This window comes from Cydia amplana, chromosome 20 (assembly GCF_948474715.1).
Source record: "Cydia amplana chromosome 20, ilCydAmpl1.1, whole genome shotgun sequence".
Lineage (NCBI taxonomy): Eukaryota > Metazoa > Arthropoda > Insecta > Lepidoptera > Tortricidae > Cydia > Cydia amplana.
Window position 1 is genome coordinate 6488400 of NC_086088.1, and position 72089 is coordinate 6560488.

General features: G+C 36.8%; 2 long non-coding RNA genes across 2 annotated transcripts; one reads left to right on the top strand and one right to left on the bottom strand.

The window, feature by feature from the left end:
• Nucleotides 1–9885: 9885 nt before the first annotated feature.
• On the bottom strand, nucleotides 9886–57818 carry LOC134657595 (uncharacterized). Its single transcript, XR_010097625.1, has 2 exons — nucleotides 57406–57818; nucleotides 9886–10027 (listed from the first exon to the last, which is right to left on the bottom strand). It is a non-coding gene; the product is annotated as an uncharacterized LOC134657595 (long non-coding RNA).
• LOC134657594 (uncharacterized) lies at nucleotides 39829–57646 on the top strand. The gene is made up of 2 exons (XR_010097624.1): nucleotides 39829–39904; nucleotides 57339–57646. It is a non-coding gene; the product is annotated as an uncharacterized LOC134657594 (long non-coding RNA).
• Nucleotides 57819–72089: the final 14271 nt, after the last annotated feature.

Consider the following 72089-nt stretch of genomic DNA (forward strand, 5'->3'; position numbering starts at 1 on the left):
ATAAGTGAACCATAGACATATTTTTTTTAATTTCATTCATTCATTCATTCTTTTCCCGTCCGTACCCTCCATTTTTGCTACTTCTTGAATTAAAAATATTTGTTAAGAGCCAACAGGAGCTAAGATTTAAATATTTTAGGTAAATATACCCGTCTCGCTAACGGAAGCGGCTTCTAAAACTAGTGCGATAAGGACAAGGCGAAAAATCCTGCGTAAAAATCTCAAAAATCGAGGTTTTGTACTCGACTGTTTCCTTCTCCAAAACTTAACCAATCGTAACCAAATTTGGAAATCTAAATGATTATGATATTATCTGTGTCGGACCGTTTTGCTTTTTTGACTAATTGATATCAGTTTTGAATAACACGCCTCTCATTGCGGCATAGTCAATTAGACCATTTTGGACATTTTTGAAGGGCTCTAGCGCCTTAAAAAACAAAAATATCAAAAAAAGCAAAACGGTCCGACACAGATATTGATAATATTAATCTGTGTTGAAAAAATCATTGCTCTAGCTTCAAAACCCACGGAGGAAACAGTCGAGTACGTTTGTATGGAGAAATGACCACTCCTGTTGGCTCTTAAATTTACAATTTTATTTCAAAGTAAGTGCTTGGTCGTAGAAAAAGTATTTTATGCAACGTTGTTTAACTGAGTCAAAAAATACTCGTGGCGTCTTTATTAACAATTTTCGGCTTCGCCTCAAATTGTTACTTACGCCACTCGCCTTTTTTGACCCCTCTTAAACAACGGTTGCATAAAATACTATAATTTTATTGTGATAATTACCTAATTAACATTGCTTTTTAACCGACTTCAAGATTTCAAATGGAGGAGGTTCTCAAATCGTATGTTTTTTTGTATGTTTGTTGTATGTATGTATGTTTGTATGTTTTTTTTGTCCTGGTAAGTTTTGACGTATGGGCGGCTAGAGGCTAAGACTAAGATTAGGATGATTATTTAATAGTAAGAAATAATAATGACCATATTACCTACCAAACCTACCAACTACCTAATTGAATAGTATCTGCCTTGTCCCTTAAAAATTATATTCTATCTGGCCATACAAAAAATATACCAATAGGTTCTTATTATACAGGGTGCTTCCTGTAACAGGAGCAATAAATTAAATTAAAGGCTATACTCCTCAAACTGACGAACGTTCAGCAACTTTTGAAAATAACTCATATAGCGTGTGATAGAGAAAGCACGCCCACCCGTGCGTTAGACAGAGATGACACGTCAGCTGGGCGTCTTTCCTGGGCGCATGCGCGGCCATGTTTTGTATCGCGTGATCGCTGAGGGCGCTGCGCGCGAGTTAGTTCGGTAGCCGACATCTTGGTGTACAAACGTATGCGCGTATCCCGACCCTACGACCGATCATAGTTTTGTTCAATTGTAATTTTGTAATAGTTTTAAAGTGTAGTGGACTGTTGTGTATCGTAATCCGTGTACTTTAAGTTCAATAAACTGCTTTTAACTTCAGTGCCGACTATTACTATACCCACGCCCGCTATACTCAGGTTTTGATTTTTATTACACTTTTAAGTTTATTCTAAGACGCAATGTATTGCTAATTTTGTTATGTTTAAAGCGTGACAAGCAACGTCAAACACACTGATTTCAGCGTACATTGAAGGTAATATTTATTTTGTATGAAAAAGAGGAAGTATAAAGGATTCATAATTTTTAAAAGTTGCTGAACAAATGTTGGTCAGTTTGAGGAGTACAGCCTTTAGTTTAATTTATTGCTCCTGTTACAGGAAGCACCCTGTATAAGTAAGTAGGTATCTACCTATAAATAATTTAAGTAAAAAACATAGTTCTCTTCTGTTTTTTAGGGTTCCGTAGCCAAATGGCAAAAAACGGAACCCTTATAGATTCGTCATGTCTGTCTGTCTGTCTGTCCGTCTGTCCGTCTGTCTGTCCGTCCGTATGTCACAGCCACTTTTCTCCGAAACTATAAGAACTATACTGTTGAAACTTGGTAAGTAGATGTATTCTGTGAACCGCATTAAGATTTTCAGACAAAAATAGAAAAAAAACAATACATTTTTGGGGTTCCCCATACTTCGAACTGAAACTCAAAAAATTTTTTTTCATCAAACCCATACGTGTGGGGTATCTATGGATAGGTCTTCAAAAATGATATTGAGGTTTCTAATATAATTTTTTTCTAAACTGAATAGTTTGCGCAAGAGACACTTCCAAAGTGGTAAAATGTGTGTCCCCCCCCCTGTAACTTCTAAAATAAGAGAATGATAAAACTAAAAAAAATATATGATGTACATTACCATGTAAACTTCCACCGAAAATTGGTTTGAACGAGATCTAGTAAGTAGTTTTTTTTTAATACGTCATAAATCGCCTAAATACGGAACCCTTCATGGGCGAGTCCGACTCGCACTTGGCCGCTTTTTTTATTAATGTTCAAGCTAAATATGAAAAATGCCCCTAAAATTTAGAACAGTCAGGTGGCAACGGTGTACGGAAATATGATGCATATTTTACGGCAAGGGTTGGACAGGAAACATAAAATGTAACAAATATGCGTTGGAAAGCCATCTTTTAAGGTTTATGTGATTCTACGGAAACAATGTTAGTAAATATGTAGTTTATAGGGCAAATTTTGCCACTGGTACTAAAGATTCCGTCACACAGGCGCGTTTTCCGGGCGGGGCGTGAGCGTTTTATATGTAAAATCGGCGCGCCCCGCTCACGCCCCGAACCTGCGAACCTTAATAGTTAATGGCAAACGACTGCTATTTTAGCTTCTCAAGGTCAAAATATGACACGATGTGATTAGTTACAATACAATACATATTATTATAATCTTTATTGCAGCCCCAATACAGAATCAAATACAATATTTAATTAATTATTTCCCAGAGCAATTAAAATACCTAGAGATAACAACAGGTGGTCTTGTCGCCTACCGCTTAGTTACCTATATCCTCAAAGATTTTAACTTGCTACATGTCATTTTTGCTTTATTTACTTTCATTTTATTATTCAGACACTTCTCAATATTTGACTTAACTTTCATTTAGACCTTTTTCTGTGTTGGTTGAGAAATGCGATCGGTAGAGAAAAACAACCGGACCATAGATAATTATAAAAGCATTTTTGCCTAAGCTGAAACAGAGACGCTTCGCGCACGCTTTTTCAACAAGCACTCAAACATTGAATTACTGCCGTATTCGAACTTAGAATATTCACAAGAGACGACACGTACTAGATCCATTCTAGATACATTATAGTTTAGATTTCAACTAGTTCTCTTTTGCAGCGCAATTCGGGCAACCAATGTCACTTTTACGATAGATCGTGTTAGATATCTATTGGATGTGAATTAGATCTCTAAGTAATATCTTGTGGAAATCGCTCAAGAGTATCTCCAGAATCACGGAAATGTCAAATTTGACAGGTTAGATCTTAAACATATCGTTATCGTATCTTGGCGATGACTATTACAAAATCCGAATCGGGCCCTTATACATCAACATTTTGAACGCTTGATGCATTATCAAACCGAGATTCGGTCAATCTTCTTCCAAAACTACCATGGCGATGTGAGATAATACGGGGTAGGATGAAGTAGACTACAGAATTGCGGAAAGTTTCAAAAAAGTTGGAAAAGTTCTCGGAAATTTATGGAAAATATTATAAGAAATTAAAATATTTTCATTTTGGAAACGGTTTTTCGATCCTCAAATAAAAACATAAAGTTTTCGAAATTTTTCAATGTGAAAAGTTTGTAATTTTGGAAACTTTCCAACGACACATCAGTAAGTAGGTCGATTGTGTATGAAACACTATTAGTGTAAGGCCGCTCGCAGCGGAGCGTTCGGCGGGGCGTGCAGCGTGGCGTCGAGCTCCCAAGGGAAATGAGCAGCGTGCACTAAGGCCGCTACTATACGTTTGCATTTGTTTAACATGCACGCTGCACGCCCCGCCCGCTGCACGCCCAACTCGAGCGTCCACTCAGGCCTTACACTTACTTGGTCCGTGTCTGCGACCCGAACATAAATCTTTAAATCCCTAATAAACGACAACGTGGCGGCCTAGCCAAGGTGACAATTGCTATCGCTTCGCCATCGAATCGCTTTGTAGCTCTATCACTCTTCCATATTAGTGTGACAGTGACAGTTGCGTTTCGTTCACTACGGAACTTTAGGGCCTATTTAGATGGAGCGAGAACTCGCATGCGAGTTTGATTACATTGCGTAGTTTGATCGGTCGGCTGAATTGTTGTAACCTCAATGGGCCGCAATGTAGCTGAAATCGTATACGAGTTCGCGCGCCGTCTAATTGAGCCATTAGTGATGGCATGTTGTCTACGGGGCTTCTTCTGTCTGTCTGCTTCATAATGGATTCAATAAAATATGGCTGTCACGATAAAGAAATATTAACAGACATGACAAAGTTCAAGGATAGTTAATGCGCGTGTCAACACGAAGGGGAACGACGAATGTTTATTTATTTTTTCTATAGGACAATATTTCTTGTTTGCATAGTAAGATTCTATCAGTATTACAAATAATGGTTGTGTTTATTTAAATGATTAAGTTAATACAAATACACTTCCATTTTCCCTTAACCTTTTGGACGCCAATGACCGATATATCCGCACCGTAGGTTCAACGCCAAAGACCGATTAATCGGTCACAGACCACAGAGCAACTCGACCTACGTGCATATACATAAAGTTCAACTTCAGTTTTGACACTTCAATGATGTGGCGTCAGAGTGACAGCTTTTGTGTTTGACACGGCGTAAAAAATAACTGCATTCCCGTTGCCAGGGAGGTTTTGGGATTATACTGAGCAAATTTTACTATGCGACCAACCCCAAAATCAACGTAATACAGGAAAGTGAAGATATGGGCACAGCCAGCACAGCTTGGGTGATTTTAAGCCCATCTAGCTATATAGGATTTTCAATTAAGACTTACAGGCGTACTGTCTGGTTACTTTACTGTTCCATTTGCCCCTGATTCCCTACGACAAATGACATTGCTATCCTTTGTCGCGGCCTTAACCGCCATCGCCGGGTTTATTTACCCAGTTTACGCACTAGTGTATATTTAACTTTGTTTTCTTATCGATATTGTTATTTTAGAAGGTGTTGTGTTAATTTTTCCCTACTTTAATATGTGATTGTTTTTAAATGAACCCCCTGCACATACCCCCCGAAAAGGAGTTAGGACGCCTACATTTTGATAGGACTCGGCAGATCCTCATTTCTAGTGCCAAAATAAAGGTCATAAACAAAGTTTCATGGATGTACATATTTTGGCGCCAAAATATGCTACTTTTCTGTACCTGTGCCTTTAATAAGGCATTGTTAATTGGCACGTTTTCGGATGAGGGCGGGTGGCATAATTTTGTTTTGATAAACAGGAAATCCCATTAAAAATATATGTTTTCAATGAATTGCTCTAAATATTTTTGTTATATTTAGTTGTAAATATATTATTTATCTTCTTCTCCAAGTTTCTTGTAGTTATCTAAGAAAACAAGGCAGTAATCTGCCTTAGCTTGTTATAAAGCTCTGATATCTTAACAGCCATGTTCGCCTACCATCCCCAACTGTACTAAATAATTGCCAATTCCATTCACGCTCGACTTTTTAGGCATTCCCCTCACCTTTACCTGAGATTCTTCCCAAAGCGGCAAATTTAATTTAACGAACTGACAAAGTTAATTACAATTTATAAGCTTTACTTACCTACACTATTTTTTAGGCTTAGATTTCGTTGATCGCCAGTTTGAATAAAGCTTTGTTCTTATTGCATGTATGTTGTACAAGAGTTTTATTGTTTAGGTGAGGGTGGGGAGGGTCGATCCCTAGGGGACACTTGGTAAACTTCATTTTTAATCAAACCAAACGAGATACATTTTTTTGCACTGGTAACACTCATTCATTCGTTCCTAACTTCACGTTCTGTCATGGCACTGTATCAGAAAAGTCAGTGGTTCAAAAATGGCGGACGGTGAAAGATTTTCTACGTACTATATTCAATTTTCGGTAAGCTTTAACTGGATTTATTTTATAATATGAGATGGAAATGATGTTAGTAAGTGTGCTTATTTTATTTGTTGTTTATTGAAGTGATGATTAACTTGGATTACATTGATATACGCGAACACACGTTTCGAGTACGGCACGTTTTATAATCTTACTATGTATGGGGAGACTTTGTCTTTTTCTTCAGGGGAGATATGATTCCGGGATCATGTCACCCCCAAAGCGATTAAGTATACATTGTAATAAATTTACTTACAAAATGATTCATAGAGCTATCATAAATATTTTCTTTTCTTTAGTAAATCATGCCGCAAAAGTACGACCAGAGAAACACTGATTTAAACTTTCAAGGTTTTTGACTCATTATTGTTTATTAAAACGGGATTTAATGGCGTATAATTCAGTTTTTAATTATATAACCGACTCCGAACTCCGAAAACGGAATTATCCCCGTGGCCTTTGAAAAGACTAACTAAAGTAGACATCAACATTTTACGAACTACCCGCACATGGTCTTGTTTATCAAGTTAAACGTTTTACACACAGGGGATGTTACTCGGTCGACAAACAACACTTATAACGATATTTGGTTTTCAACCGGCGATATTTGTTTTTATGGATGAAATGCTATTTCAATGGCTTTCCGACCTTATGTACTATAGAACCGACGGTCCATAGAAAGGATTTTAGGATTATGCAGCTCAACCACCGTCCTCGAAACGTGAGCAGTAAATTTCTAAACTTATTTATTATAGTAAATAATAACGACCAGAGATGGGTAAAAAATTTAAAATTGCTGTAGGTATCTGACGCTAAAAATACCTTCATAATAACTTTAAAAAATTTAGCTTGTTACAAGAAATTTTATGTTAATAACTTAGATTTTTGTTTTTTTTTTTAACTTTTTTTTTGGTTCAAAAATTGATTCCCTATTTTATGTTGTTTTAGGGATAATACGATTACATTGTTTTTTAAAAGTACAAGATTATGGATTAATATGTGTTTGATATGTTCATATATTAATTTTCTGTAGATAAAGTGAAAAAATTAATGTAGATACTACCCTCGAAATATGACATTGCCGCTTAAAATCTTTTTACCAAGTGTCCCCAAATCTGGAAGACTTGATCCCTTCGGCTTAGACATCTGATTACCGGAAATACAACTTCAAAGCATGGAAGATGCAATATATATATGTTTGCTGTGTATTTTACAAATTATAGATGCATTGCTAATAGCGATCCGAGTTATATAATCAATGAGAATCTGGTATGGGGAGACATGGTAAAAATCTGTTTACCATGTGTCCCAAGAACCAGGGTCACTTGATCCCCCTAGGATCAAGGCTCCCGACCAGGGGTAAACAAGTCTCCCTTACATAGGGGACACATGGTAAAAGTCAACAGTATGGGTTTTCATTAAATAATGGTCTAATTTATTGCACAAATCTGTTCTAATTCAAACTATTAATGAAGAGATAAATTCTGAATCGTATGGTCTATAAAGTTTTTCAATACTACAAATAGTTAAGAAAATGTATGCAAAAAACAAAAGGGGTGATCAACCCTCCCCAGTTTCCCCTATAATGTACATGAACTAATCAACTTAATTCATATCATAAAACTACCTTGTTGATATTATAACTTATTGTTATTGGGTCTTTTATTTTTCGATCGATAGTAGACGGGTTTAATACCAAACAGGAATGCAACCTTTTAATCTTTGTGATACTTTCAGTAAAGTTGTAAAAATAGGTAACTAAAATTGTCAGTAATATTTATAAAAAAAAACGATAGAGATTTGTTATAAGTAGGGATGTACCGACTAGTCGGGAAAGCCGACTATTCGGCCTCATTTGTAGTCGGCGATTAGTCGGCAAAAATGGCCGATTAGTCGGCACTTCATAAGTGACAGAAAAACAGGGCAAAAAGAAATAAACAGCACATATTTTCATGAGCTTTTTACCTATTTTACCCAAATTTTTATTTAGGGTGCTAACGAAAACTTTTGTTCGAAATTATTGACCTTGTGGTCGCTTTTTTATGTCCGATTGTGTGGTCGCCGTATGAAATATAACCTTAGGATTTTTTTATTAAATTTTTTAGCGTTACTATATGATAAATAGCGCGACGAAAGGGTAAAAGGATTGTGTTTTAGTGCATTTGAACCGAACTTAGACAAAAACTATGGATCTGGCCGACTAGCCGACTAGTCGGCCGACTAATCGGCCATCCGAGCGCCGATTAGTCGGCTAGTCGGCTAGTCGGCCAAATCAATAGTCGGTACATCACTAGTTATTAGTAAGGTACTCATACATACTTACACTGTTGTGCACATACGTTGCTCTAAATACTACAGTATTAATAAACGCATTTACTAGAACTAATAAAAATGCATAACTTGCAAAACTACATCAACAATAGCGGCATGACCTAAAACCTATAAAAAATACGCATCGCTTGTCCGCGTTTTAATATTCCAAATGCATATTTTTGTAGTCAATCAAAACTTTAATCCTGGTCGTAAATGTGTCGGCCATTTTATTGATTATTTTTGTGTTCAAATCAGTTTAAACTTTATCTTGTTTGTAACAGGGTTGTAAATCATTTGGTTGTAAAAAGTAAGGTTTGAAGTATGTTTTTCTATCGAAGCATCGTTCGTCATTCCAGGTCGGCTGTCAAAGAGCAGTCTTTGGAGTTTCTTTCAAAATACTTCAATAATGGCTCAGGCTGGCATAGTTCGGAATGAAGAATGTCATATGGTGGATTGGACGACGTACTTTTCAAAGAAACACGATATTCTTTCATCCTAAAATGTAAAATATCGTATATTTATATTAGCTCTGTTTATAGCGATAATTTTTGTTCTAATTTCAACAATCAATCATCAATCAATCAATCAATTTCATCAATTACATGTTTTCGACTACGTCGACTACGATGGCCAGAAAACATGTAATTGATGAAATTGATTGATTAATTGATTGTTGAAATTAGAACATAAATTATCGCTATAAACAGAGCTAATTTAAATATACGATATTTTACATTTTAGGATGAAAGAATATCGTGTTTCTTTGAAAAGTATATTGTACAATAAGGCGGTTTAGTCAAAATTGTTAACAAGGGGCAGTACGAGTATAAATCCAACGTAAGATGGGCAGATGGTTTTCCGATTCGAGTTTACAATTGTCTTAATTCCGCCCGTTTTAGATACAATGTTTTTTATTTACTTACTTTTACAGAGGTTCTATCACTTTAGTTACAATAAAATGCGCAAAATACACCCAATTTTATCCTGTAACGTTCAACAAGTTTGGCAACACCAGTAAAAAAATATTCATCGTCCGCCTACACAGCCGTGAATTTATAAAATTACAGCCATATTCGAAAAATTGTTATATTACTCCTACACCTTTGACATCCTGTTGGTAACTGACACGTAGCTCATCAATCACCTGTAGAAACCTGGTCGTGTTCTGATTGGTCGCGAGCTCCGGCGAGTCTAGATATGTTAGGGCACCAGTGTAAGACTATAAACTGAAATGGATGTCATATATTAAAGAAAAAGTGACCAAGCCTTCCAATGGGTGAGAGATCGGAATCGAACAGTTCGCCGGTTCGATTGGAGAGCTTGATCACAAATTTGAAAAAAGCGGCCAAGTGCGAGTCGGGCTCGCTCATGAAGGGTTCCGTATTTAGGGGATTTATGACGTATTAAAAAAAAAAAAACTACTCACTAGATCTCGTTCAAACCAATTTTCGGTGGAAGTTTGCATAGTGATGTACATCATATATTTTTTTAGTTTTATCATTCTCTTATTTTAGAAGTTACAGGGGGGGGGACACATTTTACCACTTTGGAAGTGTCTCTCGCGCAAACTATTCAGTTCAGAAAAAAATGATATTAGAAACCTTAATATCATTTTTGAAGACCTATCCATAGACACCTCACACGTATGGGTTTGATGAAAAAATTTTTTTTTTGAGTTTTAGTTCTAAGTATGGGGAACCCCCAAATATTATTGTTTTTTTTTCTATTTTTGTGTGAAAATAGAAAAAAATATTCTGCGGTTCACAGAATACATCTACTTACCAAGTTTCAACAGTATAGTTCTTATAGTTTCGGAAAAAAGTGGCTGTGACATACGGACGGACAGACGGACAGACAGACAGACAGACATGACGAATACATAAGGGTTCCGTTTTTTGCCATTTGGCTACGGAACCCTAAAAATAACAATGTATTTTTGGGCCCTCTGCACACTGCACCGACATCAACAATATTATCTATGCATAATTACCTAATTCATGTAATAAAGTTTGATCAATCTTTTGCGACTCATCCGTTCTCGCTACAGCTATTATTAACTCAACAGCTTCGCAATAAATAGAAGAACATTTATTTATTGAATAAGGTTTTCTATTCGAACGAACTTAACGTACGTCCAATTACATTGAAGCTACAAAAACTCAACCCTCCCGCCAAACACAGATAATCCAATCTCACTGACCGTCAAAAAAGCGGCAAGCTGGTATTAAGAGCCCATTAACGTGCACACTAGCGCCACTGCTAAATAATCGTGATTATTTAAATTTAACGAAAGATATTGAAAAAAGGAAAACGCTACGTACTGTATAAATAATAAATAAATAAATATTATACGACATACATATATTCTTACACAGTGGGGATGCGGAAAAACTTACATGCACTGGTTCTGCGTTTTCCTCCTTATAGAGTCTCCAGTATCCACTGATTCGGCGGCACTTTATTTTGTTGTATGTATACTTAATTATAGGGATCCCTTTGGTTTCATTTTCTTCAACACACAATATTGAATCGAGTTTTATTTTTACATGTATTGATGTGGCATGTGTCATTTTTTTTTCTTTTTATTATCGCCTTGCCGTCTATATTGAAAACCCGACAAGGAGGTCAGAATTCATAGGTTAAGTATTTAATACGTGGCGCAAACATTCCCCCGGCCTTGAAAGGAATAGCTTTCAAAAAGTTATTTAAAATAAATCATTTACTACATAATAGCATCCTTATTGCTCAGAGAAAACTAAATTGACATAAACATATGAAGCCTCCATAACTTGAGAGAGATAACTAAATACTAATAGAAATATGAAATTATATTATTGAGAAGGCAAAGGACATAATTTGACCAAAGGTCTTTTAAGTGTGCCTGATTTTGTTTTAACCAAAGCAACTCTGGCAATACCGTCCTTGCCTGGAAAGAGTTGAGTTATAAGACCTAACGGCCAATGTAGAGGCATAACATTATCTTGAAGGATGACTACAACAGTTCCTTCCTTAATAGGCTGAGAAGGAGTATTCCATTTTTGTCTGGTTTGCAACGTGTGCAAATACTCATCGCGCCACCTCTTCCAAAATGATTGCGTTAAGCGATCTAATAATTGATATCTTTGCAAAAGATGATCAGATGTTACCTCCGCAACAGACGCAGCTGGAAGATATTTCAATGGAGTAACATTAAGAAAATGAGCTGGCGTCAATGCGGAAGGTTCAGCTGGATCAGAGCTTAACACGGATAGCGGTCTAGAATTTAATAAAGCCTCAATTTCACATAGAATTGTCATTAATTCCTGAAATGACAAGATTTGTTTACCTATCGTACGAAACAAATGTGATTTGACGCATTTAACGTTACTTTCCCAACATCCTCCAAAATGTGGAGCACTGGGGGGAATAAATCGCCAAATTATTTTATTGGCTGATAGTTCAGTTTCCCAAGCGTCTCGATACTCATTCGCAAGGAAATTATGAAGTTCTTGCAAATATGTATTGGCTCCCTGGAAGTTGGTTCCGTTATCGCTGTACATATATTTTACAGGACCACGTCTGGATAAAAACCGCTTAAATGCTGACATAAAGCTTGCTGTACTTAAGTCAGTTGCAAGTTCTAAATGAATTGCTCGCGTTGTGAGACATGTGAATAAGCACAAATAAACCTTTTGACTCTTCACGCCTCTTCGTCGAACAGGTGTACAATACAACGGACCAGCGTAATCACAGCCAGTATGTATAAAGGCTTTCTCAACTTGATTTACCCTGCACGCTGGTAAATCTGCCATCATTGGGGAGTTAGCCTTTGGCTTGGTCCGGAAGCAGTAATTGCATAAATGAATGCGATGACGAATAATACATCGAGCTGCTATGATCCAGAATCGATGTCGTATAATAGATATAAGAGTTTCAGGTCCTGCATGTAAATGGTGTCGATGATAATAATCGACCAGTAGGTTAATGATGTGATCACGACGTGGCAATAACAAAGGATGTTTATAATCGTAATCTTCATCAGAATTACTGAGACGTCCTCCGACGCGAAGGATTCCATCTTGAATAAATGGCTTCAGGCTTGCTAAAGCCTTTGTAAACCCTTTTTTCAGGGTCATATCTAAAATATGTTGACTGAAATAAACTCTTTGTAGAGCTCGTACGATTTCTAATTCGGCTGCTGTTAAGTCATCAGCATTAATAGGGCCTTTAGGTAATCGTTTTATAAATTTTAAGATATAGGCAACTGTGCGTACATATTTAACCCATGACGAGAACCGTTTAGACAAATCATAAATTAAGTTGTCGTTCGAATTGTCACAAGTCACTAAAGAAACCGTTTTTTCTTCAGGAACGTTGACTTCGTCTGGTATAAACGCCTGAATCGGCCATTCGTTTTTCGGGAGTTTCATCCATGGAGGGCCTGATAGCCATAGAGGATGGATCACCAGTTGAGCTGGAGTTAAGCCTCTAGACAGGCAGTCGCTTGGATTTTCTGTTCCCTTAATATGATAAAAATGATCGCTTGATAAGTTATCTTGGATCTTGGTAATTCGATTGGCCACAAAAGTTTGCCATCGATGAGGCGACGAATGAATCCAACAAAGTGTCACTGTTGAATCGGAGAAGGCCAACACAGAGTCGATTGGGTATCTGGTTGAGTAGGTATCAACCACCCTTTTTATAAGTTGTGACAATAGCAATGCTGCGCATAATTCCAGTCTTGCTAGGCTGACAACCTTCACGGGCGCTATCTTAGATTTAGCGCAAATTAAATTAATGACACCTCGGTCATCATTAGGAAAAGTGACGTAGGCATAAACCACTCCACCATAAGCTCTTTCACTAGCATCTGAAAAGCCGACTATAGTTAATGAACAGTTTTCAATGACACCAATATGTCTGGGAATGCTAATGTTAGATAGTAGCGGTAGTTCACCTTGGAACTGTTGCCATTGGCGTACAATATGATCAGGCGGCAATTCGTCCCAATCAATTTTCAAAAGCCATAACTCCTTTATTAGAAGCTTAGCGAACACAATTACAGGGGCAACTAGGCCCAGAACATCGAATAGTCGAGCTACCGATGAAAGAATGTTTCTTTTACTACACGGTCGATCGTCGGGACTAACCTGGAACTTGAATACATCTTCACCAGGATACCAACGCAGACCTAAAATCTTCAACGTTGTATCATCGTCGAAGGTGACACTTTGGGATAAATGTAGTCCTTTCGGTATTTCTTTCAGAACAGCTGCAGAATTTGACGACCACTTTGCCAGTTGGAATCCACCTTTCAAGAACAAATCCAGCAGTTGTTTAGTCGCTTGCATAGCTTGGTCTTCATCAATAACGGAACTGGCTACATCATCCATATAAATATCACGAGATGCAATTTCCTTTGCGAGTGGGTATTTATCACCTTCATCAGCTACTAACTGTTTAACAGTTCGCAGTGCCAGAAAAGGACTGCTACGTAGACCGAAGGCTACCCTATTATACTGAAATACCTTTATAGTTTCTTCAGGATTAAACCTATAAAGTATACGCTGATAAGGACGATCCTCCCCCCGTACGTCAATACACAGATACATTTGACGTACATCAGATGTGATAGCAATACCAAACAATCGTAAGTTTAGGAGAATGCAGAACAAGTCAGCTTGAAGACTTGGTCCTGCGTGAAGTATGTCATTTAACGATAAACCGCTTGTGGTCTGTGCACTAGCGTCCAGCACAATTCTAACCTTTGTGGTTATTCTGTCAATTTTGACAATTGCGTGGTGGGGTATGTGATAAGCATCATTTGACTTATCATTTGGAACCTCAGATAAATATTTTTTATCAATATGTTCACGGATAACTTCATCATAAGCTGGTTTTAATTCAGGTTGCTTGACGAATTTTCTTTCAAGCGCTAAAAATCTGCGTTCAGCAGTCTTGTAAGAATCGCCTAAATTGCTTGGGTCCAATTTAAACGGAAGTGCTACTTCATAACGTCCGTCTTCCAAACGATTGATTGTATTCTTGAAAATATCTTCAGCTTTTTTCTCGTCTGGACTATGAATCACTCCTCCATCCAAATCTTCAATTTCCCAGAATTTTTGCATTAAATTTCCGACATCAACCGAAGTAAAATACCCAGCTGCTGAGTAGGAAGCGTTAACTGCGGGAGCATCGCCTAGTATGATGTACCCCAGTGTAGTTTCTAAAGCGTCAGGCAAACCAGGCTCGTTTTCAATTTTATCTGACATTAACAATTTGGTGAATAACTTAACACCAAGAAGTACGTCAATTTCACCTGGAATCGCCCAAGAGTCATCTGCTAGATGTAAATTATCAAACAGATCAGTTGCAGATTGATCAATATGACAGGTCGGTAAATCAGGCGTGATCTCATCTAAAACAAGCGCTTCGATAGTATATTGATGTTTAGGATCATATCTTGACCTAAATGTTAAGTTGACATTTCCTCGGATGGGTTGTGTTATCGTTGTTCCACCTAATCCATTTATTGACGTCACTGGGCTGCTGTGTACAGGAAGACCTAAATTCTTGCAGCACTTCAATGTAACGTAATGTTTCTGTGATCCTGGATCCAGCAGACATCTCAAAACCTTGTCCTTGCCGTTACGCCCACTAGCGAGTACCTGAGCAGTGGCGAGAATTTCCGTCAAGGGTGATGTAGTCTGTCCCGATGCCGAATGAGTACATACAGAGGCACCGTTGTCCTTTACGGATGAACTTGTGCTAGCTTCACTATCATCCTTAGATGAAGACTTGGACTCGTTGTTATTCATTGCAGGTTTTGAGTTTTCGAAGTGTAACGTTGTATGATGTTTGCCTTTACATTTACGACAAGTTTTCTTCGAGGAACATTTCGATGCAGTATGATGCGTGTTCAGACAATTAGTGCACGCGTGAGTTTCCTTAACGAAATTAAATTTTTCGTTAGGCGTGAGTTTCATGAAATTATTGCAATTATAAAGTTGCGAGTGATCATTACTCTTGCACATAGCACATGAACTTCCGTTGTCATGCCCTTGCGTGCTAACATACGCTTGGGGCGTGCGAGGGAGGGGAGCTCGCACGCTGCTAGTGTTGGCAGCGGAGCCGCTTTCAGCCTTAGTTGGCGTTCGTTGCGATGTCCGATATAAAATCTTCACTTGTTCCCTAACGAAACAAATGAATTCGTCATATGTAGGCATTGTAGAAGAATTCCGAATAGACATCTCGAAATTCTTTGTGGTATCTGAATCTAATAACTTAAGACCCAGGTGAATGAAAATAAAGTCACTTAAGTTTTCGAGCTTGAGTTGTCTTATTGCTGAAATAGTAGCAGCAAACGAATCAATTATTTTTTCTAAATTAGATGCCGAAGGACCGTTGATGTTGACAGGTTTCATCGAAAACAGCTGGTTTAAATATGACGTAGCTAATGCGCGTTTATCATCATATTTCGCGATCAATGCTTCCCAAACTGTGTTGTAATTTTCTGCGGCAGGTATAACTCCCGCACAGATCGACTTTGCCTTTCCTGTCAAATGACTAAACAAATAATGAACACGCTCAGAATCCGTAAGTTTTTTATTCTCATGTATGACACGCTTAAATGTTTCATAAAAGAATGGGAAGTTTTGAATATCTCCATCGAAAGAAGGAAGTTCAATCCGAGGGATTTTAATGGAGTCGTCCTTACATGAATGGCTCGAATCCCTGGATGTCGAAGGGCTCGGAGCAGGTGCATCAATTTTTGAAATTTGACATTTTATTACGCAGTAGAGATCTTCAAACGCATTCATTGCGTTGTAGTTGACGATGTACTCCGGGTCCAACTCCAAGTTCAGAAGATTGACTTCATCCATCAACTCTATAAATTCTTTTCTCAGTTGATCGACCAATCGAGCTTGCGCGATGAACTGCGAGAAAGCCTTCTTGTCACTGCTTAACTTTGGAATCATGTCATAAATATTTTGTAAACGCATGAAACATTGAGCACGTTTTGCTTCCGCGAGCTTAAGTCGCGTTGCCATGGTTACCTAGTTATTACTATGACAGCACGAAAAAATATGAACAATTTGTGCTAAGATGCACAAATAATTATAAATTATATTCAACTTGTATAATACCTTAATGCAAGTCGAAGGAAAATGAAGTAAATACGAACGTTACGCTTGTATAATACCTTAATACAAGTGTAACCTTCGCAATAGGTTAATTACAGTTTATGAAAAAACTGAGGCTTTTAGGAATAATTTACCCGTAGCTTTCAGTTTAGTAGAGTGTATTTAGTAACTTAAAATACACTGAAATTATATACTTAACGAATATGGTGTGCAAAAATGTTCCGTGAAAATTATGTCACAATATGACAGTTACAAAATACGAAATTTATTTGTAACGCATTTATAAGGTAGCGTGATGAATAATCCCACACGCTACGCGTAAATGAAATATGAAATAAAAATAACAGACAATAAGAATAAATTAATTTACTGACCGTACTTTGAAATAGAATTATGACGGGAACATTTTTTTGAAAATTAAGAAAACGAAAGGAAATCCGAAATTATATTTTGTACCTACGCGATTCAGTGAGCAACAAGGTTATTATGTAATATTTTTTAAGGTAAATTTGGAATCCGGTTCAAAGGCCAAAAAATGGGGATGCGGAAAAACTTACATGCACTGGTTCTGCGTTTTCCTCCTTATAGAGTCTCCAGTATCCACTGATTCGGCGGCACTTTATTTTGTTGTATGTATACTTAATTATAGGGATCCCTTTGGTTTCATTTTCTTCAACACACAATATTGAATCGAGTTTTATTTTTACATGTATTGATGTGGCATGTGTCATTTTTTTTTCTTTTTATTATCGCCTTGCCGTCTATATTGAAAACCCGACAAGGAGGTCAGAATTCATAGGTTAAGTATTTAATACGTGGCGCAAACACACAGATTGACTAAGTCCCACAGTAAGCTCAAGAAGGCTTGTGTTGTGGGTACTCAGACAACGATATATATAATATACAAATACATAAATAAAGTGTCATTCAATAGAACTTGCTAACTATGTAAACAAAAGTTACTAGTAATTTGACATTCAGTGTCAATTTTAGTATGGCGGTTTGTTTACATAGTTAGCAAGTTCTATTGAATGTCACTTTACATAGAAAACACCCAAGACTCAGGAACAAATATCTGTGTTAGTCACACAAATAAATGCCCTTACTGGGATTCGAACCCAGGACCGCGGCTTAACAGGCAGGGTCACTACCCACTAGGCCATACCAGTCGTCAGTCGTCGTATCTTATATTAATGTACCTTTTGAATACATCAAACTAATTTTTACGTTGCAAGATTCGTCAATCTATGAACTCAAAACAAAAACGGCCGTTTTATCTTTGGACGCATAAATTGACGAATCCAGCAACATCAAAACTAAGTTGGTGTATTCAAAAGGTACTTTAATACATGATACAGTACGTAGCGGCCCCCTTTTTTCAATAACTTTCGAATTTAAATAATCACGATTATTTAGCAGTGGCGCTAGTGTGCACGTTGATGGGCTCTTAACCGCTGAGTTTCGTGTATCCTGAAATAAATAGAGGGGAAAATTCTACTAGGCTGCCGAAAAGCGCTCTTTCTACAAATGTAATTTTATAACTTTTCTACATTTGCGTTATTCCTACACCAGCGAATTTGACTTTACGCGTTACAGGGTGTTTTTTCAACCCATAGTAAGATTTCGCTAAGTGAATCTATAGGTCGATATGAGTAACTTTTAGTCCCATGACTAACCCCAAAATCGCGTAAATAATGCTGGTTCTTCCATAGAAAACATCTACATATGCTCAGCCAACTTTAAAACACCATACTTTAGAAAGACTCACGTTAGACCGGGCCGTGTCCGGGTCGAAGCTTCCGGCGCTTAATTTTCTATGACAGATGACAGGTGATGACGTGATGCTTTCCATATAAAACGAAGCTCCGGAAGCTCTGGCCCGGACACGACCCGGTCTAACGTGAGTTATCCTTTATTTGTCTTTATAAATGACCCCTATGGTTATCGTTTTCTATTTGGAACTGATATTTTCAGACAAGCCCATATATTATAACCTACTCGTACATGCAAGGGCTCTACCCAGACATCCATCATGTTTTTGTAAACAAAAAATACTCGCAAATACGTCCGGGTTTTAGCTCAAAAAGCGTTGTGTGCTCACTGCGCGGTCACTTTCATTGTCAATTTTGTCTATTTGCCTGGATGAATGCAACAGCGCACAGTAAATATTGTGACGTGATAGGGTGATAAATAATTCAGGAAAAGTTATTAGTACCTATGTGTCATGACATAAAACTATGTTAACAGATTATATCGCATTACATACTTGTTAGAACGTGACAGGCATGGGTGACAGACGATAAAGAGGCAATCATCTTAAATGTAAGGCCTGAGTGGACGCTCGAGTTGGGCGTGCAGCGGGGCGGGGCGTGCGGCGTGCATGTTAAACAAATGCAGACGTATAGGAGCGGCCTTAGTGCACGCTGCTCAAATCACTCGTGACCCCGACGCCATGCTGCACGCCCCGCCGAACGCTCCGCTTCGAGCGTCCACTCAGGCCTTACAATTAGCCCTACCAGTATGTCATTGTGTCATCTTTATCTCTCGTGTTTACTACCATTACACACCATTGTTTGTTTTGTAACCGAACTCGAACTTTGAGCCTAAACATTGAAGTAAACCCTTCGAAAACATTGGGCATATTTAATTGCGTAGTAACTTTTCAATCAAAACCTTTAGAATTGCGATTCAAACTCGGAAACAACAACAGTTAAATCAATATCATTTGCATTTGAGACGCGAGTTTCGTCGTAATTTAAAAACCCTTCGAATGTGTGAAATGGCGGTAATATATCATCAGTGATTCATACATACCTATGTTTAGTAAACACGATGATGATGATGGAGTTTTGACACATCGTGCTAAGGGCTATTATTTTTCGATTTCGATAATTAGGATGAATAAAATGACATTAGTACCAATGAAAAACAAAATCGATTGAGGCACATTTACCTACATAGGCTAGAAATCCTCTAGACGGAGTTTAGACCAATTATTTAATGAAACCGTTGCTGCCAAAAATACTGGGGTACGGGGGACGAGGTGAGCGAGTCCCGTGTCGTGATTGGACTCCGTTCAAAGACACGGACGTCACACAAAGACACTTTGACTCGAAAATGGAGTAAAACTACCGTAAGTATATTTGTGGCAGAGGGGGTAGCGCTACTATGCTCAGTCTGGACGATGTCTTGTCTGTGTTTACCTATGTCATAAAAATATTAAAAGGCATTATGGAGCTTAAATAGAACTATATAGCTTTAAGTCATAAAAAGTTCAAGATTGATACAATAATCTTATGAAACACAAGTAATTATGCTTGTAAACTTTTTTACTCTTCCCAATTAAACTCGTACATAAGATGCGCTCAAAACATCAAGACGATCGTCAAAGTAGTATCAAAACCATAAACAATTGTTAAATCTGAATCGGGCTCCAGAGCCCGTACCACGAGTCACTGACAGTGTCAAAACTGGCTTATTGAGCGGCCGTTTTATAGTGTCGAAGAATATTTGACCTCAAAATATTTATAAATAATTACCTATACCAAATAATGTTAATTGACTTGTTAATTTACTTTAATTTTTTTCTCAAATGTATGAATCTTGTATATTTATAAATCTACCTTTAATGTAGTTTAGTAATGTAAGCCTGACCTCTAATTTATATTATCAATAAAATATGAGTATGGGTATGAGTATACGCTATCGAGAACGTAATAATTTACTTTCTATACATCCCGTTCGCACTAATATGCGAGTACAAGCGAGATGCATAGAAAGTAAATTACGTTCTCGATGGCGTTTATGTCAGTGCCAAACTGATGGTAGCCGTACAGGCTTTGTAAAGTTTTGTACAGAGCACGAATAAAAAGTGACCTCATTAAAGAAAAACAAACCTGCCTCGCATTCCAATCAGCGATTTAAATAGCTCAAGCAAACATTAGTGGGCCCAAATTCTATTACAAGTAAGTTATGCCGAGTAATGGAGCTGTGTTTCGTTTTTAACATAACTTTAATGGAGGTCACAAAATAATGAGATTATTTCACCGACTTTATTAGGTCCTTGGGGTATTCCTTTCATTTAATGTTTCTGTGGATATTTTTTTTATGTAAATTGAGGCACTATAGAAGTAAAGATTGAAAATAATAAAAAGACTACGTAATTAGTATGACGTTAACGTTTTTTTTTATTGTATGGGACACGATTGTTTTATCAATTGACTTCTTATAGTCAAGTTTATTTGTCGACAACTATTTTGTGTATGGTATTCCTATGTGTTTGACGAGTAGTCTTCAAAGAATATATGTATATGGCCGTTAATATTTATATGGAAATTATGTTTTTTTTTCTTTTAGGTGTAATCGATTAATTATAATGTTTATTTTTTTCAGATAAATTGGCTGTCAATAAGAAAAGGAAACAAAACAGAAAACGATGTAAGTACATTTAGTTTAGATTTTAATTACTGCAATTCTTAGGTTTTTTTCTTCTTGAATAACGTGCTTAAACGCAAGCAACGCAAACGTCGAAAAGGTAATGTTATCGAGAAATTTAACGTTTTCTGTTGTAATGGGGTGGCAATGCAGTCGGCAGTAATGCTGCATTACTGCTCCAGTAATGCTGGTAAAGTCTGAATCCGAACGGTAACCGCAAGATCCGCAAGTCATCGTCTAGGCTTTATTACACAGGTACATAATGCGGAGCATTGACGTTAATATCTAAGGACGGGCTAATGGGGCACTAAACATCGTACTAGTTCAGCGGTGCTACCCACGAATTCCAGCCAATCGTGCAGTCTAACGCGACTAGTTGCGACCAATAGCGCGCGTAATGCGCACTCGTCAACCAATCGCGCGCGTCATGCGAACTCATCAACCAATCGCGTTGTAGCGATTTCACACCGCTGTACTGGCCCCTGTCATGCCTCATTATTATTGCCCGTAAAGCCAGTCCCTAGATATCTATGTCAATAATGCGGAGTCTATGTAAGGTAGTCTTACTTGACTCTACTAAGGTAGTATTAGCAGAGTATCCATTGAGTTTGTAAAAGGTATTTTCGGACCGGTATGATCGATGATGCTTATAATTCATTGTGCAGACTCCGCAAACAATGCGCTTTGAAATATCGAATACACGTTCAACTAATATATTTCCCTGCGGACTTGTATAAGGTTATATTTTATAAGGTTATGTTTTAATATCTTCTCAATATAGATACTTTACGAGTGTTTAGTACCGAAGTAACTAAAAACGAATCGTATTTTTGTAAAGCCATGTTTGATTTAATTAGTGGCATAATTAGGGAGTGATTTGGGGGAAGTTTTTTATATTTAGTTTTTAGTTTTAGTTTTGTGTTAGCATAGGTTTAATTTACTTTCTTTTTTGTTTGTGATTTGACATGTAATATGAATTATTAAATAAAATATGTGGCATAAAATATATATATATATATATATTCTTCTAGTTCCTAAAAATTAATAATTGCTCAATTATTAATTCCTTCCTAATAGTTCAATGAACTCAATAATTGTATTTTATGAAGGGGCTTTGTGCTAATATTATGCTTTGTGTTATTATTATAGGCTAGTTTATAAGCTTTCTCAATTATGGCTATAGGTGACCTGAACTGGTTCTAGGTACTAATTCATGTAAAATATAGTACCTAGGTAAAAAAGGAACGAAGTCGAATATGCCTGGAAGCTACGATGACATTTTGTATAAACCCAATATAAAAGATATACAAAAACACGCTCGCTCTTTTGTACTCATCTGCTTTCGTAATGACTTATCCAAATTATTTGCCAATGGAAAATCGACTTTAAATTATATCCATTAAAGTCCCTAATCCCTTCTTCTAGTCATGTGGGCTTCTAGTCAAGTTCATGTATTGAATAGAATGTTGTTCGAATTTTACGCCTCGTTTTCGAATAAACATAAACATGGATTTAGCGGCGCGTATGTAATGGAGGTTTACATCAAAATTGTCGACGGAATTTTACGATGTATCTTAAATATAAAGAAGCTTGTTCGGAAGCTTAAACTGTATCAAATTTGCATCATGTTTTACTTGAGTTGCGCTCATTCTAGAGTAAAGTTACAAATGAGCGAACACGCCGGCACTGGATTTTAATAATAATTTATTTGATTATCATATGCTAAGGCGGTTTTCAAAACGTATATATTATGTGGTTGCCACAGTACAAGAAGAACTTCGCTATAGACGTGCTCTAATATCTCGCTCGCACACTGGAATATCGTGCTTAAATTGCACAGGTATCCTATTTAAGTAAAAATGTGAATACGCGCCCAAGGCGAAGTTATATTTAATGGTAGCGTAAATGCGTACATTACGATGATACGTAATAAAACATACATCCCTCTTACTCTTACAGTGTCTTAGGGGTCTGAAGTTTATAAGAATAAATGAAATTTAACCCATTAGGGGAGACCAAAGCAAAGTGAAGCATGAGGCAGGGTGGAAAATTTGATGTTGTGCGTGAGTTACGCACGATATTGAGCTACGGAAGTGCCATTAGTGCCATTTTAAGTCGCGGTTCGCCGGTTAGTAGAAAAAAAAAGTTCCTCCTTGTTTTGGCTGCTCAACGAGAAAAATCTTATAAGTACTTTGAATAATATTTATGTCAAATGTCGAAAAAAGGAGGAAGTTAACAATTCATGTTTGTTTAAAATCGTAAAACACGGATTTATTTGATGTCAATTAAGCTCGCACTCACTCTTATGAGATACGATATTTAGTCTGAATAGTGTTAACCATTGTCACACGGATTACAAAATGCGTTTACGTAATCCGACTGGATCTCTTCATATTCCATTGTTTATCTATCATTTCAGGTTCCAACCAGTACACATCTGAACTCCAATTACCGCTATCAATTACCGATGTGTAGATCAAAATTATATTGGTTCCTGCGTTAAAATAGCTGGCTGCATACACAGGGCTTTAGAGATTAGCTGCGTGTTGCGTTAATCCAATTGGTGCATAACGGGTTAACTCGAGTCCTGGGTTAATTGTTCTGTAACTGGATTTCCTATATTAAGTCCATAGCTAACTGATTAGGGCGAGGCAGTGGGCGGAACATGATGTTTCACTTAAGGCCAAACCACACGAGCTGCGTATCTCCGGCTCTCTTGAAGTAAGATAAATACGATGCCCTGATATCCGAGCACGCAAAGTCTAAAGAGAAAATACACGCACTAGAAAAGAATATTTCTACGATAAACAACAAATGTGTTTATTTGGAAAAGCAGAATGTGGCGCTCGAGCAAAAACTGTTCGAATTCGAGCAAAGCACGCGCAAGCAGAATATTGAAATTGTCGGCCTTGAAGAACTGTCGGAGGAAAGCGCGATGAGTGTTGTAACCAAATTGGGCGATATACTCGAAGTGAATATCGCAGACATCGACTGGGCCCGTCGCAAACCATCAAAAAAACCAGGCGACGACAAACCGGCCTCCATCATCGTCGGCTTCAAGACCTCCGGCGCCGGCTCCCGTGATGCGTGGCTGTCGCAGCGTCGCAAGGTCGCGGAGGTGACGAGCAACATGGTGACCGGCGGCACTAAAACGAATAAAATCTACATAAATGAAGACCTGCCCAAACCGACCCGAGCTTTACTCTGGATTACCAAAAAGAATTTGCACGGAATCTACAGATTCATTTGGATATCCAACGGTAAAGTACTAGTTAAGAAGGCAGAAGGAGACAAGACCCTTTGGATGAGATCGGAGAGCGAGGTCAACGACCTACTCAAAGTGAAGTGAAGAGTTTACCTACGTGCGGTGTAATGTGCTAAATTTAATAATAACATTCAATGATCTCACTAGTATTGAGTCAATTAGTGATGACTCAATAGATACTGCTAAATATGATAATTTTAATTATTGGTTTTCTTCTATAAATAGTTTTAATAACTGCTTATGCATACTTCATGTCAATATTCGTTCTTTAAAGAAAAACTTCGCAGAATTATTGTTAACTATAAATAACAACATTGACCACATCGATATTCTTGTAATTACTGAACCTAATATTAATTTCTCTTTGTTAAGTTTTTACAGCATAAAAGGTTTCAATCTACATAGTTATACCCGCACTGACCGCAGCGGGGGAGGGGTTCTTGTTTACACGCGGGAGGGTATCCAGGCGAGCGCGCACGAGACCCCCGCCACTAGCTTGCGATCAGCAGAGTGCGTTTCCATTACCATAAATGTTAATAATGAAACGGTGTATTTGTTATGTGTTTACAGACCACCTAAAATAAGTAAGCAAGATAAAATTATTGAATTCCTTGAAGACCTTCGGCCACTTTTAGAATCTGTACCCTCTAACGCTAATCTCATTTTTTGTGGTGATATAAATATTAACTTATTAAATAAACAGAATAAATATGTTCTAGAGTATGAAACTATTATGACAGAATTTGGTTTAAATAAATGTATTAATATAGTAACACGTAAGGAAATAGTTATTGATAAGATTGTAGAATCCTGCTTAGACCATATTTACATTAGAACCTCGGTTGGCACGGCACTAATAAGCTCAGCTGTTATAGAGCATAAAATATCGGACCATTATTTTGTGTCAGCTGTGGTGCAGTGGAACCGCGCCCCGGCGAGCGATTCCGGCCGCGCCGGCGCCCATAGCAACGGCGCATCGCCGGTGTCGCGCGGCAGTGGCGCCCTCGGTGGTACGGGTGGCACAAAACGGAAACATTTAGCCCGCGCTGAGTCGCGACGTGTCCTTGACAACCGCAAGGTCAGAGAAATGCTTTTAGACATTAATTTTGATGCCTTAATGTCATTAAATTGCCCAGTAGAATTGTATAATGCATTAACACGAATATTTTATGACATATACAACGATTGCTATGTAAATAAAACGGTCAAGTGTAACACAAGTAGAAATCATAAACCCTGGATTAACGATAATTTGAAGAATATGATAATAGAAAGGGATAGATTATTTCACATATGGTGCCATGAGCCAAAGAATATGCTAAAGCGACTTAGTTATACTAGGTATAGGAATAAATGTACTAAAGCCATAAATAAAAGTAAAAATTTTTACGATAAAAAGTGTATTATAGAGTGTAATCATAATATTAAGAAAATATGGGAAAGGATAAATATATTGTTGGGAAAAAATAGTAAAAATTTAGATGATATAATACACTCTAACATGCAAGATATGGGAGATGACAAATATATATGTAATAAGTTCGCCTCTACTTATACGGACGAGATCAAAGAGATTAAACATATGTGTAATGATACCTGGATTGATAGGGATAATTATGTTAAAAAGTCAGACGTGTGCATGAGATGGCAGCCCGTGAAAAGTCACCAAGTTAGAAAAGCTGTCAAAAACATGAACGCAAACAAATCTCCGGGCAGCGATCTGATACGCATGTCTGACATAAAACTCGTCGCAGACAAAATAAGTCCTATTCTTGCCAGATTGATTAATTTATCTGTCAAACATCATAAATTCCCTAGTAAGCTAAAAGAAGCTATAATTCGTCCAATTTACAAAAAAGGAGATCGTAAATCTTTTTCTAATTATAGACCCATTGCAATATTATCCAGTATTGATAAAATTATGGAAAAATGTATAACCGACCAGCTTAGTACCTATCTTAGTAAAAATGATGTTTTAACTCCCAGTCAACACGGTTTTCAAAGAGGAAAAAGTACCTCAACTTTATTGTCAAATTTCACAGATGAAATTAATAACTACCTAAATGATAAAAAAATTGTATTAGCCGTATTCTTTGATTTCAAAAAGGCGTTCGATACTTTAGAATCGAACACCTTATTGAAGGCCATGCACGAGTGCGGAGTGAGCGAGCCGCTGAACACATGGTTCCGCGACTATCTCGCCTCGCGCTCCTACAAGGTCAGGGTCGGGAACTCCTATAGTCGTGAGTGCGCCGTGGAGTGTGGGGTGCCTCAAGGTTCGGGCTGTGGTCCTGTCTGCTACTTGATGCACGTTAACAGCTTGTGCGGTGTGCTGCAGCATTGCTCAGCGCACATGTTCGCAGACGACCTATGCGCCTTGCGAGCGGGCACTGACCTTGAGGACACTTTCCGTCTAGTTCAGCAAGACATTAACTCGGTCATTAAGTGGTCTCACGACAATGGAATAGTTCTCAACTCCAATAAAACCAAGTTCTTGCTAATTCATTCACCGTACTTACCAATTAAGAATATCCCTTCCAAACTATATGCCCATACTTTCCATTGCTTTCACCTTAACAACTATAACTGTAACTGTGAACCTATTCAACAAGTAGAATGTATTACTTACCTTGGAATCAAAGTAGACGAGCACCTATCCTGGTCGTATCATGTTAATTTTATTTATGAAAAACTTAGAGTCTTATTAGGTAAGTTCTATCACTTAAAATTCAAAGTTCCTATTAGCACACTTAGATGTCTATACATGTCACTTGTAGATTCAATATTGAGTTATGCTCTTGACAGCTATGGGCTCACAACTAAGACCAATATCGATAAACTAGAGACTATGCAGATCAGATTTTTAAAATTACTTGTCAACCATAAAATTAAACTCAAATGTAAAGGTAACTACAGACTACTATTTAAAATTTGCAATATTTTACCAGTTAGTTTAAAACATAAATACTTACTCGCGATCAATAACCATAGCTACCAAGAGTCTAACTCAGCGGATTCCTTAACACCAGTTAATCATACATACATCACAAAGGCTGTGACTACAGGCAAACTATCCGTTCCTAGAATTAATAACTACTACGGGGATAGAACACTTAGAAAAAGAATTCCATACTTACTCAATAGTTTGCCTGAAGCTATAAGACGCGAAAACAAGAAGTCCAAATTTAAATCTATGTTAAAAAAACATTACCATGACACATTGTAGTAATTAATTTACCTACTTTAAGTTACATTAAGTTACATATTAACCAGAGACTGATGACCCCACAGTCAAACTCATTGTTGAGTTTTGCGGGGCTATGATTATAGTTAAGAATATCACTGTACTTTATTAATTAAATAAATAATAATAAGGTCAACCGAGGTAAATGCGTTACTTGAGGTAAATGCGTCTTTTAAAGATTTCTTCTAAACGGAACATTTTAGAACGATTGCAACCCTGTCTGTTTGAAGCGTGGTCACTGAACTTTTAATGCAGACGGTTATAATAGTTATAATAATTCGAAGATATCTTCAAATGACGCATTCACCACTGGAGACGCATTTACCTCGGTTGACCTTAAATCGTTTGCGTTGTGTGCCGCACTCGTTGCGTGACGCACTGCCTAGGGCCATGAAAATACATAAACATTATTATAGCGTTCAGACCCTTTTTTATGGCGCTGGCGCCTCCGGTTTGTGGTTTTGAACACAATAGGATCTCCGACCTCTGCCATTGTACATGCATGTATGGTCTACCTGAATATGGCATGCAAAATTTTACACTAACTTACATTCAAAATGCCAAGCGGACGGGTTCCGTGTGACGATGTGACGTCACCATAAGCGTTGCGGCTCATATATGAGCCGTGGGAGCGGACGGGTTCCGTGTGACGATGTGACGTCACCATAAGCGTTGCGGCTCATATATGAGCCGTGGGAGCGGACGGGTTCCGTGTGACGATGTGACGTCACCATAAGCGTTGCGGCTCATATATGATCACATAGTGGGATTTGACAGGTTAGCATCGTTCGCAACATTCAAATAAATCAATACCACATTCGGCCGAAACATTGCTTTCATCGGATCCTCTCCCAAAAACCTATTCATTGGTATTGTAAGAAGTCCTCAATTGGAGCATAAGTACTCCCTTCCTCCTGTATTGCTAGACGTTAGCGAGTGAACAGTTTTGACCAGTATAAGCAAAAACTTCGATTCTGTTTGGAACTTCATCATTTTAGCCTTCGATCACCCACTGCTGAGCTGGCCTCTCTTCTTTAGGGCCTATGCTCTCGAGATCTACACTACTCCTAGCATTATGGCTTGAAATCCAAAGAACATCTACCCCTTAAAATAAGTATTTCACACTTTTCGTTCTCAATTTTATTTACATACTTGATATGTGAAGCATTGTTAAGTTGAAAGTTTATAATAATGAAATATAATCATTATGTCCATGAGGGTTTTTACATTGTAGTCATTTTTATTTTACTTTTTATATCAGTTGATAGTGAATTGATTAATTGCCTACAAATTGAAATTTTTAGTAATAACATAATTAATCGTAAACCAATGCTAGTTGCTCTTATTACTTCAACTTTTTTAATTTATTATTTCTATCGCTTGTATTTCAAATGTCATTTTACCGTGTTCTACAGATTTTCGAATGACGATACCGCTCGAAATTCAGAAGTTAGCCCCCTGGAACATAATTAACCTGTCGAATCCCACGATATGACGTCACCATAAGCGTTCTGGCTCATATATGAGCCGTGGGAGCTGACAGATTAATCTCCTATATCAGCGGTCGGCAACCTTTTAGCAGCCAAGCAGGGATCAGATACCGGTATTTTTTGTATGGGAACGGAAACGGTATTTTTTCGTTCTTTGCTAATTACTTCATTTCAAATTAGGCAATCTAATAATACGAAGTCGTTACGTAAACACACAACATTTCGAGTATAAAATAATTCGAAAAATATGGTTATTTCGATGTTTTTGCAAAAAACCGTTTCCGATCCCTGGCCAAGGGCCACAATAGCCCAAATGCTAAAGGCAGCCTGTGTACTGGTTTTCTTTAGTCAAATCGTGCGCTTTGCAAACAATATAAATAAAACTCCTGTATTTAGTTCACTGATATCGGATGCCGAATTCTCATTCCTCCATTTATTAAGTGCGGATTTTTCAAGCATTCCCCGCTTTGTTGGTTTCGAGTTTCCTTTTTGCTTTTAATACCTGGCTCAATTTTGTAAATGATGGCTTTATGTAGCTTTACAAAGAATGTGCCAGTTTATTTAGTACCTGAAATACATAATTGTTTATTTATGAATTAATTTTGTATCGAGCTGAAACTGAAGCTGAATTTTAGAATAAATTTACATAAAAATGAAGTGATTATTTCTTTAACAGGGTAATGGCAGGTCCTCGTTTTTTCTCTAGACTATAGCTTAAATTTTCAATTTCTTACTCGACTGCCCTAGTTATATTGAGACATTAAAAAATATATATATTTTTAGTCTAAAAACTTTGGCACTACTTGAATAAGAAGTAAAAAGTGTAATAAATATGTTTTCGAAAAATCATTTAATCATAAAATGTACCTAGGCGACTCCATTTCCCGCTCTGTTCAAGATGCCACCACTTGTCTGTACACTTATTATGACTTAAAACTTTATGGGAAACAACGGGACCGGGTTCTTTAAGGGTAAGATTGAAAGTAAGGAAGCTCTTGTTTAGACTCAAAATGATGTAGGATGCATTCGGATTGCGACTGCAGCAGTGTTAAGGTGCATGATGTTCGGATGTCAACTACATTGCGGCGTCGTTGTTGCTGCCACTGTATCTGTCAATTTCCTTGATAGAGTCTGTGCGGAAAGAGAAGAGTCGTTGAATGTATGGGGCCCAATACATTCCACGACTCTTCTCTTTTCGAACAGAGCCTAGCAGTAGGTATGTGTACGAAGATTGTCACACGTACAGTAACATTATATCTAATAACTGACACCAATTTCGCAACTACCTAGACAAGCAATAGGACGTCCTATATCCTGCAATATTAAGATGAGTTTTTGTATTAAAAAGTAAGTATTAGTTTATTTATTTCGTTCTTGAAATTCTCCAACATTTCATCTCTTGGTATCCTCTCAGTACTTGTCTCCATTTTAATTTATGTGCAGTATAGACGTAAATTACAGAAATGCACAATTGTTGCATACCGCTAGCTGAAACACTAATAGTTCTCACCAACTTCTATAGACAGAAACCAAAGTTTGTTCCATAAATTGTTTAGACAGCAGCAAACACAAAACTCCCTTCTCAAAACGACCTATTCCCACCTGCATTTCAATTGAAAATATACCTTGTTTTAATGCAAATAGAGATTAGTTTTGTGTAAAATCACTAGTGGAGATGGGTTGTTTTAAGCCAATGCTCTTCAAGTGGTATTTCAGATTGGTGCTGAGTTGGAAGTGTTTCCTAGATTTATTATTCAATGGTACATGTACTGCAATGCTGATTAGATAAATGTAATATTATTATCAATATTATCATTGTTTAGTAGAAATAAAGAACTACTTATGTGTACAACTATTAATATATTTTAGGTACAAAATTACTTAAGTAGTTGCAAGTCTTTCACACTAAATATAAGTGAGACACTTGATATTTATTTTTTCTGAGTCTCTCGAACCTAGCCGCCACCATACAATCGAAATTTCTTTCTCATTTCAAAAATACATTCTGAAATAATATAAAATTTGACATGAACAAAATTTTACTCGCGCTACGCTACTAAGTTTCATGTAATTGTAAAAGGCCTGAGTGGACGCTCGAAGCGGAGCGTTCGGCGGGGCGTGCAGCGTGACGTCAGGCTAACAAGTGATTTGAGCAGCGTGCACTAAGGCCGCTCCTATACGCTTGCATTTGTTTAACATGCACGCCGCGCGCCCCGCCCCGCTGCACGCCCAACTTGAGCGTCCACTCAGGCCTTACACTTAGATTGTATGGGAGCGGTTTTTTAGCGGTTCAAAGTCGTTATAAATATTTCCAAACTTTACATGACCTATCATTATAGTTAATCTTTATTATGTTCAGTTAAACTATATATGGGTTTTTGTCGAGCATTGCGAATGACAATGGGACATACTCACTGTTTTTATTAGGGTTCCGTAGCCAAACGGCAAAAAACGGAACCCTTATGAATTCGTCATGTCTGTCTGTCTGTCTGTCCCTGTAAAGTCACAGCCACTTTTTTCCGAAACTATAAGAACTATACTGTTGAAACTTGGTAAGTAGATGTATTCTGTGAACCGCATTAAGATTTTCACACAAAAATAGAAAAAAAAAAACCCCATCATAAATCCCCTAAATACGGAACCCTTCATGGACGAGTCCGACTCGCACTTGGCCGCTTTTTATCACTTATTTAGTCACGAGCGGCCTTCATAATAAGGTCTATAAATATTCTTCTATACGTTGAATACAAAGAGAAATCTTCACAATCATTTCATCGGCGACTAATACATACGTACTAAAATTATATATCTCTCTAAATTATTATATAGTTATCTATTTTAGAATCAATTTTTGCGCTCTAAATACATGACTTAAATATACATACCTACCTACTTTTAAATAATTCGATCTATTTCTGTTTAATTTTTCACACTTCTCTGTTAATTAATTTCCATTAATAAGTTCTCACCTTGATATAAATGATGCTTATATCGATTGGTTTTATAAATAGAAACCGGCCAAGCTAAATATGGCAATTTGAATGGCTGGCAGTTTTGACAAATGGTTCGGGATCAAGCACGGGCTCGTACCGAGGACGATAGGAAACCGATTCATTCGTTTGTAGTTTCGGAACGCCGTATGGCACATTCAATCTTTGACTCTGCACAGACTAAAATCTGTGCAGAATGTCTAAATGAGAAAGTATGAAAGTGCATATTTTTTCATGATATTTGACATTAATTAAAGGTGACATTCGGATGTCACCTGCAGCTGCAACAGCAGCATTAGTTGCTGTTGAACGTAACTGCTGATTATGTTGACGCGAGAGATGTTATTGTTAATATTCAGATGAAATTGACTATAAAGGGGCCCACTGACTATTAGTCCGCCGGACGATATCAGCCTATCAGTTGTTCGGAACTGTCAACTTTTTGTTAACTGACAGGCTGATGTCGTCCGGCGGACTGATAATCAGTGGGCGCCTTTAGACCATATTGCTGCGCCCTTACAGGATCTACATTCCATGTAAGTCTAGCGTAAGAAGAGCGTTCGGCGGGGCGTGCAGCGTGGCGTCGGGCTCATAAGTAATTTGAGCAGTGTGTACTAAGGCCGCTCCTATACACTTTTGCATTTGTTTAACATGCACGCCGCACGCCCCGCCCCGCTGCACGCCCAACTCGAGCGTCCACTCAGGCCTTACACTTACACTAAATGTAAATATATTGGCAATAAAGATGTTTGCATTCTCAAAAAAGAATGACGTATTTAATGTTTTAATCACAACATTAATGCGGAAACGAATTTACTTATTACTTCACTCGTCTCTTCGTCTGCTATTTTCAACTTTATATTTTCTTCAAGCTTTACTTTTCAAGAACCAATGATCACAAAACAACCGAACAACTGAATGACACAATTTCGATTGCAGTTAATTAAACATGCATAATGAATTCCCGTGCTAATGCATTTTAATTATTCAAGCAGCGTAAAGTTTGTTTTAAGTGTTGTGTAACAAGAAAAAAGCTTTCAGCGAAGTTTTCTTTTCACACTGCTTTAAAAGGCTATTTTAACAAAATAAAGAAAGAGCGGTCAAGTCCGCGTTGAACTTGAGTATCGAGTTCGAGAACAAAGTTCTTTAGTAAACAACAAACACCATACAGATTGTGCTAGCTAATAATAAAAAGCGGCCAAGTGCGAGTCGGACTCGCCCATGAAGGGTTCCGTATTTAGGCGATTTATGACGTATAAAAAAAAACTACTTACTAGATCTCGTTCAAACCAAATTTCGGTGGAAGTTTACATGGTAATGTACATCATATATTTTTTTTAGTTTTATCATTCTCTTATTTTAGAAGTTACAGGGGGGGGGGGGGGACACACATTTTACCACTTTGGAAGTGTCTCTCGCGCAAACTATTCAGTTTAGAAAAAAATGATATTAGAAACCTCAATATCATTTTTGAAGACCTATCCATAGATACCCCACACGTATGGGTTTGATGAAAAAAAAATTTTTGAGTTTCAGTTCGAAGTATGGAGAACCCCAAAAATTTATTGTCTTTTTTCTATTTTTGTGTGAAAATCTTAATGCGGTTCACAGAATACATCTACTTACTAAGTTTCAACAGTATAGTTCTTATAGTTTCGGAGAAAAGTGGCTGTGACATACGGACGGACAGACAGACGGACAGACGGACAGACGGACAGACAGACAGACAGACAGACAGACATGACGAATCTATAAGGGTTCCGTTTTTTTGCCATTTGGCTACGGAACCCTAAAAAGTGTAGCATGTTTTTATAGTAAAAATCTTTTTCTCCTCAGCAGCTCGAACAAAGGTACTTTGCTACTTAAAAACAGTGAGCAAAATCGCATTTTGCGATGCGATTTTGCTCACTGTTTTTAAGTAGCAAGGTACCCTTGTTCGACCTGCTGAGGTGAAAACTTATTTGTTGGTATATCTTAAGAAAACATGAGTGAATAGGTAAGTGATGAAGAAGGAATAATATGATCTCTAATATGTTCTCACGGCTGAGGTGAAAAGTTTTGTGAACTACACGAGATCAAAGTTATTTACATCTCGTGCGCTTTTGAGTCCCTTACTACGTTCAAGATTCTAAATTAGTATAGAATCTTTCGCTTGCACGGGACTCAAAATAAGCACTCGAATAAATATCAAACTTTGATCTCTTGTTGTACAAATAACTATTGAACTGAGCTTGTTCACTTACCTGTACTAACAATGGCATAGTATTATTACAATGCTATTATCTGCTTTTGTTTTCGAAGCCGCCAACCAATTACATACAAAATAAGTTACAAGTACATTACATGTAAATTGATAAGGTTCTCAGTTACGGGACCCTAAAGCAAAAAGGGTTATTTTTATCTAAGTGCACAATAAAACCCGCTATCACCATGGACCTAGAATATTACGGACGGACTGTCACCTAAGACAAACTGTGACACTGCAATGGCGGACGGTTTGAATGTGTGCGTGTAGACGAGTGTTACCATGTAACACAAATTCTCCCCTAATGGTGAAACAATTATTTTTAATATCGTCCTTGTTTTCGAATAAAAAAATTGGGACAGTTTTACGTTAGACAATAAAAAAGGTGTGTACGTATCTGATAGGTCTTGAAATTCGCAATATTGCACAATTACTTTGTGCAAACATTATTTTCAATACCTAATGATACTTAGCATCGTAATGAAATCAGTTCGTCATGTTTTTTTAATTTATACATTTAACTTGAAACATATCTGGTTTTCAACAAAAAAAAATATAATACATAACAAACAAACGTTAACTATCAAACATGCATGTAAGCGTCTAAATCTCCTTAGTATCGGGAAATTACCATACCGACCTAGTTTGAAATGCACAATCAATAATTTAACCATTTACCTAAATGATCTCTTAATACATAATGATTTAATAAGAAGGGTATCAATTACCCTACTTTCGGGAAATTACACTATTCATGTTACTGGTCACACTCCTGTTTTGCAGTTTGATAATTTATAAACAACAAATTATCGTGATTTTACGTACTAATTCATAAACTTAAGTATGAAAAGTTATTCCGTGACTTTTTTTCTTTCGATCGGTACAATTCTAGCAGGATTTAACTACGCATGCCGGCATATTTTATATTTTTCTTCGACATGTTTACTTCAATGACGTTTCGATTCGTCTGACGGCAAACTGGTGGATGTGGGCTGTCAATGTGTGTGTGTCACGCGTAAATACTATGAAACTGGTGGATATTGGAATCACAGTTGTGTTGTAAGCGAAATTCTGTCCGTAATATTATAGGTCCATGGCTATCACCGGGCATTTATCACAAATTCAAGTCATTTTGTCTCATTAAATATTTTCCACGGACCAAGGGTCTTAATTTATTAAGAACGCTGTTAATCAAACCTTAATTGCTAATTGCTGCGTATAGCTAATTCTGGATTTTCATTCCCTTTGCTTATTTTCTCCAGGGCATTTTACCACCGTGGAACAAATATAACTATTTCATTAAGTATATTAAAATGCTGGGCAGCAGTGGGACGTATATAGACTCAAATTATTATATTATTATATATTAAAATGAGTCACTGAAGTATTTTAAGTCGAAGATTATGAAATGTTACGCTCCATAACGAGTATCACCAACGGGAACACGTGTTGGTAGACCGACTCATGTTAGGGGCTGCAGATTGCCACGACTGACTATTATAGGCGACGGGGGCGACAAGGGGGGCGAGAAACAGCCTCGTTTTCGGCATTAGGGTCTCCCCAAACTTATCGACGCGGAATCGGCAATGCCAATAGAAATGAAACTTTATGTCCACGCAATAAGAGCGAAAAAGACGCCGACGCGTCGGCCGTCGACGGCCGAACGGAGCCGAACCGAACCTTACCTGTTTATGCTGTTTACTATCGGCTTTCGCCGAATCCGCGTCGATAAGTATGGGGAGACCCTTATTCTTATTGTTCATACATCTGAAATAATCAATCAATACATATTATAAAACAAAGTCCCCTGCCGCGTCTATCTGTCTGTATGTTCGCGATAAACTCAAAAACTACTGTACGGATTTTCATGCGGTTTTCACTTATTATAATAGAGTGATTCCTGAGGAAGGTTTTGGTGTATAATTTGTAAAGGTTTTGTGTAAATTCGTTGAACTACCCGTGCGAAGCCGTGGCGGGACGCTAGTTACCTATAAAAAAATGTACATATGTATGTACCTACATTTTCACCTATGTCTTCCACTCATATTTCTACGTTATAGAAGATTTGTCACAAAATATAGAAAGTTTTAGAACGGAAATGTTCATGTTTCATCTGAAACGAGGCTCCCATTAGGTTGCGAGCGAAAGTGTGCTCTTGACATATTGCGGCGGCGTTACATTACCTACGTCGTTGTTAGACCTATTTAGACCTAGTCTGGGACGCATTTCGCATTTTATTAACCTATTTATATACTTACCTATTTCAATAAAAAAAGATTTTTGGCGAGACTCAATCTTCATTTGAAAATAAGTGGTCACATTTTTTTATAATACTTACTTCACTTATACTAGACTCTGATGGTAATTGGGCACAACGTTCAACAGCTTTGCGCATGTACAGTTGCCATCTGATATATCGGAGCGGCCAAAGTGTTCACAATATCTGAACACGCACTTGACAAATAGAGGCGTGTTCAGATATTTGTGAGCACCTTAGCCGCTCCGATATATCTGATGGCGACTGTAATCTTGTTCACGTAGGTAGCATGTAAGAGTAAAGGGCATTTTCCTCGATAACTGACACAGTAATAGGCTATCCATCCGCCACTGTCCAATAACGCGGGGCTGACAGCTCGGCCTAATATGGAGGGCGCTGCTCACACCGAACTATCTTCCTGTAGTTACTACTGAGAGACCTATAAAAAGGTCCCATTCCGTTCTATTTTGAAAATTTATTTTGAAAAATCAAAATTGTATTTGTCTTTTGCCAAGTTTTGATGTCAAGATGGCTATAGGATATACATACCTATATAAAAGTTATGTTTATTAAACCCTATTAACTTGGAAAAAAAAAACCTAGAAAGCCGAGTAAAAAAATGAGCAGACAAATCAAATTTCAGCAGTAAAAATACAAAATTTGTTAAGTTACTGACCTCAGTTTTGCTAAAACCTCGCATATCCTCATGCTACCTGATGTGCTAAAAAAAGATCAGTCAAATAATAAGTAAGTATTTTTTTGTCCATTATTTATATTTAAAATACTCGTGGCCGTTTTTCAACCACGCATTTAAAACGTCGTTGTTAAAAGTATAAAGACAAACAAAGATCAGTTAATTTATTTTATTTATTCATAATATCTCCAATTTTACAAAACCATATATTATGTAAATTATAAGTTCAGTAAGGGAAGTAGATGGTACAATGACAAAAACTCTGATAAAACTTTTTGCATGAGCAAATCGCTCGCGTTCGCTTTATTCCTCGACAACTTCACACTTATTTCAAGTTTAGATACCGCAATATTTCTTTGTTTCTTTCTAGTTACATCCAATAAAGAAAGAATATTGTCAAGCAGTGTTCACATCTTTGAAATTTCTTCCCACACTTCGTGTAACGCTATAAAAGTTCTGCATCAAATATAAGTTTCATTTGAAAACCGCGACTGTGGATTGGCACTCCATGATATTGTTTTCCGGGTTGGGGTAGTAAAAATTGAAATGGGTTCGTACTTCTGCAAGTTTGTGGAAGAATTTTCATATTATTACGAGCTTTTTCTTCTTAAATACAAAATTCAATATAACGTTTTAATTTTTTGTGCTTTAAATATATGTTTCATTGTTCTTAGAACAAATTAAAATAGTTTTGCTTACGCATTGCGTTTTAATCTTAACGATTTGATACTCTTCAGATATCGTAAAACTTAACCTTTCACATTTACTGTCAGCGCGAGCTACGCGTTAGGTACGTTCAGAGCCGATTACGTGTTTTCTCGCTTTGTAGTGAAAATTACTTACGGAGAACCTTCTTAGCGTGTCGCTGGCAGCGAATGTGTTTACGCGCTACTCTTGTAGGTACCGCATGATGTATCTGATTACGTGGTTTATTCGCTTTGTAACAAAAAAGCGGTAGCGGGTCGCTGTCAGTGAATGTGTTAATAAACTATTTTAAAAAATGTCCCACTGCTTGGCAAAGGCCCCTCTATTCTGCCATTTCGTCCTATCCAATGCAAAGTCCCTGTATAAAATATGCATTAAGGTGCGTTTTGGTCTTCCTCTGACCCGAGATCCATCCTATTAGATCCAGTCTGTGGCTAGTTAGGCCCAAAAACCTAAACTAAATAAGTTTTGTAAAAAGTGACCGGTGTGAGAGGCGGCCAAGTTAATCGGTGCCAGGTCAACCGTGTGCAGGAATAGCACGTAATTCGTTACATTCCTTACTTGCGCTTCGATGCGATCGGCCGAGCAAACCACTCATTCTTGCAGCAAATGATACCGGTATCGGATCGGGATATAATAGAAAATGGTTCTAGTTGTAATTCGCTTGCTCAACCTATTTGAGCGATACGTAGTTACGAATTGCCTATTCGGACGTGTATCGTACAACGTTTTACAGTAGGTATATATGGCACTTTAAAGTCTTTAAACTGTCGACATACGCACGGAAAGTGCTCTTTCCCCCACTAGTTCGGGACCATATGTACTGTAAAGTATATTATTACGTCACGATTACACCTCCTTTAATCCATGCATTTATTTCTACCCAATACCTACATCTACTTTTCTTGTACCTTATCCATAAATTTTCACCAACCACGAAAGCTACATGAATGAACAGTAAATTCACGTATTCATAAGAGTTATAAAAATAAGAGTATTACTAAAAAGCGTCCGTATTGAAACGTTTCGTACGTGTTGGGATTAAAAATACACGTCAAAGGTCATTCAGGGCTTTTTGTGAACTGCAGACCGGGAACGTTCTTTTATTCCCTTTTTGGCCCTTAAAGGCTTAAATAAATCATGAATAATAATTAGCAATGAATAGCTTTCCCTAAAAAATAAAAAAACAGTCAACCGGGAATTATTTCAAGCTAAAAGGAGGGGTTGTGTCAGAGGGATGGGACACTAGTGTGCGTAAGATCATACTACATTCATTTTAAGCTATAATTGGCTATAATTTGTTTTTCAAAAAACACAACTTTACCGAATCACATGCATACAAAGCGTTTCTAGGTTTCCGTGACGTGTAAATTTGTCACTTTTGTCAGACCGTCTGTCTGTCTATCAATCCGTCCACAGCATAGCCGACAGTTATTTTCAGGATGTACCAGAACACATTTGATAGGTAAGTGAAATCTTTACAAAATTGACCATAATATGGTACTTAGTCTTTGACAAAAAGTACGTTTATAATTTTCATCGATTAAAGTGATTAATTAAGGTACTATTAGTCTTCTGACCACATTAATGACAATTTCGTTAAGTGGGTACCTACGTTCTCTTGTAACTAGTTCAACTTTAAAAAGTAATATTGCCTAAGGAATTATATATTTTTAAATTCAGTTGAAGGTCAGACAAAAATAATTACGTATTATTTTTGTCCTTCGATACTAATTGTTTGTCAGTATCAAGTTTACTACTCATTATAACAAGTTTAATGAAAACTATATTTTCTAATATTTTTGGTGAGTAACTATGTTATATAAAGACAAAAACAAAACATTACAAAACTTCGTAACAACAAAACTTACAGCAATTATTTACTTTTTTTAAAGATTAATTGGTGTCTTAATATTTAGGAACAACTTCTAGATTTTTGCTGAACGTCATCACTTATTGTCTCGTTTTTAGGGTTCCGTGCCCAAAGGGTAAAAAACGGGATCCTATTACTAAGACTTCGCTGTCCGTCCGTCCGTCCGTCCGTCTGTCACCAGGCTGTATCTCATGAACCGCGATAGCTAGACAGTTGAAATTTTCACAAATGATGTATCTCTGTTGCCGCTATAACAACAAATACTAAAAATAAAATAAAACAAATATTTAAGGGGGCTCCTATACAACAAACACGATTTTTTTGCTCTATTTTTTGTTGATGGTGCGGAACCCTCCGTGCGCGAGTCCGACTCGCACTTGGCCGGTTTTTATTATAAAATCCTACTTTTGCAGGAGTGACTTTTATAAATTTCAATATACCTACTCAACATTTAGTTAAGATACATAGGTATTCATTGTCTACATTTCCGTCTTAGAGGTTGCAACGCAAATAGTTTCACCACAGAATGTCTTTTCGCATGTCAGATAGAAGCCCAAAGTTTGCTAAGTCGGTAAAAGGCGAAGAACTAAGTAGCCAAGTTTGCTTAGAGAGCTTCTGTCTATTTAGCTTCGAGCCTAGATCACTTACCTACTAGACGCAGCATTGGAAATAATATTCCTAGATGCCAAGCCAAGCGACAATCGCTTTTATAAAACACCATCTTAATTAATGAATGTAAATTATCATATGAATTATCATTGCATGTTATACTTATATACTTATTTTAACTTTTGGATAGGCGTTTGGCAATATATATGATTATCATCTTGGCTATAGTCCCTGGTTACTACATATAGGAGCTTTCAAACATATTATTTAATTCAGGAGCGCAATACTGTAAAATTAAATTACTAATGAGTTGCTAATGAGTAAATATGTATTACTTAGAGACAATTCCTGTTGGCTTAGCATGACGTTGATGAATGTTGAAGTCACGGGCGACAACACGAGTCATGCATGCTAGGGGGTCTGCTGTATATTAATATACTCTTCTCACACTCACAATTATTTTATAGATTTATTATCCACCACCGTGATAAAAGATAAAAGCGTAACCATCTTAAGCCCGCAGCGCAGTGAGACTTGGGCCATTTTATTTAAAGTTGTCCCCTACACTTTTTTTTGAATTTGTGAATTTATATGTTTTTTCTACTAAGAATCACGAGCTCTTTCTATCCTAATAGGAGAAAAAAAGTGTCCCAAGGTTTTTTCCCATTCCGTTACCATTTTTTCCATAAACTTTGTATGGCGGTTTCGGTATGAAAACATCTAAAAATGCATGGAAGTCTTGGGGACACTCTTTTTCTCCTATTAGGATCCAAAGAGCTCATGATTCTGAGTAGAAATAACATAAAAAATCCCAATTTTGAAAAAAAAAAGTGTAGGGGACAACTTTAAATAAAATGGCCCACTTACATAGGTATAGTTTGTAGCTTTCTAATAGAGCCCGACGGCTAATCCTATTGTCTATTGAGTAAAACCGCTCGTGCCACGTGCCACAACCACCTGCATAAAAAATCGCTCGTTCACTTTAACCAGGTAATTGAATTACAACTCCTATGGAAATTGCAATAAGATTCAAAATGAACTAATGGATAAATATTTTGTTACGATGTGTGTGGTCAGTACTTCGGTTACTGAGTGCCGGCGAGTCGAACGCTACAGAACCAGTCTAAAATGTGTCATCGAGATGCGTAACAAAGGCGCGTTATCGGACAGCGCACCTACACTGGTTTTTTGAGCGTTGGACTAGCCCGCGCTCAGGTGCCAAATAGAATAATTAAGACCCTTTTTTGCAGGTAAGTAGCACGTGCGGTTTTACTGAACAATAGACAATAGGATAAGCCTTCGGGCTCTACTAGAAAGCTACAAACTATATGCAACTACGCAAGTACGCATGCAATAATTATGTTATAGACATTCTTACAAGAGCGTCTATGTACATACGGTGACCTCCAGTGCTCGTAAATGTTACACAATGTGAAGTCTTTCGGGGGTAGTCTTAAGTCCCGAGAGACCAAAGGACTGCGGTCAGAGTTCCAAGTTAAATTGTCACTACATAATCAATGGGGCTAATATTACTGTACAACGGGGCGTTTGGGCCAAGTTTTGCCAAGTTTCGGGGTAAATTGGCCCAGGTGCGTTGGTCCATTTACTTTGATGTACTTACATAAGTACATCGTAAGTTAATTACAAGCGTTTTGTACCTAAATGGGCAGTTAAAATAAACCTTATTTAATATAGTTGTTAATTTTCGTATTCTTGTTTAAACAAAACGAAAGGTTGAAATCTGCCATAAAGTTACACATTCTGATAAAAAGCGGACAATTGAGTCGCACATTTAATATTCACTAAGTAGTCATTTTCGGGCACTTAGGGACCACTTTTATCGAAAATGATGCGCATTTTCCTATCTTCAGGCAATGGTAAAAAGCAATCGATACATACTTACACTTTATAAAATTAAGTCCCCGCCGCGTCTGTATCTGTGTATGTTCGCGATAAACTCAAAAACTACTGAACGGATTTTCATTAATGTATTCACAGCCTATCATTTTTTTGTAAAATGATTGAACTACCCGTGCGAAGCCCGGTCGGGTCGCTAGTTAATAATAAAAAGTAATAAAAGCGCCCAAATATTTTGCCAAAACAAGGCAAAAAATCACAATGAGTCATATTACATAAGTTATTCCAAAATAACTAAACTGACCAAACTCTTCGAGAATAAATTGTAATGGTTACATTTAAATACTTAGGTATTATAAGTAGGTACCGATGTTTTGTTCACCATTTATTCTGAGTTCTAGTTATCACCCATATAGATTATTTACTTTGAGTTTGTTTCGTTACCCTAAATATACCAAATACAAAACCATAAAATAATTATTTACGGATATATAAATTTATCTAGAATCAAAACAAACCTGCAAAATATAGCAGGAATAAATACAACATTCCGAGAGAAACTCCAAGTATTGTTTCCTCTTTGTGAGTCTTCTGATTTAAGCCGATTATAAGTTAATTGTCCAAAACCAGTGATTTCACATCGCCAAATTCTTTTTTTTTTTCTTTTTTTTTGAAATTTCGCTAAACTTTCCGCTAGACTTTTGGTGTGTTTATAGAAACACTCGCAACCCGTCCCAGCTTCGCACGGGTTAATAAATTATACATAAACCTTCCTCTTGAATCACTCTATCTATTTTAAAAACCACATCGACATCCGTTGCGTAGTTTTAAAGATCTAAGCTTACCTACATAGGAACAGACAGACAGCGGGAAGCGACTTTGTTTTATACTATATATGTAGTGATACCGGATTTCCGATTTCTGATAATGGTTTTGTTGTTTTTTGTTGTTTTTCCCTTAGGGCCTACATGTACTTCTACATGTTTTCAAAATTCGTATGTATAACTTGATCTCTAAGTTCATGCTACTAGGTTTTGCTATAAGTACTTAAATGATATGCCTACTTTGCGCTTTTCGTTATTACTGTTTCTGTAGTTAACTTAATAACTTTGTAAATAAAACCAAATAAACAAACAAAATCCTTTATTTTAACACACACCTGTACGGTACTTAATTTAAATTTCCAATCTGTAGTTAGAACAATCGGAATTGGATTTCATTCGGACCCCGTTCATGGCCTGAAAATATGCAATGGCCAATGGATTTATTTGTGTTTTCTGTATTGGGGACAGTTTGGGTACGTATGGGGCCGAATTTGCTTTATAAACGCCGCGATTTAAGTACGATACCACAGTATAATAAAGAGTACTAGCATACAGTATGGACGCTCCCTGCCTCCCGTTGAAAGTGCCGCCCACCCGCTGACACCCGCTCTCGGTTACCTCACAGTTACCCTACAATGTCTTATCTCACTCACACAAGCATGGTACGCGTTCACCTACACGAGCTTAGGCTGTGTGCGTAGGAACGCGTTTGTTTCATATACATTTGATCGCCAGTGTCCGAGGTGTGACGATACTCTAACTTTCATTTTTGGTACTGTAGGGACGAATGATTACAGTCAGCATTTTTGGTATACAGAGTTCGAAGGATCAGGTCAGCACACACTAATAACCACAGTGAAACCTGGTTAATTAGCACCTAGATAAATGGGAAACCTCAATAATTGCAACCAAAGGTCCGGTCCCGGTCCCTTGAGACCTTTTGGCCTGTATAATTGAAATGTTGGAACCTCTATAATTGCAATTTAGATTTTAGTGCTTTCCTTTTGTATTTGACCACATCGCAACTAAGACCTCTATAATTGACACTGATAAAAAATCCGTTATTTTAGCTCTTCTGCCGCTGTAATTGAAATAATGTAGACTTGTAGAGAGCAGAAACAATTGTATTTTAATAGCAGTGATGATTTATTTTAAATCTTCATCCAGAATTCAAAGGATGATGATGAAGATTTAACACAACCTTATTGAAATTCATGTCCTATAATTCATCTATTCAGCTGCTTTAATAGTGCAAAAAAATTGTCGGTTAATATGTGTATTTTTTTTCTCAGTGACATATTTTCATTAAAACCTTATCATCTACCCTTAATTACGGCCTGCTACTGTGGGGTAATTCTGTTGACGTCCAGAGGGCATTTGTGATCCAGAAATATTGTATACGAGCAATGGGTGGCGTTAAATTTGATGACACGTGCAGACCTCTTTTCCAAAAGTTTCATATTCTCCCCCTAGCCTGTATGTATATTTTGAAAGTATGTCTTTTCACAATAAAGCACCCGGAGTACTTTATAAAGCGCGAGGAAATGTTCGCAAGAGAACTCCGGGCTCAGTACCAACATCTACTATACCAGCCAGCCTGTACGTCTGATATTTGTAGGAGAAATGCATTTAATATGTGTGTTGTAATATTCAACAACCTCCCTAAAGAGCTCAGAAAGTTAAATGGGACGGTATTTAAAGTAAAATTGACTGAATGGCTACATGAACATTGTTTTTATAGTGTTAAGGATTATTTAAATTTTAAATTATAATGTTTAAAATGACAATTGCCGATTTGTATTTGATATATGTAATTAACTTTTACTTTTGACTAATTCTACCATAATACTTTTATACTTGTCGGAGCGAGACACCAGAAAGACGTATTGCAGCATTACAGTTCATAGTTAGACGCCTGTATAAAATCGATTAGCAATGTTTGGCGTATTGTTGAACTAAAATGACAGGTAGAAGGCTTTGGAACGTCAAGATGTGTACCTATCTTGAGTGAACGTAGGCACGGGCAGGCATTTTTGTCGTTATGTTGGTAGACTGGTCAGGCAGGTTTACCAACTTGAATTGGAGGCGGGAGCGGTTGGCTCCGCCGCTGGAACTGGCTTCCTTCTTCTTGATCGGACCGCGCTAGAGATCGGACGTTAGCCAAGCTCGTGCCTAATTCGCTACGTTCCTGAAGGCTTACACCTGAAGGATTATTCTGAAAGCTTATAGATTCTCACGTTGTTTAACCGTTTAGCTAAGTGTTTTATTCCAAGTGTTATTTTGATTTCTTATGTGCCATTAGAAGCTTACTTTTGTAAAATAAAGATTTGAACGGTTTCATGTGATCTTTTTATTTTGATTCAAATAATTTTGGAATAGTGATTGGTCGTTTTGATAATTTAGTACTAAAATATAGTAGGCACTAGTATGGGTAACGAGTCTGAATGTTTATTTCATGCGTTGGTAGCATACCTACTATTTTGGCTGTGAAGTAATACATCTAGGTACTACCCCCACGCGCCCACCGCCATCGGGACCATCCGTCGCCGATATCAGCAAGTGGGATGGATGCGGAGTTTCATGTATTGCTTACACAGCCACCTGGGAGCGTGGTGTATTTCTGGTGACCTACATTCCATAATCTGAACACGTGGTAAGGTAAGCTCACGTGTCTAACCTTGATTGAATGGCGAGTGTAATTCATTGTTATTTGGTGAGAATTATTGTGAAATTGTGAATTATGATTGAGGCAGTCGAGCATAGCGGTCGTTACGTGACGTCATGTCTGGGATCGTTATGTTTCTTTGTAATTAATTTTTGTAATCCATTTAAATCGAAGCGATCTTGAGTTATTTTGATTTGAAATCCATACTGTTAATTAAAACCAAGTATTAGCTATCACGACGTGATATTATTCATCGCTCACTTGTGAATCTACCCTCAATAATTGATTTTTCATGAAAATACAATTAATTTTTAAAATCCATTTAAATCTAAGTGATCTTAAGTTATTTTGGTATGAAATCCATATTGTTAATTAAAATCAAATATTGGCTGTCGCGACGTGATATTATTTCATCGCTCACTTGTGCATCTACCCTCAAAAAATATTTTTTTTTTCATAAAAATACAATGCACCGTTAGAAATTGATCCTGCTGATTTGCCAATGCAAGCATTATGTAATCTTTACCCTGTAATGTTTAGTAATTAATAAAATTGCGACAAATTATTGCTCGTAATGCCGTGATAGATCACAAATCGTGTATACTATGGAAACATGAGCTACGCATATGAAAATTAATGTTACAGTGTCCTGCAGCCGGAGCCGAGCGAGCTTGCGGACGCCATTGCGCCCGTGATACAGAGGCGGCTGTGCAGTATCTTCTGTGCTGGAGATTTGGAAATAAAAGGACAGGTTTCGTTCTAATTGTTTATTAGTGAATTTTATTTTGAGTGTAATGGCGAAGCATAAGTCGAACGTAACTAATAAGCTGTCACTTTTCGTATTGGCCCATTTTACCGTGTTACTTATTTTTGGAACACGTGTTTGTTTGTTCATAGATTGAAATGCGCACTCATTGAAGTTTAAATTTTATTCTGAGATTTTTGAAGTCCCGTATACATTCGAACCATGTTTTTTGTGTCTGCTACCTTGCATTTCATAAACCTTTCGAGTTTAGCTTGCATACATGATAAACCTGATACCGTGCAAATGATGATTTCAGTAACAGCCAGCTATGTTGAACCACATCGTGTCTCTCGCAATCTGCCGCAGCAACGGCAACGGCAAGCGGAAAGGATCAGCCTTCGTGCTTGGGTTGGACCTCACCACCACCACCTTTGACTTGGTCGCGTGCATCATACTTTATTAAGCTGGTGAGCAGTTCCCATTTCGTTGGGATTATTTTGAGATGTTTTACTTCTGCATAGAAGTCTTGAGCGAGTTTCTGTTGTTAAAGCTAAAGAAGAAAGCTATCTTTAGTGATTTTGATCAGTATGTGATCATGTTCAGTTTCAGTTGATCAGTTGACGCTGATAGTACTAATGGTTCTGAGTAACATGATTTAAAGACCTGTTTTTATTTTCTTTTTTTTGGAATTCACTGTTAACATTGTTTTGCTTTCGATGGACTGAAAGCTTGTACTTTCGTAAGACTGAAATTACGCCCGATGGACTGGGCACTACTGTTTTGCTTTCGATAGACTGAAGGCACGCCCGATGGACTGGGCAATACTGTCATGCTTTCGATGGGCTGAAGGCACGCCCGATGGACTGGGCAATACTGGTTTGCTTTCGATGGACTGAAAGTATGCCCGATGGACTGGGTATTTTTTTAGTGACCGCATCAGAAGTGCCGGAGCATGTAAGAGGTGCACGTGGTCTGCTTTTTATGTGCAGAATGCTCTTTGCGAGGAGTAGCACTTACGCAGCTGAGATGGTTACTTCTGACGAGGGTCTGGTATCTGCCGAAGGACTGGCAATGCACCGAAGGACTGGTGTTGTTTTGTTAAAAATGAATTCCCGTTTATGTACTGTGTTCATATGAGTAAAATTGGAAATATCAATTCAGAATGTTATTTATTTTAAGATGTCTTACAGAAATTTAGATCACATATGACCAATTTTTTTTTTATGCCAGATAATTTCCTCATAAATTGGTATTGACGACAATAGTAGTGATTATGTCGAGCAATGAATTAGAGCCGTTGTGATTTGTTTTTGATGTTTGGGATTGTTCTGTTTTTACATAAATTTGAGAGTATCCGCCAGATGGAGGCGATGATTATTGGAGTGTATCCGTTAGATAGCGGCGATGATTACTGATGATTATTTTTATTTAGTCGTTGCTCGATGGACTATTTTTGACTAGAGAATTGAGGATTGTTAAAGTAATTTTGAACAATTATTTTTTCTGGTTTGATTGACAACAAAGTTTGATTTTAATAGTAATTTGAGTGAGACCCAAATTGTTGGTCAGGAATGACCGAGCGATGAGATACTGTGCTGAGTATTTTGTTTCAGTATCAAATGCATACACCCACACACGAGGACGTGTGTAGCGCAGGACGGCCGTGTCGGAGCGAGACACCAGAAAGACGTATTGCAGCATTACAGTTCATAGTTAGACGCCTGTATAAAATCGATTAGCAATGTTTGGCGTATTGTTGAACTAAAATGACAGGTAGAAGGCTTTGGAACGTCAAGATGTGTACCTATCTTGAGTGAACGTAGGCACGGGCAGGCATTTTTGTCGTTATGTTGGTAGACTGGTCAGGCAGGTTTACCAACTTGAATTGGAGGCGGGAGCGGTTGGCTCCGCCGCTGGAACTGGCTTCCTTCTTCTTGATCGGACCGCGCTAGAGATCGGACGTTAGCCAAGCTCGTGCCTAATTCGCTACGTTCCTGAAGGCTTACACCTGAAGGATTATTCTGAAAGCTTATAGATTCTCACGTTGTTTAACCGTTTAGCTAAGTGTTTTATTCCAAGTGTTATTTTGATTTCTTATGTGCCATTAGAAGCTTACTTTTGTAAAATAAAGATTTGAACGGTTTCATGTGATCTTTTTATTTTGATTCAAATAATTTTGGAATAGTGATTGGTCGTTTTGATAATTTAGTACTAAAATATAGTAGGCACTAGTATGGGTAACGAGTCTGAATGTTTATTTCATGCGTTGGTAGCATACCTACTATTTTGGCTGTGAAGTAATACATCTAGGTACTACCCCCACGCGCCCACCGCCATCGGGACCATCCGTCGCCGATATACTTTAATTTTATTTTCAATGACATTGTTTTATTATTATTTTGTTTTAATGATTGCATGTCATAAATTAGTGATTTATTTTTAGTACCTTAATGTACAATTTTGTAAATATTTTGCATGTTGATGTAGTGTCGACTGAATACTGTGTCTAACTATTTTAGTATAAGATCTGATTGTTACGTATTCAAGCAAATAAATATATTCTATTCTATTCTATTCTATTCTATTCTATTCAAAACAGTGCAAATATTCCATGCTTACCGTCCTTATGTTTCCAAATCTGGTGTGAATGTAGGCAGCAGAGGGTAAAAATACTACCGCCGTTTGACGTGTTACCTGTGAGCGGATTTAGCGAGCCGATTAGAGGCGTTCTAATTTCAAGTCTCAATTTTTGACTCTCGCCTGTGTTATTTTAGGCATTGTCAGAAATGGCACGACAGCACAACTTAATAGATATTGACAATGACAATATCCAGCCTGTGTCACAAAATAAATAATAAGTAGTACCAGGTACAGAAGATTCACTCTCTAACAAAACGCGTGTTTTACGACAGATATGACTGCTAGGCAGGGCAAGCGCGCGCAGGCCTCTGTTCCTTAGCGGTGCGCGGCAACTATACTAGGGCTAATAGACACCAAAATTGGTATGGGCCGCATGTACTTGTAGCCACGCGACGAAATTGCGGATTGAGCCACGCCTGGTTACGTAAAAATTTGCTAAAGATACGACATGGATCGGATATTTCAGTGTCAAAAGTGACTAATTTTTGAAGCAAAAACTTGAATCGTTAAATTAAAACTCTGAAACGAAAGATACAAAAACCGCATAAATATTGTATACCCTTTCATTACAGAATCCCCGCAGGACTTTCACATTTTAAATTCATGTTTAACCAACAATCTAAACCCTTTTAATAACAACGACTTATTTACTTTTGATTAAAATTGTTATCAAACCCAGTCTAGTCGTCCTTCAGGGGTCGCAGGCTACGTTGTCAAAATATTCACGCTGACAAGCGACAGGGAGTGGATTCGGCTATATTTGGTTTGTGATAACTGATAACCCACAACGGAGCCCGTACCATGAGTCACTGACGGTGTCAAAACGGGCATAATTATAGTACTGATATTATTGAATATCTCGTAAGCAATATTAATACTATTTTTGAAGTGAAAAGTTACTTAGCGGCGCTGTGCACTTTTTGAAGTGGGGAAAAAATGTTAAACTCGAGACAGCGTAAGACGGTCACGTAACCGTAAGACACGTGACCTGATCGAAAAACTGTTACATGTAATGTCATTGAGTTTTTCTTTATTGATTTAAATGCCATCTAGTGAGTTTGGCTCTAACTGGTATTAATATAACTAGATTACTAACAGTGATGCGCTTAAGGGTTTCAAGTAATTAACGCTAACGCTAGATGGCGTTAACCTCATTTGCATTTTGGACTAGTCATTGAGTTTTCACTTCTACCGGCACTCCCCGAGTGCAACCCGTTGTTTTTTTTAATACTTCCGCATAACGGGACGAACATTACATAAGACTGATAAACATATAACCCTCCTTTATGTTAGGTTGTGTAGGTAAAATAATTAGAACATGATGTATTTAGGGACCGGCATTAAATTCACACACCCAAAGCTTAACAAACTACGAGCAAAATATATAGAACGCTAACATAATTCAGACCCAAACCCATACCATATTTTATTGGGCAGTAAAAAGTTTTCAATTAAATTAGCTTAACAGAATAGCAAACGGGACATGTAAATAAAAATATTTAACAACGAACGGATTCGTAGAAATCGAGATTGTCTCTGTCAAAAATAATCCGATCAAAATTAAACGTACATTTTGTGAATTGTCAGTATTCTAATTTGTTTGTGTATTTGAAACTGATGCTGCAGTTTCAAATATCAGTATTCAATGAATTAAATTTTATGTTTACTTTGAGTGAAAACTAAAATTGAATTTTGTTAATTAAGCTGCGCTTGCTTGTAGAGGAGCACTTCACTATTAGTTTATATTATACTAGCGACCCGCCCCGGCTTTGCATGGGTTAACAAATTATACATAAACATTCCTCTTGAATCACTCTATCTATTAAAGAAAACCGTATCAAAATCCGTTGCGTAGTTTTAAAGATCTAAGCATACATACAGACAGACAGACAGGGAAGCGACTTTGTTTTATACTATCTTCTCATGCCTTGAAAAAAATAGTTGTCCACGTGTTTTTTACCTCAACACATGTTTTAAGTAATTTAAAAAAAACGTGGGCATTTGTTTTTGTTGCTTAGGTTACTGGCTCTTTGGCAGACCGTTGCCCTGCGATTCCTTTCAAATAGATTCTCTCAGAACAAAGCTGTTTGAACCGGCACACTATAGCTAATTAACCTGGCCAGTTACTGCCATTACCAAACGCAAGCGAGTCAAACGGTCAAAATTAACCAGTGTAAACTACGACTACGCGAGGTAAAGACTTTATGTAATCTGAGAGTGGACTTATAATGGTCGCTCTTGTTATCTGATTTGAGGGTAGTTTGGAATGTACACCTGAGCCGAGATATAATCCCTTTTCCCCAGGAGGCTTAACTTGGCCTTTGTTTTGGCTGTCGCATGTACAATTGAGGCTTTTTGTGGCTGAAATTTTTAGCATATGATCTCAATGCAACTAATGGTTAAAACAATTCGAATATCTTCCTTTAGGTGTAACTGATTATTAATTGAGTGGCGCTGTTACTTTGGTGGTGGGTATCACTATTTTTACATTTCTGGTTGTGTGCGTACGAAAACTGTCACGCTCTGCTATTAATGACTCCGAGGCTAAAAAATGGACTTGCCTGACCGCTATAATGGGAACAAAAATATTATGAAAGCATAATAAGAACATTTTAGACATAGTCAATGCGATCAAATCCGTCAGCGGGAAGTGTGTACTCATGTACATGAGCGCAAATATAAACATCATAAAAATAGAAAGGAACTTAGGTACCCAACGAAAAGCTGAAAATATTCTGACGTCGGTCACCCAGATTAAGTTACAATGTATTATCACCTGTCAACGCAATTTTTCCCGTCAATTTCCCAGTAAAACTGAGTTATTACAAACTAACAAATAGTTTAACTTGCTAAATGACTACTCGTGTTTTCGTAGCGCCATGCCGGCAAGCTTTAATTAAACTAAAATACGGAGGAACGTTCGACTCACCTGTTGCCCAGAAATATTCTAGTCGCTAGCGAAAGAGAAGAGTCGTGGAATGTATTGAGCCCCATACATTCCACGACTCTTCTCTTTCCGCACAGACTCTAACGATTTACCGCCAGAATTATTTGTTATTGTACTTTTTATAAGATGAGTTTTTTTTTAGTATTCGAGCCCTACACCCCAGCAGGGGGTAACAAGATGGAAAGAAGAGAAGAGAGTACTTTATGGTCTATGCCCAAATTGAAAAACCGATTTTGAATATTTTCCGGTACCACAGACAAAAATGTTTCGCAGGGTTCTTGGGCATCCAGGGCTAAAAGTGTGCTGGTAATGCACAACAACTGTAAGGCCGTTGACACCGTACCTTACGCTGCAGTAGGTATACAGATTGTATTGAAATGCAGCAGCATTTCTATTTAATATAACCTGATACTATTTTACAAAAGGCTAATAATGAAGACAATCCACTCGCCAATAAATAGGATTGGCTTTGTGTTAATGGTCATCATATCAGCCTTTTATCGCCCACTGCTGAGCATAGGCCTCTCTTCGAGTACGCCACTTATCCCGGTCCTGAGCCAACCTCGTACAGAAGTGACCTGCATCTTCCGAATATCATCCACACAACGAGCCAACGGACGCAGGCACTCATATTTTATTTCGATTGCAGTAGGGGACCTTGATATATTGAAATTTTCTCATTCACAGGTCCCCGACTGCAATCGAAATAAAATATGCAGGTACAATCACGATCCTAAATGAGCCTAAACTTTTCCGATTGCTGTTTATTACCCTGACTGAACACTTATATTCTATTTTACATTCATTAAGTTGAGTACCTAACATAACTAAAAATTATTTCTAGCTTTTCAGTTCGCTTTTAAACTGCAGTCGTGTTTTTTAATTTTTAATTTATTTATTTTATTTGATAACCTTTTTATTTTCGATTCCATCCAGCACGACTGAGCCTTGAACCCACAACTTTAGTCCACCACACACATACAAAATGATAACGTTCCAACAGTAATGCTGCTGCAGTCACCATCCGAATGTCACTTTATGAATGCGGAGACTATAATAATATTACAGTTACAGTTTTGAATAATTCACGGTTAAGTTTCACTAGACTTATACCTATCGATCGGGATATGAACCGTAACTGCGTCGAAATATCGGAAGCTCGAAAACAATACACTAGGTAATCACGTTTCATATCCCGGTCGATATGTCTAGTATATTACAGTTGTCCAATAATTTTCTTGTCCCGCGCTCGCGCAGGCAATAGCGATAGACGGCCGGGAAATGACGGACGTTTCGCCCGGGGCTGAATAATTATGTCACTGACATAATTCGGGTTTCTCCCCTTTGAAGCTAGAGGATATTCTACTAAAGACCCGTTATTGCTATATCCCTATAGCGCTTAAGATTTTGTAGAAATTCCTAGGTAACTTGGTATTGAAAGGGGAGTTACAAATTTCAAAAAGATAAAATAGAGAAAAAACTTGTACGAGTATCTAGATAGTACGGTAAGTATATTTATTTAATATCGTGTAGAAAATTGTGAATGTATGACTTAATAATGTATTAACAAATAATATAAGGTAATTATGTAGGTATATACCTACAAAAAAGGACAAAAGGCGTCTAACACATAGTAGGTATATTATCCTTTTAACTGAAATTTGAATTTCTTCGCAGATGTATGCAGGTTTCCTCACGATGTTTTCCTTCACCGAAAAGCTAGTGGTAAATATCAAACGGTATTTCGTACATACTCGTAAGTTCCGAAAAACTCATTGGTAGGAGCCAGGATTTGAACCCGCGACCTCGAGATTGAAAGTCGGACGTCGTATCCACTCGGCCACCACCGCTTACTAACTTATATATTATACACTAACCACTTCCTAATTTATATATTATTATTATATATCCACTTTTTCGTAAATAGCGCGATCTACTTATACCTAATAGCGCCAACACAATCGTTACGAATAAAAATCGAGGATAAAAATTGACAAAATATGAAAGGAAAGGCGTCAAGTAAGTAAGTAGGCAAAATATGTCACTTTATTTCCTGAATCTCGTTCATCTGCTCATGCAATCAGTTGCAAAATGGACTCTATTTAGTATATATTAAGTTACATATTCGAATAAAAAAGTAAGGGGTTATACAAGGCTAAGGAATTAGGAAATCGATACAAAGTGATAGGTTATGAGTTCAGCATAAAAATAATGGGACCAACGTTATTGTAATAATGCTTTGTGTAGAATGAAATATTCCCGGTTTTTGACCTGTTTTTCATATAAACGGCCTATCGTTGTAGGTAAACTACGTAATTTAGGTACGTCTCTTTAGTAAAATAAAAGCTAAATTTGGTTTCACTATAGTAGTTTATGCAACAGTGATATAATAAGGGTTCTTAAAATTCAAGGGTCGAAGTTACAAAACGAGACGTAGTCGAGTTTTGTAAAAAAAGACCCGAGAATTTTAAGAACCAATTATGAGCTGTTGCATACATTACTTTTTCTATGACAGCTGCAGCAAAAAAAAAAAAAAAAAAAAAAAAAAAAAAAAAAAAAAAAAAGTTATTATTAAAAAAAAAGAGTTATTATTAAAAAAAAGAGTTATTATTTAAAAAAAATTGAGTTATTATTTAAAAAAAAATTGAGTTATTATTTAAAAAAAAAAGAGTTATTATTTAAAAAAAAAAGAGTTATTATTGTAAATGAAAACATACCTCTTTCAATCAAGATGATCGGAACTTGTATCTTTAAAAAAAATAAAGCAGTTGTATTATACTCATAAGATGACTGCTAGCAGTCATCTTATGAGCCTATAGACAAAGCATTCAAATGACATTGCTTTAGATATCACTGTCAGTCATTTAATTGACACATTTAAGTGCTGGAGTAGAAAAAAGTCTATTTTTTAATTCGGTAGACTGAAATGACAGTTAATAGTATGAACATGAAATGTCATTTCATACTATTAACTGTCATTTCAGTCTACCGAATTAAAAAATAGACTTTAAAATATAAGATTTATTTCGGAATTGTCGTGCACACGTATTTGTTATTTAGTTTATTATAGATTTATTGTCAGAGCAAAAATAAGTTTAGCTAATTCTATAATTTTAGAATTGTTTTTATGAAATTTGAATTGAAATTAAACAAAAATGAAATATCTAGTATGATGTTAAAAAAATTGTAAGTATTTAAAATACATGGTGCTTAAATATTATATGTCATAAAAAATTGTCCAAATAATGCAAAAGTTATGTTAAGTAACTTTACCTACTTACCCAGAATCTTTCCATTACCGACATTGAGAGAAAAAAACCTCATAAAAATCGAGTCAATTCAGTTCCGGCAAATTGGAATAGATAGGTAGGTATTAGAAGCATTGAGAGCCATTGACCTGGTAGAATGGGCCCTGGCACAGAAATAAAGCTACACACAGTACTTTAACTACGATTATTTATCTTATCTTATCTTAATCTTAAACATTTAAACGAGCAATTCTTGTATATTTATTTATTTATATGTATATATATTTCGGAGATCTCGGAAACGGCTCTAAAGATTTCGATAATATTTGCTATATGGGGGTTTTCGAGGGCGAAAAATCGATCTAGCTAGGTCTTATCTCTGTGAAAACGCGCATTTTTGAATTTTTATGTTTTCCGAGCAAAGCTTGGTCTCCCAGATATTGATATTATAACTGACATCGCTTTTGTTGTTCAGCTCAAGAAAAAAATATTTATCCGACTTCAAATATTTCAATTGAAAATTACTTATATTGAGTTTGTGTCTTTGCATTATCTCTTTCAACATTAGGTGAGGGGTAACGTTGAACAGAAATGTTTCACTATAAACTTAGCTAGCTGAAACTTTGAGCCGAAGACAATTTTAACATGCAAACATTACTAAATTTACAAACCGGACAGTGTTGTTAGTTACTTTCATCTAAGTTGGCCATATTTCGCTTGTCTTATGTTACCCCTCATGACATAAGTTAACCTGTAATTTTGTGTAGGTTCAACGCCTAAGATTATTCTTAACGAATAGATGGTTTGCCTAATTAATGTATACAATTTTGTAGTCCAATCGCAACTGCGTGGACATCCTTTCGCGACCTTCATCATCCTATCAGCTTTTTATCGCCTACTGCAGAGAATAGGCCTCTGTCTTCGAGTGGGTACTCTACTTGTCCTGGGCTTTAGCTAATCTCATCCAGAACTGACCTGCAACCATCCGAATGTCGTCCACACAGCAAACTTCTAACAAGTTAAGCTACTGATCATACTCGTATTCATTAACTGTGCTTTGAAAGAAGTAATTGTGTCGATCTATACATTACCTGGATTTTTGTTCAAGAATAAAGAATTGCCTTAACGACTGAAAATGACGCAGAAATTTTGAAGAAGCGATTGATGTCAAGGGCTTCTTTACCCATTTTCAGGAAAATTGATTTTAACTTTTGCTTTTTATTGGATTTGGAAGTGACGACGATTTGATATTAAGATTTATCTCTGTAGATCCATTAGGATATTCTCTGTGTACTTAATGGTAATCAGTTTCCTGTCAAACAGCGTAACAGTTAAACGACTCTAACTCCCGACAAAAATTGAAGCGGTAAAACGAAAAGTGTTTACTAAAAAAAACACATTTATTTTTATGTCGCTTTACAATTTTTGTGCTCAAAGAGTCCCACAGAACAAGTCCATATCCTCCCTATAGTTTTGGCCTCCCTATAATTTAGAACCACTGGCTTGATAGGATTCCTAATTAGCTTTGTTTTATAGATATACAAAAATAGTATACAAGTCATAAATGATACCCCGTTAGGGCATACTAGAAAGCTTATGTACCTACTGGATTTTTTTTTATCTTATGGACTTTGGCTTTTAACACTACCTAAATGTACTACGAGTAAATTGCCGCATACTACATGTACCTGTATGTACATAATTAGGCATTAAAACACTCGTGTGATGTTTTTGGGATTTTTAGGTACCTATAGATAATCGTAAGCGTCTAGCCTAGCACAGTCCTTTTTATTAAACAATCATGACTTTTAATACAAACATCATTATTATGTTACAATCAAATAACTCCTCGTTCACCGACCGATGTCACGCGTGCAGTCACGATTCCCATTTCAAATAAATATCTTGAAAACTCAATCTTCAAAGGACCCAATAAGTAGCGAAGACAAACTATTACCTTATATTCAGATCCTTTGATCGCCTCCCACTCGAAATAAAAGCCTTATGTAAATGGACTACTACATATCAAAGTGAGACTTGGACCGAATATAATAGCGCATTAGCAATTGAGATCGGTATAGTCACAGGGAGAAATGGGAGTGAAATGTCCCTCAATTGGTTATCTATCACATAATTTAAGTAAAAAAAGCGACCAAGTGCGAGTCGGACTCGCCCATGAAGGGTTCCGTATTTAGGCGATTTATGACGTATTAAAAAAAAACTACTTACTAGATCTCGTTCAAACCAATTTTCGGTGGAAGTTTACATGGTAATGTATATCATATATTTTTTTTAGTTTTATCATTCTGTTATTTTAGAAGTTACAGGGGGGGGGGACACACATTTTACCACTTTGGAAGTGTCTCTCGCGCAAACTATTCAGTTAGAAAAAAATGATATTAGAAACCTCAATATCATTTTTGAAGACCTATCCATAGATACCCCACACGTAGGGGTTTGATGAAAAAAAAATTTTGAGTTTCAGTTCTAAGTATGGGGAACCCCAAAAATTTATTGTTTTTTTTCTATTTTTGTGTGAAAATCTTAATGCGGTTCACAGAATATATCTACTTACCAAGTTTCAACAGTATAGTTCTTATAGTTTCGGAGAAAAGTGACTGTGACACACGAACGGGCAGACGGACAGACAGACAGACATGACGAATCTATAAGGGTTCCGTTTTTTGCCATTTGGCTACGGAACCCTAAAAATGAACAAGTCGGATATATTATAGCATTGCTAACGGTTTATGAAACGAGCTGAAAGCGAGTTTCATAAAAACATCACACGAGTGTTTTAATGCCTAATTGGGGCATTATCTATGAAAAGGGACATTATTGTCAATGGCGCTTACGCCGCACAGCGCGCGCGGCATTGTATTTATATCGGAGCATCGTTAATAATGGTGTAAGCGCCATCGACAATAAGGTCCCTTTTCATAGATAACGTCACAATTATGTACAGTTACATACTATGCGGCTATTTAGTACATTTAGGTAGTGTTAAAAGCCAAAGTTCATAAGCTGAAAAAATTGTTCCAGTAGGTACATAAGCTTTCTACTATGCCCTAACGGGTTATCATATGACGTGTATATTTTTGTATACCTATGTAATAGCATGAACAAATGAAATTGAAAATAAATGGTTCACTTCATTCCGTAAAACTGGGTATTATTCATACTATGTACCGCCTTAGAACCTAACTAGAGCACTTTACCTACGGAATTAAGGTCATACTTATTTATGATTTATGAATATGGCGACATAGAAAGTCCTTGCCGGGTATAATTTCCTAGAAATGGCACTCGAAGTACCAAGACCACTTAACGCTTTTACGTAGAGTTCCTTAATGGCTTTATTAAGGCATGTTCCAAATTACAGTGTAATAAAACGTTATTAAAAATAAAAACAGGCATATGAAATAAAATGTAGTTGGTATTAAGTAAGCTTAACTATCTTAATGCTGTAACAGACGGGCGTACCGACCGCGACCTTGATCCGGTCAGCATATCTCTTTCCCGCACTCACTTATAGCTGCGTCCTTAACGGACGTACGGCGGACCACCTTCCACTCGATCGGACTAGCCTCGGACCGGACCAAGGTCCGGTACGCCCGTCTGTTACAGCTTTTAAATTTAACGCCACTCCGTCCATTTAATTATGTTTACATTAAAATTTGTGACAGACTACATTGAATACGGATCCGCAAATTGCTCCGATGAGCGGGACATTGCTGTATACATGCATAGCGTTGTTTCACTCACAAATTGGAAAGATCCGGATCCAACTAGTATGTAATTATCTGTATCTGATTGTAAACCCATCGAATTTTCCGTGCAATTGATTTTGCGTTGGCGCGCGGAAAAATAACGTAGTGCTACTTTTTATAACACATAGAGTAAAACCCGTCTCGCAGTGCAGATAATGCTTTACAAAGAACTTTTTGCTTATAATGTAGGTACCTACACTCTAATAAAGAAAATATCAGCATTCAGAGCAGCTCTACTGTTGAGCGCAGTTATTGCGACAGTTCAAGTATCGGATGATATAGTATTACGTGGGTGCTAAAAGAATTTCTAGATATTCTTACCATGTGATAAGAATATCTAAAAAGTTTTACAGTAGGAGAAATCATTTTTTGCGGCTGTTCTAAAGGCAAACATTTAGAAAATAGGCGAGGTTTTAATAAAATGACTTGTGACACCATTCTTATGAGAAAATCGTTTCTGGGCGGTACAGGTCAGAATTTAAAGTATTAAATCAATGTTATCTTTAACCCGTGGAGCACCCTACCAAGACACGTTTGATGGTAACTCCATACTATTCTTGGTTCTGAGCGCTCTACGGGTTAACATAACACTCACTGCTGGACCATAATATTAGTATCACAAACACACACAAATCGACAAGAACTTATTTTTTGCACCTGGGTGTCGACCCCATTGTTTTAGGAAAAAACTTCATCGGCTAGTTTACATTAAAAAGAGACATCTAGCGAGCGATTGAGCAACTAAAGGTATGGTTAAAATATGCGGCAATTCAAATTCTTAACAATAATGACAATACTTAATTTTCAAATTTTCAGCCGGTCCTAATAAGAGCAAAAAATTTTTACATAGTTAAGCAGGTCCAGTCTAAAGTTAATTGATTCCATTGTGTTACCACAGTTAAGCCATTTTTATTTAAGTTAGAGGCATGAAATGTGTTAGCGTACGCTATAGACTTATATGTGTACGAACTAAGTACAATAAATACAATACAATACAATTTACATAGTTAATTTTCGTAACACAAACGAATCAATTAAGTTAAGACTAATCACAGCTTCTTAATTGCGCTTAATTACGTACGTGCGCTTAAGTGCAAGTGTGGCCTGAGTGGACGCTCGAGTTGGGCGTGCAGCGGGGCGGGGCGTGCGGCGTGCAAGTTAAACAAATGCAAACGTATAGGAGCGGCCTTAGTGCACGCCGCTCAAATCACTTGTGAGCCCGACGCCACGCTGCACGCCCCGCCGAACGCTCCGCTTCGAGCGTCCACTCAGGCCTTACACCAAGTGGTTTGAGCTTAATTACAAGTGTTATTGCAGCTGGCAAAGGGTTAATATTATTATTGTACGTCGCAATGATCGGGGTCTATCCTTGGAGGCTATTATCATTACTAATGAGAGCGCTTTGTTCACAGTGTAGGTAAATGTAATATATCCGGACAACCACTTAACCGAGATCATAGACAAAATAATAATTGCGTAAAATAGCGCAATATTTTGTTACCCCAAAAAGTTAAAAAAACCAACGTTTTGTGGTAAATATGAGTAAACTACTTGAAACTTAAAACCCTTTGTTCCGGAACTGACAACCACAATTTGGTCAATTTTTATTTTGTATTTTATTATATTATGGACATTGTTTGTGAAAATAGTTAAATAATTGATAGATCCATTTTCATAGCTAAGTATAATATAAAGCGTTTTATTTGTCATTTTTGTCTACTCTCAATTGCGCAAAGGTTGACTGGAAGAGATCCCTTATAGCGATAAGTTCGCCTTTGTACATTGTATACTTTCTAGTTAATTGTATCTTAACCTGTCTTATATACAGTAAAGTGTTTACAAACATACATACCTAGGTACATCATTTTACTACTTCTAGTATAATTATGTACCTAATCTACCTATATCTATACCTATCAATAACCTGCGCAAATGCATTTCTCAGTGGTGTTATGCAATGTTAGCTCGTCTGCGCTTAAAACAGTCTATTTTGCATATTTTGAAAGCCTAATGAGATATGGCCTTGAGGTTTGGGGTAACAGTGTCCATGTGAAATGTGTTTTACTTTTACAAAAAAAGACTGTGAGGTATGTTGATAAGGCAAAGCGACTTGAACATTGCCGTCCTCTGTTTGTGAAGCATAACATATTGACAGTGACATCACTTTACATATACTTAGTCTGTATTTTTGTTTATAAAAATAAGACCCGATTTGCATGTAAAAACAAAAATAGACATCCTAGATTAAGACATAAATTTGACATACAATTACCAGAATGTAAAAATTATATACTTTTCAAAAGAAGTCTGGAATACATGGGAATTAAAATTTATAATTTTTTAAATGAGGACATTAGATAATGTGATAATATTATTGACTTTTCCAAAAAATTAAAATCATTTCTACTAATAAGACCATATTATAATCTGAAGGAATATTTTGATAACTTGTCATTTTAATTGTAATTAGATTATTATTTTAATTTAAGTTAATCTAAGATTTTGCATGCCATATTGTGGTAGACCATACATGCATGTACACAATAGCTACAATAAGTACCTATAACACCCCTATGACATGTAACCATGACAACTGTGTATGTTCAAGCAAATAAATAAATTGAATTAAATTGAAATTGAAATGCGTAAATTCTACCAGCAAATTCCTATCATTGATTTTGTATTAATACCCGGAAATGCCTATTAATAGGTTTCACCGAATACGGAATTAAATTTAAAACTAATTACCCATACAATATTATGACTATTTGTATTGTACTAACCAAAGTTTTACTAATGTACCCTTTTCTTGGATACGTATCTTACAAGATACATAATTATTTGATACCCACTTTTGGTATTTTTTTTGAAGTGAAAACTTCTTTAGCGGCGCTGGGCACTTTTTGAGGTGGGGAAAAAATGATAAACTCGAGACAGCGTAAGGCGATCACGTGACCGTAAGGGGCGTAAGGCGATCACGTGACCGTAAGCCCCGTAAGGTGGCCACTCATAATTTAAATGGCATTTAAATCAATAAAGAAAAACTCAATGTTATTTGACATTTATGTTGCGGACTTCTTTTCAAGACTCTTTACCTATGTTCAAATAATTTGACGTTGTCATGGCAGTATGTAAATAAACATGTCAATGAAAAAGTGTGATCTTATTTGAGAATGATAATAATATAATAAATAAATAGAATACCTCCGCTAAACGTATGTATCGTGTTACCGGACGTCGGTAACATAGTGAGGTGAGTTTTCACTTCTATCGGTACTCCCGGAATGCAACCGTTGTTGCTTGTTTTGTAGAGCTTTTTTTGCTCTATCAGGCGCAGGCGACGCTGAACTTACGATTTTTTTTATTCGCCAAAACGGTGAAAGACAAAGCCCACATTAGGTCAACTAGTTTTTTTAACGTGACGTTTTTGGTTAACGTGACAAATAATGGATGACTCACGCTAGACCGGGCCGGGGCAGGGCCGGAGCTTCCGAGATTTCGTTTTCTATGGAAAGCACTACGTGATCACCGATCACCCGTGATAGAAAATGACCTGTCGGATGCCTCGGCCCTGACCCGGCCTAGTATAGCATGATTTATCCTTAATGGAGCTAAATGAAATACCTTTTGCTTTAAAGAGGTCATCCATTGCATTTCTAAAGGTTAAAAGAATATGATTAATTGATGATTCAGTCTCACATACAGTTCTGTGTAAAAGGGGCTAGGTTTTATTAGATATCATGGAATTTCTCGCCTTTCATTGCGGATTCCTTTCATTTCACGGCCGCCGCATGGCCGTAATGTCATTTTAGCTTTTAGATATTTTTCGATCAGTAGTTTTCTAGTCATTTATCTTAGTCGCTACTTTTACAAAAATCCAGCAAGTAACTATAAGGTTAGGTCTTACACACGCTTTTAATCTAGGTACGGAATTTAAGACAACATCCGAATTCAGGTTTCAAGCAAAGTAGCTTTGAACGCCAAAGATTAATACATTTACAAAGGTATTCGAGCTCATTTAGACGGTGCGAGAACTCGCATGCGAGTTTCATTACATTGCGTCGTTTGATCGGTCGGCTGAATTGATGTAACCTCAATGGTCCGCAATGTAACTAAAATCGCATGCGAGTTTGCGCGCCGTCTAAATCAGCCCTTAAACTGAGTACTTATGCTTATAACTCTATGTTTGAGACCACGACGGTCTAGCCGCAATCAAAAAGCAGGTACCTGTGAGCTAAGGAAATTTGAAAGTATAATTTAGCATGAAAGAACAACAGCAACGAAATACAGCGAAGTTACTGGTCGTAACTAAGTCACAAATCCGTGAATATTTTTTTATGATTTTGCCTCATTTTCGTAAAATGCTATTATTATGCCCAATGGAATAAATTAATATGTAATCAAATAGCGGAACCTTATCCTAAATAATTAAAATCACATAGGTATTGCCTTTAGTAGTAGGTAATAACTAAATCGAGTTTACAGCAGATAACGTTTATAAGAGTATCAACTTTTGAAAAGTGCTAATTATACCCATGTAGTAGGTACATGGGTATAATATACCTATATTAAGTTCATTAGAGACGTAATATTTAGTCGGTAGTGACCCTGCCTACGAAGCATTAGGTCCCGGGTTCGAATCCTGGTACGGGCAGTATTTTGTAATTAGTAATTAAGTACTATTTATTACAGATATTTGTTCCCGAGTAATGTCTGATTTCTTTGTATTGAAATCCCTTTTTTTTATTTACCTCATAACAATATCGTCGTCTAAATAGTACCCATAACACAAACTTTATTAAGCTTACTGTGTGGTAGCTAGGTTGATTTTTGTAAGACTTATTTATTTGTTTATATATTTATGCATTGAATTTTACTCAACTAACTTGTAATAAGATTTGGCTTTATTTCTGTCCATTTTAGTAATCCATGAAAAAGAGAAAAATAGTATTAATTTGCTAAATAGTATTGTAGAAGTGGAAGGTAAATGTGCCTTTAATATACTTCTATTAATAAAATTAGGAAGGAGAAAGAGCCAAAGCAAAACTAGCGGATAAAATATTTTATATTGACAGCAAGAATAACAACCATGCGTCTCTAAGGACTCAATGCGCCTGCGGGCGGCGAGTGTAATACAGGGCTGTCAGCGCTGCAGCCGAGGGCCGATCGTTAGACCGTCCATACGGCGCGCAGCGCTTACAGCTGAATTTACAAAATTTGTTAGTAATAAAATAAGTACAATCATCATCATCACCACAGTATTAATTCACAACCAGTGACCCCTCTGTCCCAACAGCTGTAGGGTGTCTAATTCTTTGTGCACATCGCTTGACCTAGACACGCCATACATTATGCATAGAAACACGGGCGCCATTTTGAGAATCCTTGCTATAGCGAAACATGAAACGTGAGACGAGCGTTATGAGCAATCTTACTTCACAGATGAGTTTTTAAGTGGAAAAGGACTTGCTTTGTGTTTTACCCTTTTTGGTAATGCAGACTGTGTCTTATTATTTTCGAAAACGGAACTTAATCGCGTATAATTAGGTAAGTTTAAAATTACCTCCGACGTTTCAAAGACGGCATTGCCCCTGTGATCTCGAAGAAAGATTGGCTAAAGTTGACACACACACACAAAACGCGACCAAAATGCTGACCATATTATGCTGCTTTAGGGGGCAAAGTATGAAGTGTTTCTGGTTTAGTAAATATTAGCCAATTTCAAAATTACCCTGAGATCTAAGTTAATACGACCTTACTCAACGTAATATAAAATACCTATTTATATTTCGGAAAATGTACTTATTGAAATAATCAATGTAAAAACTACGTTTTAACAAAATATTTTCCAGTTTCGTTAATAATTTAACAATGGAACTTGATATTATTTTAATGTTCACTCAATTATAAATAAGTATTCAATTTTGATAATGAGCCAGATATAAATCGCTTTAATCCTTTTCGTTCGTAATAAAATGTGATCGGAATATTATTATGAAATGAAATGAAAATCTTTATTTTAACTCCTCCATTATGAAGGTCGCTAGATATGGTATGATTAGGTGCCCAAGTTCAATAAAATTAATATTAGGAAAATTAATGACTACTACGCTTAATCTAAAAATATAATTGTCATATTACTGCTAAACAAATAATTAATTTTAGGACTTCCACAATGACCGGCAATGCACAGCCTTCATACAATCATTTCTTAATCGGACGGATTCAATTTATTACAAGAGTACATTTTTTAACGTCAATACGTGTTTTTTATGAATTACCTAACGAATTAAAATGTTGCAAGGTAATATTTTTAATAATAAATAGGTTAAAGAAATGGCTGATTGAGAAGGAATACTACAATCTTCAAGAATTTTTTGACGATGCATGCGACAACAAAATGTAAATAATTTAGTTCATTTAGTTTATAAGTAGCTTTTATAATTATATCGTATGTCGCAAAGGGCAGCTGTTGATACAATCTTTTTTACAGATCATCTATATCTACCTACACACTGGATAAAAAGTTTCTTACCTATTCTTATTCCTATTTTTCTCGCATCCAGGGCTAGATTGCATATTTAAATACAAGCTAATACTATTAGTGATGTTAAATACAAAATCACTAATAGTATTAACTTGTATTTTATTATGTAATAGGCCCCAGTTTCATTGACTTTGTAGATTATCTGGTATTATGAAAAAAAAATCCTACGCCTATTTTTACAAAGACGGCTTCGGCTAATTGTCGTTTAAAGTGATAATTGCCTAATTTCTTATTCCTAACTGAAACGAGGTTAATTAACAACTTAATGAGCTCTTAAGCAGGGGAAAACGGTTTCTTTTTTACCACAAAGCAAATTAGGTTAATGGTGGGCGCAATTAAATATTACACGTTTAGACTTCCGCTTAGAACGGAAATCCTGCCGAAAAGCTTTATTTCGTTTTTATTTCTGTGGAATTCTTTCACATTTTGCATGATCCTAGTACCACAGAATAAATAATAGTAAGACTCACTCTCTAACAAAACGCGTCTGTTACAATCAGATATGGCCGCTAGGTGGCGACAGCGCCACGCGCGGGCTTTCCCCGAAATTGGGGCCGGAAAGGATGTACTTTTAGCTACCTGTAGCAAAGCGACGAAATCGCGGAGTGAGACACGCCTGCTAGTACTTAACCCATAATAGTGTATTGTTCAATAAGTGATGTACCTACTCGTACTTATAGACAAAATTATTACTTACCCACAGTGATGTAGGTACTTATAAGTAAGTAGACAAAATTGTTACTTACTGAGAGTTTTTATGGATCGTATTTACAAGTTTCATACCTCCCGTGTTACACACAATTTTTTTCATCAACATGTAAGGTAATAAATAAAGCCTTAAGTGAAATAAGTGTAGTAATATATTCGGAAAAATCATAGTCATCGTCCGCCATTGTATTTATTGTTCGACGTACATGAAATTAAATCATTAAAAGTTTACTTATTTAACCATAAACAAAAGAAAAAAATAAATAAAAGTAAACCACTTGTATATGTCGTAGTCAGATCGTATAATCCGCCGTATTACATTACGGCTAGCCGTTTTACAAAACAGGGGCGTTTTTGAAATGCGGCGGTTCGACGATTAGCCGGATTGTCATTGCGATACGTTCTTCAATAAGCGGCCTACGTTTAGCCGCATCGTATCTACTATTTAGATTGTAGAGTAACCAGTTCTTTCGGTCGCCTACGTAACCGGAGTTCGACAATGTTTGCAATTTAATTTATTTTTACCATGGTCCCACCGCACTACATGTGTTTCTTTTCCAAAACATTTCCTTCACAACTTAAATAGATGGAGCCCCGCTTTGCGGGGCTCCTATTTCTGGGCGGTTTGCCCTTCGGGCATCTGAAGCTACCTAACCTACTTACCTACCTACGCTTTTTTCCCCAAAGTGTAATGTTTTCACGGACGTCTCACTAAATCAATAGGTATGTAGGTTAGGTTCGTTAGGTAGCTTCAAATGCCCGAAGGGCAAACCGCTCAGCCGGGCTAAATAAAAGAGGGACGAGTAGTCTATCTCGCCGCGAGATACTGTCGCGACAATCATGTGCTAGGGGTGCAGAAAAAGGAGCCCCGCGAAGCGGGGCTCTGTCTAGTTAAGTTGCGAAGGAAATGTTTATTGAAAAGAAACAGTCCGACGAACTCCAGATTTGATGGACACCCCAGCGTTTTTCATAGTTTGTTGTTGTTATGTCAGGCAGCGCCACGAGTGTTAAAAATGGGAACTAAAAACTGTCAAAGCGGCGGCTAATGACTCGCTGTATTACATTACGGCTAGCCGTGTTGAAGAACGTATGGCGCCGAATACATTCCGGCGGATTTTCATTCCGCCGTATTCAATCCGGCTAATCGTCGAACCGCCGCATTTCAAAACGCCTCTGTTTTGTAAAACGGCTAGCCGTAATGTAATACGGCGGATTATACGATCCGACTGCGACATATAGATTGATGTTAAATCAATGCTTGACTTTTATAACCTTGATTAAAAAAAGCCATCTAACGACAATTTAAGTAACTAATATGATGCGTCACTATACATAGTATAATAAAACAAAGTCGCTTCCCGCGCTGTCTGTCTGTCCCTATACTGTATTATCCCTTAGATCTTTAAAACTACGCAACGGATTTTGATGCGGTTTTTAAATAGATTGAGTGATTCAAGAGGAAGGTTTATGTATAATTGTTTAAACCGTGCAAAGCCGGGGCGGGTCGCTAGTTTAAATATATGCGGCACTGTAATTCTCAATGTATCTACAATCTAGAAGCTCCCAGAGATTTTATCTAGGATTTATTCCTAATACATTCGGGTCAATTTCACCAAACGAGCATTTTTGTCTAATTCCCATGGAATTTTGAAATACCAACATTACACAAAAAAAAATATGCTGATAATTTGATAAAAAATATAATAAACATTAATTTTCTTATGGGGTAAAAATATTCATAAAACTATAAAAGTTATTTCAATTTAAAATTTTGGTCAGGGCACGGGAATTAGTGTGTCCATGGGAATTAGATTTTACTAGCACGGAAATTAGAACATGGCACAGGAATTGTTTTCTTAGCTTATTTTGGTAGTTAAAACTATTATTTATGTATATTTTAATCTACAATAATATACTTCAACCATACTGAAGCGGCATCGAACATATTTATCTACTTTAATTTTAGTTTCGGACGACAAATCTACGAAAGTATGATAAACTAAAAACTACGTATTTGACTAATAGTTTCCTTGATTTTAATGGCAACTAATCTCTCTTTCTTAGTAAAATATATATATTTCAAAACAATACTTTGAGTAGTTGCGTAAACATGTCCGCCTTACATACAAAACTATTCATTAAAAAGTGTCATTATGTATCTGCATGTAGATAGGTACAAGGTGTATGATCTGCTTTATGGCCGTATAGGAAATGATACTAAGAAATAAATAGGGGCACAGAGAGAAGAAGTTATTGTGTAAGTTAATCTGAAGAAATCGAATATGCTGCCTTCATAAATTCATAACACAAACAATTGTTTAACCACATATGAGGTAAGGTGGGGTAAGACTATCACCGGGGTAAGACTATCACAGACAGACAGACATGACGAATCCATAAGGGTTCTGTTTTTTGCCATTTGGCTACGGAACCCTAATAAGGTATCTAATAGTATTACGGTTTTAATACCCCCCTGGCATTGTCTAAAATAACCGACTTGGTTTCACATTACATCTCAAAACTTTTTTTGTAGTAGAAGAACTGCGTTGCGAGACTTGCATCTTTTTATTTTTACATGTAATGTTTTTGATAGGATCCCATCTCTTTTTGTAGGCTGTCCTTCTTGTCAGGTAATCATACCCATACCATACTGATACTATGTATACACATATCATAACTATATACATCTTTATTCATACTCACATCGTACATCGTAGTGTACCTTTACTTTCCCTACTAATTGTAAGAACTAAAAGGTAAATTTGTTATCGCATATATTTCTATAGGATTACAAACTTATTTATGCAGTTATTAGATCTTTAGAACGTGACTAATATTGCAGTATTATTAGATTTTTATTGGCTTAAAAAGCTTAAACCTAATTACGTTTCAAATTTGGAACTTGTGGGTATGCTAGAAGTACCTTAGAATAATGATGATCGTGAGTGATTGTGTCAGTGACAAAACTAAGGGATTTTAAAGTGCATTAATTCTTAGATTACATGTTCAAATTAAATCTATCTCTGGAAAAACGCGCATTTTTGAGTTGAGTTGAAAGTTTGTATGGAGATCAAATATTTTTGAGAGTGTTGGACTTGAAACTTTGTACATGGGGATATTATTATAAGACGGGAAAAGTAATTTCAGCGTTTTTGAAAATTCATCCCCCAAGGTGGTGAAAAAGGGGTTGAAAATTTGTATGGAGATCAAATATTTTTGTGAGTGTTGGACTTGAAACTTTGTATATGGGGATATTATTATAAGACGGGAAAAGTAATTTCAGCGTTTTTGAAAATTCATCCCCTAACAGGGTTAAAAAGGGGTTGATAGTTTGAATCCATTACAAATGCTTTGAAACTTCTTAGAAAGACATAATAGCCGATGACAAAAAACAGGACTTGCGACGTTTCAGGTAATTCAACCCCTAAGGGGGTAAAAAAGGGGATGAAACTTTGTCCTGGGGTGCAAATTTTATTTTAAGCTAGGACCTTGAAACTTCGTAAAAAGGTACTAAATTAAAAAACAAGAAAACTGATTTCTGCGTTTTCGAAAATTCATCCCCCAAGGTGGTGAAAAAGGGGTTGAAAGTTTGTATGGAGATCAAATATTTTTGAGAGTGTTGGACTTGAAACTTTGTATATGGGGATATTATTATAAGACGGGAAAAGTTATTTCAGCGTTTTTGAAAATTCATCCCCCAAGGTGGTGAAAAAGGGGTTGAAAGTTTGTATGGAGGCCAAACAATAATAATAAAGGCATATTATTAGAATACAAGAAAAATAATTTCAGCTTTTAAAAAATCATCCCCTAAAATGATTAAAAAGGGGTTGAAAGTTTGTATAGGGTTCAAATTTTATTTAAAGCTAGGAACTTCAAACTTCGTAAATAGGTAGTTAGGTAGTAGGTTTTATTAAATAGAGGACATGAAAATCTTCTAAGGGGGTTTAGAGGGATTATATCGAGGACAATTTTATTCAGTTAGGGGCTTGAAACTTCGTAGGTTGTGAAAGACAAAGTCTCATGCGTTGTATAATATTAATAATTAACAAATGATTAACCGTCCTACCGCAATCACTTGCTGCACAATGTTCTAAGCTAATGTAGAAATATATAACCACCAATATACAAATCCACGCGTACGAAGTCGCGGGCAACAGCTAGTATAATATATATTCAATGCCAATATATATAAGTAATAATAATATGACGTAAACATTGCCAATTAACTTACAGTGCCCCCAATAAAAGATTTGTTGACAATATATGTAATACTTTCTAATTCCCGTGCCACTTAATCAGCTGTTTTAGGTAAATTTGTTATGGGAATTAGGGCACGGAAATTAGAATTCGTAATAAAAAAATTCGCCAAAAATTTAAATCGTGTTTGACCAAACTGTTATGTTATCGCTTACATAAAGATACATAAAGGGCTCCTAAATATGACAATTGCTATTGAAAAGCTATGTGGAAAATAAAATTTATAAGGGGCATCGAAATTAGAAAAAAATTGTCGCCCACCCGGATTCCGAAATACTTACGCGATTTGCTCGAACACGCCGCGGCTTGACTTACATCCGCTTGCTTTGAGAGACAGCCGAATACTGCCAGTACAGGTGAGGCGGGACACGAGGCGGTTCAAATACAAACGTCGGCTGTCAGAGCCCTTTGAGTTTTGCCGACGAAATTTTACTCGCGCGCTCGGACAAAATTTAAACATCGATCACGAGTTATTTACCACAATGAAGTTAATAGTATATGTGCTCAGTGATAGTAAATATCATCTAGTTTAAGTATTTGACACTAAATTAGTGATACTAATGTAGAATTTTTCGTAGGATTTTTCATTATGCTCAAAAGTAGATTCCGGACAGGGCACGGGAGTAGTAATTTGAGCCTTTAGGTATTTTTATGTGTACTCTAAAAACCAACTAATCAGTGAATTCATATGGAACTCGGTGTGAAAGTGTGACTTCTTTATGTAAAAAAAAATTGGTAAGTATTGTCTGATGCTAACCCGCGATTTTCATCACGGACAGAAAAAAAATCGTGTTCAGAAATTGACCCATTCCTTTTGAGAGGAGTTAACTTAAAAGGAAAGGTGTTCTTCGTGTGTTGGATGGAGGCCAGAGGCAAAACCAGCAGCGGTTTGATAAATATTTCATTACCTGTCTTGTCTATCATAGAGGCATGAGCTTATTCCCTAGTTTCATGTTCAGGATTAACCGAGGCATACGTCTAAATTGGGACCGAACAGGCCGCGTAGCCAAAATGCCAATCACTTACTCTTTGTAGCGATCGAAACGCAACTGTCAATGTCGCACTAATATAACGTTTCGTTGTCGTAGCGATAGCGATTGTCACCTTGGCTAGGCCGGCAGTATTTTCAAGCGAATAGTTTAAAACAGAGCTGTGATAACCATAAAATAATCTAAGAGGAAACAATTCAAAGTCAATAAAATAAATAAATAGATAGTTACAACAAACCGCTTACAAGAGTAAACGTAATTTGTTAAAATGTTAATCGGTTGATTTGTGTAAAATTGTCCTTGAATATTTATTTATTTATCAATAACGTGGCTGATACCTACTTTTGAACGAATAATATAAAGTTATGTCTCTATTTGTTACAGAGAGTGCCAGATACAGCCATTAGCAATAATATGTTACATAACAAATGTCGCAATAATATCAGACACGAATCACGATCTTATTTGTAGCGCGATAAGAGCAAGAGCCTGATTCTGATTTAACCATTGGTTAAGGTTTTGATCTTATTTTGATACGACTTTGAAGATTGTTTACGCTGATTGGTGCATGCGAAATAATATGAAACTCACGCTTACATGACGCTCGTCGTATGCTTATT